At 46.8% G+C, this 55,413-nt stretch overlaps 1 protein-coding gene and 1 long non-coding RNA gene across 2 annotated transcripts; both read left to right on the forward strand.

Moving 5' to 3' along the window:
- Positions 1-3,590: 3,590 nt before the first annotated feature.
- Positions 3,591-4,186, forward strand: LOC106150246. The gene is made up of 3 exons (XR_001236958.1): positions 3,591-3,696; positions 3,797-3,933; positions 4,028-4,186. It is a non-coding gene; the product is annotated as an uncharacterized LOC106150246 (long non-coding RNA).
- Positions 4,187-16,392: 12,206 nt separating this feature from the next.
- Lbh (limb bud and heart development) lies at positions 16,393-40,462 on the forward strand. The gene is made up of 3 exons (XM_005400551.2): positions 16,393-16,617; positions 19,164-19,266; positions 37,922-40,462. Exons 1-3 carry the CDS (start codon positions 16,592-16,594, stop codon positions 38,108-38,110), a joined length of 318 nt encoding a protein of 105 aa, XP_005400608.1. The 5' UTR covers positions 16,393-16,591; the 3' UTR covers positions 38,111-40,462.
- The last annotated feature ends 14,951 nt before the right edge of the window (positions 40,463-55,413 follow it).

Consider the following 55,413-nt stretch of genomic DNA (forward strand, 5'->3'; position numbering starts at 1 on the left):
GGGGGCCCCTGGATGATCTGGTCTCAGTCCTTGGAAGTTATGAATATAGTACTTCTTCTCAATAGAGGCATCCAAAGTCTTAACCCAAAGGAGGTATCAGTGATAGAAACATCAGGTCCCCTAGTGGCCTGGTGGTGGGAAGCAGGGATAGGTTTGGAGCCCTTTGAATAACCCACTTGGCATTAATGAGACCCTTGAGGAATACCCTACGGTTTCCAGCTCCAGATTTTCCCCTGAGTTAGTCTCTCTTTCCTGGACCTCAGCTCTTAGCTCTCCAAGAACGCCCCATCTTCAGCTTCTCCACAGCTATTCCCAGCAGCCCTTGACCATTAGCCAGTTCATGCTATTTTCATCTCTTCAGTAGCTCTGATGGCCTTTCAATATGTCTACCTTTCTGATCTCTCATTAAAATCTTCCTTTTCTAGAGAAGCTATATATACATGGAGAAGTTTCAAGCATGAGGTGGGAAATTGGACTGGATTACCTTGAATACCATTTACCTCTGAACTTGTTTTGGTGAAATTTGCAGTATGGTTAACACTAAACTAGCACCACTAAGGGATCACTAATGATTAAACCTTCAACTACATGGATAGTACCACAAAGCTCTTCATCTTGTGTTAAAATTAGTGAGTTATTCCGACATTACCCAGTTGGAACATTCAAACTAACCATACTTTTAGTGTGCCTTTGATATCCTATCTCAGTAATAACAATGATGCCATATAAGACGTGCCTACCATGTGCCAGGCACTGTGCTAAGTACTTTACACACATTCACTCACTAATTTCTCATAATTATATATAAGATAATCACTGTTCTTATTACAACAGGGGAAATTAAGACACAAAGGGGTTACTTAATTTGCCCAAGATCAGAGCTGGCAAATCATGGAGTTAGAATTCAAATCCAGCAAACTACACCCTGCACATGTTAACCATTACAGACACATACTATGTTTTGAGCTCAGAAAAAGTCACCAAAGCCCCCCATATGTAATTATGCCTTCATATCTCCTCACAGGAGAGTACCAAGACTCTCTTTCTCTTCCCCTCCTATCATTATTATGGTGAGTGTTTGAGTTTTACTGTTCGCATACCAAGAAGAGTTGGAAGAATGGGAAGACTTCTGAAGAGATGGATGGTAGCAGAAGGAAAAATACTGAAGCTACACTAAGAAATGAGAGGTAACGTTTGAGTCAAAGTAAGAGGGTTGGAATGGGGAAATGAGGAAGAAATTAGGAGTTTTGTGGAGGTCTGGTAAATCATAAGCACAGGCCACCCAAAAGAAACCCAAAAGAAAGTAATAAAAAGGAAGATTCACAATCAAAGAGGTTAGTTCTTCTCAAATTTACGTAAAGAAGGTCAAAGGAAGTCCAATGGGGTTTTCTGTTTTGTGCTGTTTTACACGACACTCAAAATTCCCTTGGAAGAGCAAAGGGCCAAGAATAACTGAGAAACAATTTTTAAAAAGTACCAGGTGGAAGAACTGGCTCTACCAGATCTCAAGATTTATTAGCAAAATATTTAGTAAAGAAGACAACACAGTTTGGACACAGCAAAGCTTAACAGAGCAGAATAGGGTTCATCCATGCCCACCCATGTTTAGAAACAGGATGGGGCAGAAATGATATTATAAATCAACGTGGGGAGGATAATTCCTTGCATACACAAGTGCAAGGAAAACCTTTTGTCCATACAGAAAACACAAAAGTAGATTTCTCTTTTGAATAATCCCAGATGGATTAGAGAACTAAAAGGGGAGAAAAAGCATAATTTTAAAACACAAGATCAAAATATAGAAAAATTCTTCATGACCTTAAGATAAGTATTCACTAACAACAACAATAAAATATACACAGAGAAAATAGAAATTAAAAAGTTGGCAATTTTGACTATGTTAAATGCACTTTTACACAACAAAGCCTATTATAACAAAGTGAAAAACAAGTCAGATAGCCTGAAAAAGATGCTTACAATAAATATAAAGTATAAAAAAGTCTCAAATTATGAAGAAAAGACAACATGGGGGCGTTGATGGAAAAAGAACATAAATTCATAGAAGAACCCCTGAAGTTCAGTGAAGTATAACAAGAGGCACACTCTCACTATCAATCAAAGAAAGACAAATCAAAACAACAACGAGATACCATTCACACCCACCAGATCAGCAAAAATGTATGCCAGCGAGTGCCAAGTATTAGGAAACGACTGTTAAATCACAGTCTCATTCATTACTCCTGGGTTGTAAGGTGATCCAACCGCGCAGGAGAGCAACTTGGCAATAACTAGTAAAGCTGAAAGTGATTGTGTTCAGAAATTCCACTCCTCGGCACAGAGCCAAGAAAACATGTATGAAGATGTTCCCTGCAACACTGGAAACAACCTAAATATCCATCAGCAGGCACATAAATAACAAAATTGTATTATCATTATACAATGGAATATAACAGCATATGTCAGCAGAGATAAAATCTAGCAATTGTAATGCTACAGGAGAAATGCATATTGGTTAAGATAATAATACTCTATACATGATTTTTTTTTTTGTCTTTCTGAGACAGAGTCTCGTTATGCAGTTTAGGCTGTCCTTTAGCTCACTTTGTAGCCCAGGCTGGTAACGATACTCCTGCCTCAGCCTCCTGAGTGCTGGGAGTACAGGTATGTGCCATCATGCCTGACTTTCTATATATGATTATATATTATATTATATAGTAATATAAAAGTTTATAATATTTTGTATGACAAGTGGGGGTTTTGTTTGTTTTCTTCTGGTGTTTGAAGTAAGGTCTTACTATGTTGTCCTTGAACTGACTATGTAGCCCAGGCTGGCCTTGAACTCACAATCCTTCAGCTCAGCCTTCTTAATGCTAGGATTACAGGCCTGCACCACAACACCATACTTGTGTGAAAAGTTTAAAAGCCTGCATCAGGGGCTGGGGATTTAGCTCAGCTGCACAATGCCTGCCTGGCAAGCGCAAGGTCGTGAGTTCGATTCCAGGTACTGGAAAAAAAAAACAAAAAAAAAAAGCAAAACAAACAAACAAAAAAGCCTGCATCATAATACTTTACAATGAATGTACATAAAGGTAGTAAAAACATAAAAACAGGCACAAGGATGATCAACATCTGAATCCAAAACAGTGCTTAGTTCTACAAAATAAGGAAAGAAACTGGGATGAAGAGGAATGTGGGGGAGGGGCGCCCCTCAGTTGTATCTCTAATATTTACTTTCTTTGAAGTAAAAAAGACATGAAGCAAATAAGGTAATATGCTAATATTACCTAAGGCTGATGTGGCCATCATGAATGCTACCCACCGACTATTCTGGCTCTCTGTCTTCCAAGCAGAGGATTGCATTGCCCATCCACTTTGAAGTCATGACTGGCCTGGAGACTTGCTTTGTCCAGTGAAATGTGGCTGGACATGACTTGCATTTCTGGTGCACAAAAGGTTGGGCTACACGGCAGCCCAGAGACTAAGTCTCTCTCCTCCCCAGTCCCTGTGCAAGCGTGCCACACCCATGCAACCCCAGGACAGCAGCAAGAGAGAGAAAGGAAACTTGTTTTTCAGCCACTGAGATCCGCGGGTGGGGGATTCTGGCTGCGACACAACCAAGTCTGTCCTGACAGCATCTCCCATTACCTGTGGGAGCTGGAGCCCAGTTAGAAAGCGGTAGCTCTGCTCCGGAGAAAGGTAAACCAGAACTGTGTGGGTGCAACTGGGGCTGACTCTGTGTGGCCTTTGGGAAGATCACTTTACCCTTTGTTCCTGCTTCTCTGATGTGTCTGGCCAGCACCTGCCCGCAGTCCCCACCAACCAGCAACCGTTCCCTAGCAGGAGGTCATCTCCAGGAGAAATATCAAGGAAACTTTCCTACACCTGCTGGCCCAGGTTCTTTTTTAGGGCTGCTGGCAGCACCGCCTCCCCCAGGTAAAAGCTCTGGCAAAAGGTTGGGGTGGGGGCAGAGCCGTGGGAGAGGGAAGAGAAACTTGCACTTTGGGCTGATTCTGTGTGTGCCGTGCAGAGAAACACAAGCAGTGCCTGGAAGTCACCATGAAATGCGATGCCTTTGAGAAGTTCCGTGGAAAGAATGACATCATCACCAGCCCTTCCCCCCACCCCACCTTTTTTCCAGTGGGAGTGAGAAATAAATAGACTGACACATTTTCCAGTCAAGGAGCGATTCTGGAGAGCAAGTTTACCTTGGCATAGGAGCTCAGGTGGGGCTGTGAGAAACCTTATCTGTGCCTGCCCAGTAAACAAGGAGCTGCAATCTCCCTGGAGCCTTGGCCACTGAGCAGGTGACCGAGGGAGGCAGGTGAACAGAGCAAGTGAGCAGAGGGAGCCTTGGACTGGCTGGAGCTACAGCAGAGCCGGTTTGGCCCAGGATCACCTGTGTTAGGTCAATGTTGACTTAATCTGATTGACAGACTCCTTTATTGACCGTCTGTGGGTTGCCAACAGAAATACCATCAAATCCACAAGATTCAAACATAGATTCTTGTTCCTTAAACTGATGGTTTTCAAACTGTAACATGCATAGGGTCACCCAGAGAATCTCATTAAATTGCAGGTTCTGATTCAGTAGGTGGGGATGGCCCATAATTGCTTTTCTAACTAGGTACCAGTGGTGCGTGATGCGGATGGACCGATTTGTGGGCTACACTCTGAAGAAGCAGCCTTAAGACTCTGTTCCAAGGACTGCCTGCATCTTACAGGCAAGCTAGTTACCCTCCAGGGAGCCCTGGGACCCGGGGCAGGTGCTGTACCAGGTGTTTTCTATTATCTAATTCCTTTACCTCTTTATACAACTCTGCAGGGTGGGTGTTATTATCCCCGCCCCCTCCTTGGCAGGTGAGGAAATTGAAGCTGAGAGAGGTTAATTCATGCTTTCTACATGTCATTTCCAAGGGATTTCATTGCTATCTTTGCTCCCTTACCTGTGATCTGAAACAACCCAAAGACAAAGGATAATAGACACCCTGTGGTAGAGATGGGTGTTGTCTGATCCTGGTGATGTGCCCTCTCCACACCTGGGAATGAGTAATTCCTTTTGTACAGAATCTCCAGGGCCAAGTACGGAAAGTCAGAACTCTTGATATCGGAGTTTCACCTAGGAAGCCCTGGCTTCAAAATGACAGTTGCCCAGAAAGGTGAAAACCTCTGGTTTTCAGATCTTCCTGGTGCTGATCTTGTTCAGCCCTAGGACATGCAGTTGGAGAAAATTCTTACTACCAGTAGGAGTTGCTTTGATGTGTCAGCTTGGAAAGAATGCCTTTCAAGGGTCATTTGGGACCGCAGGATAACAACAATAAAATGCCCTAGCTTGTGGAACACCAAAGAGAAGGCAATTATGACCAGCCTGACCCACCTGAGGATATTTAAATACCTGGAAGAACTAGGATGTGTCCTTGCAAAACCGGGGAGAAGTTGGCATCATGTCTGGACCACAAGGGGTAAGGCAGACTGACTGGCTGGTCCTGGCCATGCCCTTTACTCAAGAAAATTAGGGAAAGTCTGAGATTCTGCCGCTAACCCCACACTCTTGAAAGACCTGAATTTTGATGACCAATCACCAATTTGAGTTGCTCTTGGGTTCTGGGAGCATTCTAACCTCTCCTCTGGTGGCTCCCAGATGTGACCATGATTTCTATTGCAGGTGGGGAGGCCACATTCAAGGACCCTGGAAGCCACAGCTACCCCATCCCTGGGAAGTGGTTCCATAGCAGAAAACACAGTGACAAATCTTAAGATAAAAGGGAGCTCCCCAAAGAAAGCATATTTAATTTTTTATTTAAATGTATTGTTCCAGAAAATATTTGAGCTTATAAAAACCACACAAAAGAGTGCAAATCTAGAAAAAAAAAATAAGGGAGAATACAAAGGGAAGGGAAAATAAAAGACAGAAGAAGACAAGGCTTAGGGAGGTTGTTACTTCGTCACCTGCTGCAAGCTCCTTGGGCTGAGTATTTTCAAAGCCTGTTTAGACTTCCTAACCTAGAAAGTAAGCTAAAATACTTCTTATCTAACCAAGCATGGTGGCCCATACCTATAATCCCAGTACTCAGGAGGCTGAGGCAGGAGGATTGTTGTGAGTTCAAGACCAGGCTAGGCTACAAAGTGAGATCAAGCCCAGCCTGAACTGCAGAGCGAGAGCATGTCTCAAAAAAAAAAAAAAAAAAAGAGCATGTCTCAAAAAAAAAAAAAAAAAAAAAAAAAAAAAAAAAAAAAAAAAAAAAAAAAAAAAAAAAACAAGAAGAAAAGGATACTCCTAATCTACCAAGCAAAAGTTAAGAAATCCGCATCAGAGAAGCATGTCTATTCCCAATGCTGAGGACGGGAGAATGGCAAGACACATCAGAACGCCGTGTAGAGCCCTCAATGGCCCTACCGTGAACCCCAAAGGGAGTCACCAGTGACCATGGGGTCAGTAGGCTGTGTCTAGCTGTCAGCTTCTCTCAGGTCTTCCTTAGTGGTACAGTCCCACCTTGCTCAAGGGCATGTCCTTCCTAGGTAGCTCATTCCATTCACTGAGTGAGGCCGGCAGTGAAGGCCCAGCCCAGGCCTAGGCCCAGGCCCAGTGCAAGTCACTCAGACAGGTAACGTTTGCTTCAAAACTCCCCTCAGAGCTGGCTGAGATTTACTGGGCCTTCTGGACTGAGATGTGCCTGGACCTCTGTCTGTACTTCAGGTCTCCTCTTCCCTGTCCATTGGCAGACCCTCATCTCAAGCCTCGTCTCTGTATCAGCTTCTGCAGAACCCAGTCTGCATCACTGTCCATGCACCCATGACACAGAGACCTGCCAGGCACCATGACCTGTACTCAGAAGCTATAGTGTCGTGGACCCAAGACCTGGAGAAACGATGAGCGTGGTGGGTGAGGGTGGGGTTGACAATGCCCAAAGCCGGAGCTGCTACCCCATAGACAAGCATCACATGGCCACGCTACCTGTCTAAAACAGGCATGACCCTCTTTGACACATCCGACCCCCTGATTTTGCTTTCCAGCTGCTGATATTACTTCCTAGGCACCCACGCCCAAGAACTCCAAGCCTGCTCCGACTCCCTCTCCCTCCACCCACATTCAAACAGTCCCTAAGTTCTGAAGCTCTTCCGTAGATCGCCTCACTCCATCCTCCCCACTTCCCTGTACACCCTTTGCCTTATGGGCCACTGCTGCAGCCCCTGGGTGACCCCCTCCCTTATTGCTACGAGACACTATGCCTATTGCATGACGCTATCGCTGTGGTACCCCAGACATTGCCTATCCTGCCAGTTACCCTTCCAGGAGGAACAGAATGTTCTGTTGAAGTCAGGCCCATCCCGCACACCTGTTTCCCTGCAGCCACTTGGAGGTGTTTGTTGCTGCCTGCAAGAAGTACCCAAACATAAACAAAGGTGGTAAAACAATGTGAACTGGAGAAGTATCTGTTTCTACTTGGATTGTGGTCAGTGTTCTTTCCCCAGCTGAGACTGGTCACTGGAACAAAGTGTTCCGGCTGTGTCTAGCAGTCCCCCTAAAGCCTCAGGTGGTTATAGATGGGGCTTTTTCAGAGGTGGCTGGATCTAGCATGTGTGTGACCCTGGGACTGATGCATGGTGCAATGCTAGGCTCAAGGGTACTAGGATTAAAGGTGTGAGTGCTGCCCTCCCCGAGTAGCCTGGATAAGATAAAAGGGGCAGAAAGATGCTGCTCAGGTCCCTCGCTTGCTGTGCTGCCTTCTGGATGTGATAAGCTGGTCCCTAGAACAAAAGAGGAGCTGGGAAACTTGTTGGGGCTTGATACCATGGTATTTCTTAATGTTCCGGTTGAACCCACAGCTGTACAGAGCTGCAGGAAGTGCCCCTGGCCCTGTGCAGGGGGCAGGCTGTAAAAGGGTGGGGGATCGTACGCTTGCCAACAAGGACTAGGCTAACCTCCACAGACTGCCACACACATGCGACAGCTCACAGTCCCCTGTGCTGGTAGATAAAGCGTCAGCAGATGTAAGGCCCAGCATAAACACATCCCAAAAGGTTCTTCAAAGAAGACCTGGGAAATCAGCCATTCCTCTTGATACCATTCTCAGGGCAGAGAACTGGCGTGGCTCCTCTTTCTCAGAAACCAGGAAAAGGTTTTGCTGTCTCTGCTGTTTTTGTGCTAGCGAGCAATACAGTGAAATCATTACTGTGGGTTTCAGTTACCCTTCTTTCTGCTATCTTCAAACAGGTACAATTGAGGAAAATTTAAAGCTGCACCTTTTCTGCTAAGGCAGCCAAGGGCCTGTCACTGTTGCACCTTTACTGCTCAATAAACTGAGAGTGGGGAACATTTGACCCACTTTACAGATGAGTAAACTGAGGCCTGACAAAGGAAGGGAGCTGCTGGTTCTTACTAAAAATGCTGTATAACCTTACTTTTGGTGTAACGTGTTAATCTTTATTATTTCTCCTCTTCTCTCTCTTTTCTTCCTCTTCTTCTCCTCTTTCTTCTTCCACTCCTTCTCTTTCTTTCTCTCCTCCTTCTCCTCCTTCTTCTTTCCCCTTCCCCATTCCTCTCTCCTTCTTTTTACAGTGCTGAGACTAGAACCCAGGGGGATTCTACTACGGAGCTACAATCCCAATACTGTTTGAAACTTTTATTCTGCAACAAAGGTCTCACTAATTTGCCTAGGCTGACCTAAGAGCTTGTGATCCTCCTGCCTCAGCCTCTCAAGTAGCTGGAATTACAGCTGTGCACTACTGGGCTCAGCTCTCTCTCTCTCTCTCTGTGTGTGTGTGTATATATATATTTTAATGGAGAAATAAGCAAGAATTTGTTGAAGATCATGGAAGGGTCCTGGAGATGGAGGCCATAAAATGATGACCACACTGGGAAGCATACTCAGAGGCACTCTCTCCAGGCAGGAGCAGGAAGCAAAGAGCCCGGACTTTCACTGGCATCCTCTGCAACCACCCCAGACAGAAAAGAGCAGGTGGCAGGGAGCGGAGAAGGCCCCCGCCCCAGGAGGACTCAGCACACTCATTGCTCAAGCTTTTTCCGCTACTAACATAGAGGCTTCAAAACACCAGGCCAGAAAACAGCCTGGGAGCTTCACCTCCACCTATCCCTCTCCTGGGCAGGAGTCAGTGGAGAGGCTGCTGCTTACTCAGGCAGTGTAACTGTAAGACAAGGCTCCTGAGGGTACCCAGCTGCCACACCACCCTCCCAGTAGCTGGGGCTGGTAGCATCCGCCAAGGCCCAAACCTGCCAGACCCCCAGCTCCCCGGGCTCTAGCCCTGTATGGAGCTGTGAGACAATGAGGCCAGGCCCACCCCTGCTGGTGCACAACTGGGCAGGGGCCCTGGTGGCTGCAGGCCCCCTTGAAGGAGTCCTCTTCAGTCTGAAGCCTTGAGCCTTCACAGAAGGCAGACAGGAAGAAAATGATCTGCCCAGGCCGTCTCTGTCCCTCTCATTAATCGTGGGAGCTAATCCACTAAAATACTGCCATTACAGCGAGGGTCAAGGATTCCAAGGAGGTTCGCCCAGAGGGGCCATGGCACGTACAAGGTCCATGGTATGTATGCCCACAGTGGCACCTGGCCCGGGCCTTCTGAGTGGCTCCCTCCTTTCCCTGTGCCATCACGAGGTCATCCTGCACCCTGATTTCCCTCTGCCCCTTACTCTGCCTGAAATGCCACCCTTCCATGAAGTCTTGAGTTAGTGCTGCATGGCGGTAACTCACAAAAGTGCAAGTTTATTTGTCAGGCCATGTTCTCTTGCCTAGCAACGCCTGAGCTGAGGAAGCTGCAGGATGGGAGTTCCAGGAGGGTGGTATGAGGGGACCCTGAGGTTGAGGTGCACTTGGGGCGGGCTGCAGAGAAGTATGAAACCAGAGGGGATGGGAGGGGAAGTCTCTGAAGACTCACAGCGTCTGTACTAAACTTGACCTACTTAACACTTCTGCAGAGGCCCCTCTCAGCCAGGAGAGAAATGTTGCTATTAGCCCAGGTGACAGGGAGGAAGGGAAACTGATTGATTTAGATGACATAGGTGATAGAGATTTTTTTTTTTCAGCAAAACATTCTATGCACATTGCATGGTTCCTTCTGCAGAGCACAAAGCACTTGCCTAACAATAGCTATTCCATTTAGCATTCGCTAGTTGGGGTCACGGGAGGCTTTAGCACCTACTGCAAGATCTAGATGTTTCTCTGCTCACCCCAGCTCCCAGCAGGCCACTGGCATTTCCTCCCTTACCCTCAAGCCTTGTGCTGTTCTTGTTAGCAGAACGGCCTTTGTCTGGCTTCTACCCATTGCCACCCTCTCCCTTAAGCTTGCCCTGCTACAGTTCATTCAGTAGCTATTTATTGAACACCTACTGTGTGCCAGGTGATGGGAGCATAGCAGTGTACAAACAGGCACAACCCTCATCCTACCAGAGCTTATGTTTTGGCGGTCAGCACACCTTTCCCTGGCTCTCAGCCTGTGACAGAATTGATCATGTTCCAGCCATGGTCTCCTGCCTCTGTTGCAGCAGTTACTGTGGGTTTCAGTTACTGCTAGTAAGATGGGGCATTAGAGGGAGCTAGTATTAGAGGGAGCTAGTAAGGGGCTGGGGATTTAGCTCAGCGGCAAAGCGCCTGCCTGACAAGGGCAAGGTCCTGAGTTCAGTTCCCGGTACCGGAGAAAAACCAAAAAAAAACCCCAAAAAAAAAAAAATAAAAAAAATAGAGGGAGCTAGTGGCTCAGTCCCCTGTCCCCCCAGTATCTGACACTTGCCCGGCACCAGAGGCAGCCTTTTATTCTGGGACTCACCTGCACACTGCTTTTGCTTACGAGAGTACAGTTTCTCCTTAGCATGGTGCTTCTTGCGGCATCACTAATGCAGTTTAGGGAAACTGTCTTAAAGCTGTGTTTGCCTGGGAGGCGCACTGTGCACTCATATGGGATGTGCTTAAATGGGATGGTTTCAAGGGTGATGAAGATGGAAGAGCCCAAAAGTCCTCCTAACACGATCCCTTGCAAACACCGCCACCAGCCTGGCACATTGTGGGTGCTAATGCCTGCTGGAGTTGTTGCTGAAAGGGCAGGAAGGTATAATAGGGACCCAGCTATCTGATCCCAAGGCGGGTACGATGTGGGTGTGAAGTACACCCAGGACTCCAACCAACGGGGCCAGGGCGGGCTCGGGTTGCACTGGAGGTGCTCAGGTGCCCGCTCTCTGGGGCATCACAGGCTGCGGCTTGCTCCTCCAAGAGGGGTGGCAGTGGGTGCCAGTCTGCAGGGAGCAGCTGCCCCTGGAGGAAGCTAGCTGACATCCTGCCTACTTGAAAAGAAAACTGAAAGTGCATTTCTCCACGGGAAGCAATTGTAGTGTTTTCCCCTTTCTTCTTAACCCCACAGGTACGGCGGGGTTTCTCCAGTGAGGGAGAGAAGTGTGGGGGCTGGGTGGAATGAAGAAATCTGCATTGTTCTGTGGCCCGTGCTCTTTGTTTAATTTGGGGACTGTCTCAGCCCGCCCCGCTCTGCTATTCGATCCGCGTCCTGGTGATAGTAAGCTCTCTTTTCTGGCTGTGGAAGTGCATTCCTGTGTGGATGTGGAAAGAGAGAAAGCAAGATAGAGCCAGAGCTAGCGCAGGAATGTGAGCACTTCCTTAATTGGACAAGAGAACCTTGAACTGCTTCCAGTTGGAGTGTTTTCTTTTAGGGCCTGGACCCTAAAGATTCCATAGAGTTTTCTTTCTCTTAAAAAAAAAAAAAAATCCACTTGGTTCAAAAGCCCCTTGATAGAAATAAAGAAAAAGCCAGGGCTGAGTCTTTTCATGTTTGGGAAGGCAAGAGTTGATGGGCAGCCAGATTCTAGACTGCTTTGGGGTTAAGAGGGTTCTGGGTGGAAAGCAGGAGGCACCTCCTGAGGTGACACTTGGCAGGAGCACCCACAGCCTTTGTCTTGGGCTGCAGAATCCTGATGCTAAGCGCTTTTCTCCAGAGCATTTATAGAAGCAATGTCTCTCAGCCTTATCAGTACCCTGACAGGAGAAAAGGAGACCTCCATCCACTGCCTTGATTGCTCTAGGAGTCACGGAGAGGTCAAGTATCTGGCCTGAGGACGAAGAGCAAAGTAAGTCAAAGGCTGCAGGACTCTGTCTGTGAGTTTGCGTTGCTTTGTGTTGTTGACTCCTGACTTCTGAGGGCTGAGATGGGAAGGTGTGCTCAGACTCAGGCCTGGTTCCGTCACAAGCCACTCCTGGGAGGTGCTGGTGGAGGTGGGAGTGGAGATGCTGGGGACAGGGAACACAGCAGTGGCCACTAGACAGGGCGTCACTGCTGGCCTCTGACGTCTGGCCCCTACAAGCCAGAAACACCAACTGAGGGACTGGCGCGTGGGGGTGGGGAATGAGACAGTCTGTGACTGAAAGGAATAAAAGCCTGAGGCGGATGAATTAACTCTGCTGCACTCCCCTTTCCCCCAAACACCCCAAAACCAAGCCCTACATCTGCTGGGTGCTCTCTAATTTGCCAACTGTTTTCACAACATTATTTCATTTCATCCTCACATCAACCCACACACATCCTTGCTGTTCAGATTTTTTATGTGCTCAAATGAGTTGTACTGCAAAACTGGTCAGAAACTCCTCCCACCTACCCTTTTTCTTTAAACCCTAACCCTTTGATTGATATGTTTAAGAAGCTCCTAGATTCCCAGGGTGGGAAACTTGTTTATTCTGCCTGCCCTTCCCTTACTGGATAGATACCAGGAGTGCTGGCCTTTGCTATTGGAACTCACACTTCTATATTCAGCTCATAGTTTAGCTGATAAAACAAACAAAGCCACAGAGACCTTAACTGTGGTATTCTAGGGAAAACAGGCTTTGGAACTGGCAAGCCCCAGAATCAAATTTTGGTTTAACCATTTGAGAGCCATGTGGTCAAAGTTACTTACCCTTTAGAACTTGGATTTCTCCATCTGTAAAGTGGAGCAATAGTGCATATGTCTGAGGTCCTTGTGAGGCATAAACGTGGTAGCAAATAGCCTCAAATGTTATCCTTTGCCTTCCTGCATTTCCCTTCCCAAGCTCAAACAGCTACTCTGTGAAGTCCCTTGTAACTAACCCAAAACTGGTACTCAAGTTCTCTGCTACCAATTTCTCTGCTACTAGGCAAATGTAGTACAATACTGTCTTTTTGCAAGCCAAAGAGAGTTACAAGGTGGGTATATGATGCTAAATGAAATTAGGTGGAGACTTCCTTTTTAACTAGATGAATAAAGAGCTATATATAGCTCAGTTCCAACTGAGGTAAATCTAATGAGATCTTAAATTCATTACATTTATTCTTTAAACAATGTTGTTTTAGGCAAGACAAAGAGAGAGCGAGAAAACCAAACTTATGCAAAGTTGGAAAGCAGGACATTTCTGACTACAACTAAATTTTTATTGAAGCTGAATTATGATTCAACTCTCTGGTTCCTTAGTACAGAGATGGGAGAAGGGAGGTACGGCAGAGGTCTCTGGCTGAGTATTCAGTTCCCGATCTGTGTTTGTAGACAGTTCTCAATAAATGTTGGTGATGGGGTGAGGCGGTTTAGAGTTCAGATCTTGTGTTTGATCTCTGCTGCCGACTTCTTTGCTAATGCAGTGCACACTATAGTGTTATAGTGGAAAGAACATTTGACCAGTGGTCTGAAGGCCCAGGTTCCACCTATATCACTTAATAGCCTGGTGACCTCAGACAAGCCATTCAATCTCTTAAGTGTCTTCTCACCTGTAAAATGAGGAGACTGGACTGGGTGGTTTGGAAGGTCTCTTTCAGCGCTAAGGTTATGGGGCTCTAAGTAACCACATTCGATTTTGTGACTGTTCCTTCATTTATTCAAGGGCAGAAGGTGTTGAGACCTGTCTCACTGGGCATTGGGAAGAAACATTTTCATGCTTAAATACATTAGGTCTTTAGAGAAATGATAGAAAGACAGTGACATAGAGCAACCTAACAAAGTGGGATACTCCGTGTGTGAACAACCTGTGAGTTCCAGGCCCACCCTGGCTCTTTGTAGCTGAGTATCTTTCGTGCATCTCCTTTCAGCCTCAGTTGGCACATCTGTAAACTGAGGACTCTAAGCTAAGCTAAGTTAATCTTACCACATTCTTTTGAAAGCTGAGGTAATGACAATGCTTTGAAAAACTGCAGGGCACTACGTCAAGTGTTAGTGAGAAATCATATGCTTGCTTCAGTTCGGCCTGCCATTTTCCAAATGAATGAACTGGTCACTAAGGTATTAGAGGAAAGGAAGAAAGCAGAGATTTGGGGGTTACAACCCCAGGTTTATTTTCTACTCTAATTGACTCACAGTTGAAATCTAGCTAAGACAGGCGTTTATACAAAGTTTTCCAAAGAGTAGGCATCAGGTAATTACCTGTGTCCTCCAAAGCAGGAAATCTCCCAGAGGCCAGTTCACTGCTGCTGTACTTGCCATCGTCTTGTCCCAAAGATTTGATTTAATGCCTGGAGTGTGTTGGGGAGGATAGGTTCCTAAGTTTCCAAAGTTTCACCAGGCAGTCATCACACATATGTAAAGTCTGTGTGTTGTATGTCAGTATGCCATGACAGCATTTTATCCTACCCAGCCTTGCCAGGGATTGCTGCTTGGGAGAGGGCAGAAAGCTTCTGTCTTGCTGGTCCCAGGGCATGGCAAGTCCCAGCCTAGAAATCAGCTCTCCAGGCACTAGCTTCGGCTTTCGCTCCCCTGATGCCAACATGTCACACCCAGACAACCACACTGGGACTTCCCACCCTCTGCAACGGGCACGAACGGGCACGAACGGCCCCTCTGCTCACAGGTACCCCACTCCTGGAGGGTTTCCAGTTAGTATCTGTACATAAAAATACTGCCCTCCCTCAGGACACCCCTCTAGAGGAGCAGAATGCATCTGGTACTTTGCAACACCAGTGGATTACTGGTTTGACTTGAGCGGCAGGGAAGGCTACTGAATTTTTTTTGTTTGCAGGGACAGCTTATCATGAAGCCATGTTTTATTAGGAAGCGCTTCTAACTCAGGTTGTACATAAGAACGATGGGAAATAGCAATGTTCTTTTAATTTATTCTTAGTGATTCTCTCTATTGGAGCTGGTCTGGAAAGGTGGTGAACATTATGAGGGCTCTTTCTCCCGGCCTACTTAGGGTCCTGCCTGTGAAACCATTACTTTTTATCCCATTATCCTTTTCCCTGAGAGAAGCTCTGTAGTTCTGTTTTATACATATATGCACAGATTCAATACATTCATTGCCCTTCCTGCAGAGCTGACTTACTGAGAATGATTTAACTTCACCTAGTTTGTAAGACCACCCCTCTCCTTTCCCCAGCCCTCCTACACACAAAGGTCAAGGCTATAAGGCTATTGTGTGCGGGTAATTGGAGCAGCGGCCATAGAAGGGCAGCGCTGGGTGCCTGGTCAGATTCCCATGGTCCCGGGTCTGAGGGCTGTGCAGCTTGGCTGCCCGGACAGACTCTGGAGCTGCAATTTTTTAGTCATTTCCAGCGCGCTCGTCTGAAGCCTTTTGTTTCTGCTGTCACAGAACGACTCCCTGGACAGATCCCAAGCTAGTGGAGTGTGCCTGTGCGCCGCCCACTGCACCCCCTACATCCACCGCGGGACCGTGTGTGTGTGTGTGTGTGTGTGTGTGTGTGTGTGTGTCTCGAACGGAAAAAACCCCAGTAGACACCACATCCTTTCTCCCACAAGCAAAACAGATCTCAGGGCAGCAGAGGAGTCCATTGTAAACCAACTGGTCCCCACGGGCAGTGGGTCCCCCAGCTCCCTCTCTCTGCAGCCTTCCTTCTGGCTTGCGCGCAGTTAGCCCAGGATGGAAATGACAATCGAGGTGCCACGGGCGACGATTCCGAGGGAGAGGCCTAATTAATTTGAGTGATGACCACAGCAGAGGGGTCTAGAGGTGCGGGCTGGGGACCGCGAGCCGGTGCCTGGCAGGGGGCGGCGCCGAGTGGCCGGAGCAGAGGAAGTGCGCCCTCCCCCGGCGCAGTACGGACGCCGGGTGGTCACGTCCTGCGTGGGCCCGTCGCCCTCCTCACGCCCACCGCCGCCGCCTTGGACTCCCCGGGTGTGCGCAGGGAGGGGGCTGCGGAAGCCAACGCTTTTGTGAGCAGGAAGCGGCCCTGACACTGAACTCCAGCCCGGGTGCGCGCGCGTGTGCGTGTGTGTGTGAATCGTGGGGAGGGGGCCGGCCCTGAGCTGCAGCAAACCACGGTGCTCCGGGCGCAGAGCCGAGCGCGCCCCCGAGCCACCGCCTGCGGGAGCTGCGAGCGCCGGGGCCATTCATGATTTTGGTGACGTTATTCCAGGAGTGGGTGAGAGAGGGCGGGGCCTCCTGGGGCCAAGCCCCGCCCCCGCCCCTATAAATACGGCTTCCCCGGCTCTTTGTGGGACCGCGAGCTCGGCGGAGAGTGGGGCGCGCCGTCTGCGATCCGACGCCTCTGGCCGCGGGGCCGTCTCGCGAAGGCGGACCCGCGAACGCCCCTTACCCACGCTCCGCGCCCGTGCCATCTTCACTCGGGACGCAGTGACCGTTTCTAAATCACAAGGGCGTGGGTCAGCCTCCCCTAGGACTTCATGTCTGTATATTTCCCCATTCACTGGTGAGTATCCTGAGCCCGCGGCGGCGCCCGTCTAGCGGCCGGGGCTGCGGGGCTCCAGTGGGCTCCTGCAGGCTCTGGGCGCCAGGCATCTGAAGGCGCGGGCTGCCCCGCCGCCAGAGCCCCTGCAGGAGTCAACGTCAAGGTTGCAAAGGTGGGGGTGGGGGGAAGTGGTGCTGAGCGCATCCAGACAAAGGAAGTGAACTCCGAACGTCCACTGAAGGGACGCCTGGAGGGTGTGTGTGTGGTGGCGGTGGGTGGGGAGAGCCGGGGGTCCCGCCTGAACGCCCCTGGTGAAACCCTGAATGCGGAGGGCTGCAGGAGGCGCATGCCCTGCCTGACGGTGGGGGCTCTGACTCTACTGGAACCCCTCCCCTTTTTCTTTTTGTTTGCATGCTAGTCTGGCGTCGAGGCCGGCTGCTGGGGCGGAGGGGGAACGCGAGCTGGTGCAGTCGGGGCTTTTGCAGAGCTCTGGGACGTGAGAGGAAGGAGCACTCTCCCCACACGTAGCCCACAAGCAGCAGGGCACACGCTTCAAACTCTCGACCCCTGCTCTCTCCATAGCCCCTAATGGAGACGCGCCTTTGTGGGCTCCAGGGCTGGGGAGGAGCAGCCTTCTCCGTGCGGAGGTGCAGGGAGCCGGGTCCCGGGTGGAGGAGGCAGAGGTTTGCCCCTATCCGGGAAGGATGCAGGGAGAGGCCCCTGTCTGCTGGGACGTGCGCGCCGGCTGTTTCTTCCTTCCTGCGCGGGGGTAGAGGAGGAGCGGCCCGAGCGCGCTCTCAGGTGCGGCGATGTGGAGCCCGGTCCCAGATCCCAGGAGGCGCCCAGCCAGGGAAAGCAGTGCTTCAGCCGGGTGCGGTGTTTCCTAACCTGGGAACCGGAAAGTTCGTGCTTTTCAACTTTCAACTTTTTGGACCCGCGCCACAGCCCCGAGAGAGGACACACGCCCCTCCACGAGGAGCAGAGCTTGGAGAGCGTTCTGTGTGTTCCTCTAGTCCCCTTCTTTAGGGTCGGCCGCTCCGGAAGGAACTGCCCTGAAGGTCTCAGGTTCTGATCCTAAACTTGACCCCAAGCCCAGCATCTTCTTCCTTAGTCTGGGGTCTTGCATCCCAGCCTGGCTCTGAACTCTCAAAGCAAAGTAAAAATTCCCCCCACCGCAGAGGCTCGTCTATGTTTCTTTCCTGAGCGTCTCCATCCCTCTCTCCGTGATGTGGGGCAGCAAAGGTGCCTTAAGGCTGAGGCTTTGAAGACTCCTGGAAGCTTTGAGCCTTGGCCCTTAAAAATTAGCAAGGTAGATGTTAGAGTCCCTGAAGGGTATTAGCCCCTGAGAAAGTAAGATTTAGCATTATTTTATTGATCAGAATTTCATAGTTGGCAACACTTTTCCCAGCCATGAGCCCTTCACATAACTGTGAAAGGTGCATTATTACCATCTTAGTGACAAATAGGGCACCTGTGGCTCAGAGAGGGTACATGACTTGTTTAAGACCACGCAGTTCTTGAGTGGTACAGCCTGGAGCAGAACCTACTGCTTCTGTATCCAAATGTAGTGCCATTTCTACTCTGTAGGAATCAAAAAATGAAGAGGCTTTTAGTATTCTTGTTGCCTTAGATACTGTCTTTCAAGCCTGCTTTACTTTCGTTCTTCCTTTTTTTTTTTTTTTTTTGAACTACAAGCACAAACACAATGTGAAAATACTGGGTGTTATGTAGTTAGTACCTGGATTTGGTATGTGTATTTGGCATACCAGGACCCTGTGCCGATGGCTTGTGCAAGGATAATGGAACGTTTGTGTCCTGCTTAGAGAGTACAAAGCACTTTCACATGTCAGCCATTGGTGGGCCAGCTTGGCCCCTCTGGAAATTTCCTTTGCAATCAGTGTCCGGGTATCCTTAAGGCTTTAATCCACGGGATGTTTTTCAAGCTGTGAGCTCGCAGCTGCTGCGGCTGGGGCTAGGGAAGGGGGTTGGATGGCAGATGTGAAGCTTGCAGAAAAGCTGAACCCTTGGGGCTTTAAGTGGGACATTTTGCCAAAAGGAGCAGCAGACAGACAGACCTTTAGGAGGGCAGCAGGATTTGGACTTTGTCTCCCTGAGGCTTTGCCTGTAATTCTTATTATGTAATAATAATATGCAGTTCCTCTTTGGAAATTCATGGGAGGATTACTTGTATTCTTAGGTGGAGAGGTGAAAAGGAGACCTGGCTGAATTGGTTTTAATATAGACACATGGATTCAGCTACCCACTATCATTTTTTCCCCTAGTTCTGGCCTTTAAAAGAAAATACAAGGTTGCCCTGTGCCCAAGGGGTTGTAGTGTACAGGAGTAGGGGCAGAGCTGGGTTGTAGACAGTGTGCCCAGTTGGGGGGCTGAGGTGGGAACCCATGATATGTGCCTTGAGGGTGTTTCCTCAGGGTGGGAGCAGATGTGGCTATGAGCTCTGCTTAGAGCCCCTGGCATCCTGTCCCCAGACTTCCCCTGCTCTCACAGCTGCAAAGCCACTGAGAGGAGGAGAGTGTAAGGATGTGCGCCTGTTGATTTCTTGGCAGCCCTGACTATCTGAGATCAGCCAAGATGACTGAGGTGATGATGAACACCCCATCCATGGAGGAGATTGGCCTCAACCCCCGGAAGGACGGCCTTTCCTATCAGGTGAGTTGCGTACTTGCTGGGGCTGGAGGCAGACTTGGTTTTGCATCTTACGGCCACCTGTAAGAGCGGCAGAACCTGGAGAATGTCCCCTAATGCCAGGAAGCTTCCGTTTCTTCTTCTGTAAAATGAGGCAACTATAGGCCTCCCCTCATAGGATTGTGGTGAAGACTGAGTGTGACAAAAGAATGAATGTAAGGCATTGGTAGTATCTTGAACACACACAGGTTCAGCAGACATTAGCCATTGTTATTAATGGGCCATTCTGGTTTCATGAACTCACCCACTCACAGCAGCGAGAGTGGAAGAGATCAGAGTGGTCAGTTCAGAGCAGAACTGCCCTGCCTTGGCTAGTCTTTGGGCAGCAGGAATGTGGTGGGAGGGAGGGGCAGCACACAGGCAAGGGGCTAGGGAGGTACCCGTGTCAAACACTGCTTGCCTCCTTGGGTTAATGATGAGAAGCTGATTCAGAGTTGATGTTCAGACTATTTAGACTTGAAGAGGAAGCTATCTCAGGGTTACTGTTGCGGAGTTGAGCTTAGAGAGCACCCTCTCTGGTGGATACTGAACGCACAAGGACCGCAAAACGGGACCAAAGTGACACCTTTATACGCTTACTCCAGTGCCCTTTCTGGCTTGGCATGCCCAGCCAGTGACTGAGGATTTCATTTACCTCCAGGGAAGTGAACTGGTCTTGGACTGTCAAGTAGGGTTCCTAGGCTGCTAGATTTGCGGGAGGAGAGTGTGTTTGTCAGGGAAGACTTTAGGGCTGCCTCCGGGGAGATGCATGGGGCTGGCAGGAAGGGCACACATACTGTGGGCCAAGCATGACACACACATCCACTTCCTTGCTCTTTGCCGGGGCTGCAAGGTAGGACTTCTCACCCACCGCACAGAGCTGGACACGGGCCGGCCGGAGTCGGGGACTTGCGCCTCTCCAACCCCAGAGCCTTGCATCACGTGTCTGCATCTTAGGTTGGTTCTGGTTGGAGTCTAAACTCCCTCTGGGTGGCTGTTCCGTAGAGCTGCTCCGGGGACATTTACTTTATAAAGAAAGAAACAAACAGAAAGTCAAGGTGAGTGCAGTGGGGTGACTGAAGAGAACCAAGATGAAAGCTAAGGTTCAGAACCAACTTTAGACACGCTTGGGAGGTTTAAGGAGGCCCCTTTGTTTTGTGTCAATACAGTCAGGCCCTTCTTGCTGGCTGCAAATAAGGATTCCACTAGCATGCAGAGGGGAGCTGGCAGAGGAGAGAACGCTCTTTCTTGGGCTGGTTTCATGCCCTCTTCCCCCGAAGTGAGTTTGGGGATGACAGTTGGGGGTCTCCCAGCAGAAATTTCCTAGCCCACTTGCCCTGGTGTTTTGGAGACTTAGTTTCCAAGCCTCTGAGTCAGACTGAATCTCTTCTTGGTTGCAGGTGAGATTTTCTTTCAGTTCTGGGTTTTAGATTTCCATCACAGAACCTTTCCATACACACGCACCAGCATGTGTTGGGGGTGCTTTCTACGATCCTTGTAATCATGTCGCAGGCATTTGGAGGCAGTTTCTCTAGCCCTTTAAATTCTCGAGGCCATTCTTCTGGATCTGTGGGTTAGTGCAGGTGATAGAGGAAGGCTGACTTGGGGCTCCAGTGGCAGGGTTGGGGGTGGAATAAAGTCACATGTGGCTCCTGAGGTGTCTCAGTGCTGCCTGAAGAACAGATCCTCAGGTCTTCCACTGTGGTGCTGGACTGAAGGCCCGGGTCATACAGCCCCAGATCACACAGGAAATCTGTCCCTCCCTCCTGGGTGGGCAGGAGCCACTGCCCAGGGCTGAAAGATCTTAACTGAAACTTCATAGCGTACTTGTCACAAGATGATCTCAGAAAGAGCTCTTCACTGCCTGATGAAGACAGAGGAGTGGTTGTAATATGTGTGTGTGTGTGTGTGTGTGTGTGTGTGTGTGGTTTGTTTTGAGGTACTAGGACTTGAACTCAGGGCCTTTATACTGACCTCCACTGCCACTTCTTTATATTTTTTATCTTGAGATAGGGTCTTGCTAAGTTTTCAAGGCAGAGCTTGAATTGTCCCTGCCTCCCAGAGTGCTGGGAGGTTATAGTGTTTAACCAAGCAGCATTAATGAAGCTTTGTGCGTGTAGCCTGCTATCTAGATACTGCACAGAGAGTCCAGAGCTTTTGGGAAACCAGCATGTTCGTGAAGGTCTGGAACACAGGCAGCTTGGTCCATGGAGCTGTGGGCAGTACAGAAGCCATGGCCAACCCAGGTGTGGGTGGCAGTGATGAAATTGGACTTACACAATCTGAAAAGGCATGGAAAAAGGAAGTCAGGGTATGTCTGGGCTTTAAAAGAAAATGAGAACTTTGAAGCAGCAATGCTATCTCTTAGTTTTGTTGCAACTTCCAAATATCCCTCGCCTGGCCTCTGTTTAAGCCAAGTGTGAGGCTCTGCAGTGAGCTAGTCTGACAGCTGTGCAGTGATGGATATTTTCAGGGTCCATTCAAAGCTAGTGGCATCCAATTAAAAGCTTTCCCACCAGAGCTTTGAGGACTGGTTGGGCCTGGCACTTGGCTGGACCGGGTCACTGTGCATGCCTGGGCTTGGCTCAGAGCTGAGGGTGGGAATGTCAGAACTCTGTTCTTGGCTTTACTCCTGAGGATAATAATAGTATGTGGCTTTTACTGAGACTTGTTTTTCCAAGGAACTGAGAGGGGAAAGGAGACATCAATCCCAGCTTGGTAGATGAAATAGAATCTCAGGCTTACGATTTGACCTTGAGACGAGGTCAACAAATAAATGGCTCATTGGACTTTGTTAGTCATTCACCCACCTTCCATACCAAGAATGAAGCCTTCCTAATTTCTCCATGTTGGGTATGACCTTTCTTTCACTGCCTGTGGCATTTTGTACTTTGGATGCTAGACCGGGCTTCAGGGATACAGGTCCTTACCTCTCCTTGGCTGGTCCTCAAGGGCAAGGGACAAGGATCCTTTGTAACCTTCAACCATCATCCATCTACCAGGACCTTCACAAAAGGTGCAAAGAGGGTGGTGGGTGACTCTCCTGATTTAGAAGTTGGCCACCTTCACTTCTTAAGGGCCTGCTTGGGCCCTTGCCTCTTGAGGCTCAGGTGGCATATGTCTTGCTCATCCCCTGAAAGATTCAGGTTAGCCCCATCTGTTGTCCTTTGGTCCTTAGTGCCATTCTGCGAGCATAGATGAAAATCTTCAGAGCCTGTACCTTGTTTTGTCCTCACTTCCATTTGGAAGGTCAGTCAAACAAGTGAGATCCACATCTGTACGTTCATTTGGCACAAATTATGACACCCTGGAGTGTAGGTGAGTCAGTGCTTACTAGAAAGCCTGAGTGTCTTTGGGGTGGGTTCTGGGTGGCACAGCTGAGCAAGAGGTCTCCAGGAGGTTGCAGCACCCTCAAGACACCAAGTCGCTGGCCTCCGAGTCAGGGGAGTGTCTGCTGTCCTTGGGGAGCAAGTCCGAGGCTGCTTGGTGGAGCCTGCTTCCTGCTTGCTCCTGGACTCGGAGATGGTAGTGCTTGCAGTTCATCTCTGACTGGGACTCCCTCCACTCTCTGCCCACATTGGCCTGCCCTCAGCATGGGGAAACTCCTGGGAGTTTGCCTGTGGGAGGCGCTCACACTGCACATCCCCAAGGGGCACTGGGGTTCTGGCCTAGCTGCCTCCCTCCCTCCAGCGCAGCTTGTGGAGGCTTCTAAAGTCTTATCGCCCATGCCAAGGTCTAGATGCGGCTATGGCCCTGTGGTTTTCCTTTAAAAGTGTCCCTTCTAAGGCGTCTGGGCCACAATCTGATCGCGCTGTCCTTCCCTCTGCTCTTTGAGTTCCTCTCTGAGCAGCGCACATCCCTGACTGGCTGCATCTGCTATCACTCTTTGTCACACACACCTGCTGCTTGACATTGTCTCAAGGCAGGCAAGCTTTGAGGCCGCCTTTCAGGAAGTTGAGGGAGACTGCCCCGCCAACTAGAAGGAGCAGTTTCTTTATGCGCTGAGGTGCTCCTGGGCCCCACACACTCCCTTTGATCTGAGCTGAGAGCTCCTAGCATTGCCCCTTCGTCTCCCAGGGTGGAGGGAGTGACAAAGAGTAGGAGGAGGAACTGCAGCGGGCTGAGCTTTCTTGAGTCTGCCTATTATAAGATTTCACATTCCCAGAGCCTCGGCCATAGCTGTACCCAGGGGAGCGGACTGCGGGACTCGTGAGGGCTGAGAGCTGGCCTCCCCTAGGACAGCGTCTCCCAGCCCCTTAGCTCTGAGGCCCAGCAACAGGCAAGCCTTGCTCTGGCTCCTCCCTCTTCGTCTCTCGAAGAACAGCCTCCATGTAGTCCTTGAAGTCAGGCAGAGCTTCACATACGTTCCTCACTCACCTCTGTGAGGGGCCTATCTTCGCAGACACCCGCGCCTGGCTGTGCTGTGCTGCGTCCTCAGGTAGAGAATGCACAGCTGATACAAGGGGTGAGTCCAGCTTCCTCTGAACCCAGGGAACCCTGGGGAAGTTTCTGCCCAGCAACTCGTCTCTGTCCCCAAGCCCCTGCCATGAGGCTACTCTGGGCCTAATTTATTAGCTGCATGGGTGTCCTTCTCCCTTCTTCTCTTGCTTCATCGGTTCCCCAGCTGTGGTACCCCACATGCCTCCAGACTCTCAGAGGCCCTGCAGAGCTGCTGCACGCAAGTCCCATGGTCCCCAGGAAATCATCTTTCACAGCATCAGACTTAAAAAAGCCTCATGGGTCCCTGGAGAGGCATAAAGCTGAAATTCCAAAACACTTGGCAGGAGACGGCAGGCCGTGGACACATGTTACTGGCCTGCAGGCAAGTTTCCTTTTCTCATCGCCACTCTCTCCACCTCTCTCCTTGGTAAAAATCACAGTAAAGTGATGGACAATAGGCAGCAAGGGCCACCAAGTTGGGAAGCACCGGGAATCCATCTCTCAGCATGGCTAGGGGTGTTTCTGAGCCGCCATACACCTGGTTCAGACCAAGTCCACTTTGTGTGAGGGCCCAGCAGCTTCCCGCCTGAGCTGGAGGCCTGGACACAAAGTCACTTTCAGTGTTGGGATTCAGGCCTGCAGAGAGCTGGAATGGTCCCTGTGGGACCCTCTCCTTCCCCCCACCCCACGGTTATAACAGTAGGTCTGTGCAGGGCCGGGGAGAGCGTGCTTTCTTCACTAGCTGGCCAGTGTGCTGGGCAGCACACTGGATCCTTACAGCCAGTCCCCTCTCAAAGGGCCTGTGTTGGGCCCGACGCCTCCCTGTCCACGTGGTCCTATGTTGGTCACGCCACAGAGCCGAGGGCTACGTCTCAGACTCTCTCTGTTCTTACAGTGCTGGGCACAGTGTCCTACAAACAGAGGCTTAATGAGTGCTGAATGATTGATTGGCCCCTTCCTCTCGCTCTTTCCTGCCCTGAGAACGGGCCCTGTACCTTGACAACCCGTGCATAGATTCTTACAGGGTCAGCATTTTCTCTGAGTTGACCTGGTCTCCCGGGTTGGATAGAAAGGAGGGGATTGTACCGTGAGGGAAAGGGATGAGTTTGGGTGGCGAATCTTGTGACCAAAGCCAAGAGCTATTCCTGGGTGTCTAGTGAATGTCCTGAAATGATCTTTGAGGCCCGAGTCCTAAAATAATCCCTGGCGGATATGAAGACAGGACCTCATTGACACAGGGCCGAGGCTCACTGGGGCTTCCTTCCTTTGCAGTCTGGTCTTTGCAGCGCCCAATGGCTTTGCTTCCCCCGTCCTTGCCTGCCCTTCCCACCTTGGGAGGGATTTGGTATCAGTAAGTCACATCCTGTGTCTGCCCCATCATTCTTTGATTTGGTGAAGGGCCTTGTTTGCCAGATACATCTTGGAAAAAAATTAAACTCTCCCAAAGTGTTTCCAAATTGTTGTCAAGCTGGCATTGGGACCTTGAGGGGAGTTAGAGAGCCCCTCAGCCTCTCCCCCTGGTCTCAGTGGCCCTGCTCTGTGGGTAGCTCCTTGTAGGTAAACTAAGAGGCTCCCAAGCATTTAGCTGAAGCTGTGTTGATTGCTTGCTTCTCAGCAAAGAATTTTGGTGGAGCCAATGGGAAGGAGGGCTCTGGATTTCACATAATAAAGTAGAATGGACCTGCGTAAAGGGGACCTCACAAATCTCATTCCAGAGATGGTTGGTATCTAGTCTGTTTTCCAAATTGACTTAGAAGAGTGGTTTCCAGACAGAATTTTTTGGCTTTTGTCATTTTGAGACAGGGACTTACTATGCAATTCAGGCTGGCCTCAAACTCACTTTGGAGCCCAGGCTGGCCTTGAACTCGCAGCAATCCTCCTGCCTCAGCCTCCCAAGTGCTGGAATTATAGGCATGTGTCACCACGCCTGGCTCCAGACAGAATTTTAAACATACCTTGAATTTATCATCTGCCTTTATTTTGGGAACTTAAAGGCCTTGTCTGATGTCACCCCTGTGGACAGAAGTGTCAAGGCGGCCAGGTCCCCTACACATGCCCACGAGGGCCACACATACACACTCATATGACTAAAGGGAGGACGTTATATAGCAGTGTTTGCTTCAGAGCAGAGTGCTATAGTTATGGGACAGTTTTCCTTTTCTTTCCCTCTTTGCTAGTAATTTCATAATGTCATTCATGAAGTATGTGTTTTATTATTTTTATGCTTTTCAAATTTTTGTGCTAATTGTTGAATTTTTATTTCCATCTTTAGACTTTTATTTTCTTCTTTAGACTTTTATTTTCCAGTGACAGTAATCTCAGCATGTATAAATCACAACTGTTAGCACATGAACATCTTTTGCCTTCTCTTCTGGTGCGCATGTACCTTTGTGTTGCCCAAATCATGCGCTATTATGCTTTGCAGGCTCACATAACGGGATCTGTCAGCAGTGTCATGTAATTACAACTTATTTTAAAAACAATTAAAAACTATCATTTTTAATAAACGTATAATATGGTCTAATAAAACCAAAGGATAATCTAGATCAACTATTCCATAATTCATAAAATTTTAGATCTTTTTTCTTTTATAAACAATGTGATAATTTGTATGTAACTATATATAAATATTTGTGCATAATTTATACTGTTTTCTTAGAAAATTATTAGGAGTAGAATTTCTGAGTCAAAAGGCAAAACTGCAAGTGTGTGTCCATGTTTTCATCATAAAGGTAATGTCTGTACTTCATAGAATTTAGGAAAACATAGAGCAGTACAAAGAGGAAAAAAGCTCATGTTCCTGTCACTAAACCATTGTCGCATATTTACTTTCAACAATTTTCTGTGCACTTAGATTTAAAAAATGAAATTGAGATAATACTGCATATGTTATAGTGAATCATTTTTCCATTAATATAATATTGTGACTATGTTCTCATTTGGTTTTCTTTGTAAAATAGTATTTTATTTTGTTATGAATCACTTCTTCTTGCTGAATTTTTAGACTGTGGCATATTTTGTCCTTACAGAGAACACTGTTCTGAACATCTTTTTACATTAATCCCTGCACAGGTCTCATTTGTTTCCTTGGAATAAATTCCTGGAAATAGAATTACTGATTCAAAGAGGTTCAGCTTCATTAAGCTTCTTGATTATATATTATCTTAAAAACAGAAAATATTAATGAGTGTTAATAAAAATTCAAGCTTCCAGCACTGAAATATCTAGCAAATAATGTCTCGGGGATATAACGTCTATAGAGATGAGTTAATTGAGGAGCTTTGTGGATAGTCAGAAAAGTCTCTGGTAGCAGGAGATCTTCTACCTGGAAGATCTTCTATAGGAAGATACATCTTCCTATAGTCTGTTACTTATTTCAGGCATTATTATAATAATTGATTATGCTTAAGCAAAATTTATCCAGCATTATAAAATAGCTAGAGATGATATTCTCAACTGTAGTAAGTATACTGACACACTCCCTGGATTACAAATGTATATGGGTTAGCAATTGCTCTGCTTGTCTTTTATTCTGTTAATGACACTGGAATGCCACGTGACCTTCAAGAGACTAATGAAATTGCTTTGGCCTGGAGACTCATGAAATTTAGCCAGATGCATACTTAGACCCATGAACCATCCTGGGGTTCCCAGGGTTGCAGGTCTGGCTCATGGAATGCTCGTGGTTGAGAAATACTGCTTCCCTGGAATTAAGGATTGCTGGGCTCTTAGAGGTAGTTCTAAACATCGTGGACACTTGCACCCAGCACCTGAGCACCTTCTGTTCAACAGATCTCCCAGGCTTCAGGTGCTTTGCGGCATGTGAACAGCTCAGGCCAGTGTTCACATGGGGCCCACACACTCTTGGTGGTTTATAGGCGACTTTACAGATGTTAGTAATTTTATGGTTTCTACCTATGACACCTAGTACTACTTTTCCATTTATGGAGTGATAGAACTTGTTTTTTTTCAAACAAACATGTTTTAAACAACTGAGTAAAGACAAAAACATAACACATCTGTAGATATGACAGGAATGGTGGAGGTGACACTGTGAGACAGCAGACACAAACTTCTGTGACTGTGAAATCGCATGGCATGGTTCTAGGGAATGTCCCTGTTGTTACCATGATGGAATCTGGTGTCATGTGGCCTCCTGGATAGAAGCATTCATAAAGAGAGTTAATGCTAAATTAGGATTTCTGTATTTCTTTGGTGATTTGCCCCCCTCGGATGTGAGATCCTTCCTGGCTGCTTTTCTTGGCCCTTTAGTATTAGAGGTTTTCATGCCAAATTACTTCATAATAATGCTTCTGTGTATCCACTATTTCACATTTTAACAAAGTGTTAAAACAGGAAGACAGCTGCTCCGGGGTTCACAGAAACATTCCAGGGGACATGACAGTGGGGAGGGTTTTCAGGAAATCCACATCCACATCCTCAACTTCCTTCTGTGGCTTTTCTCATTGCAGTTCCTAAGGACAGGCTTTACTGGTTTGCACTAAGACTGTCCTTGTTCCTATCTATAAGGGACAGACCTACCAACACCCTCCTGATTCTTTCAAGGTTCTTCTCCAGGATGGGAACTTGAGGGGCATCAAATAAATGAACCATTCAAAATGGTAACTGTCCAGGAAGTCCCATAAGTCCCACCCCTCCTTTATTGTGAGAAACCGATCCAACAGAAATGTACCTTTTGTTTAATAATTATTTATCATCCACTCATTGATCAGTTAGATACACATAATTACCTTAAGCCAAATATAATTAAGCCAAACCCAGAATTTTTTTTATTAATACAAGTTGTACACTTTTCTGAAAAAGGTCAGTTTATGCACACAAATATATCTTTTGTTGCAGCAAAGTATAAAAAACTAATGACTAAAAACTTGCAAACATAAAAACATATTGCTTTAATAAAAATTCTGTGGAGAAGTCATTTCAAGTAGAGAAGTACTTTAAGATTTGACTTAATACATTGTGAGTTTTTTACTAAGCTGTGGTTGATTTCAAATTTGATATTTATAACTCCTTGAGTATATTTGAAAGAGTGATATACATATTTTATTTTAAAATGTTAGTGTGTCAGGATAGGCAAAGGATCAGGTTATAGTATAGCAGGATATGCAAATTCTTTTAGGGAGTATACAAACCAGATGTTTGGGAGTCCTGGATGTACACACTGTCCCTGGAATCAGAGTAGGAGGCCAGCTTCAAGACTGGCTCAGTCATCATGATCCGGGATGACCTCTTCAGCAGCATGCCATTGTGTCACCCAGGGTTCTTTGGACATGCTACTGACACAGAGCTCAGAGCTCATCAGCTCAGAGGGATGATGCACTAACACTGTGTAACTGGTTTCTGATCTTGGCTTTGCTGCTGTCTGTGCCGTCTCTGGCAGTTCATGTCACCTATTTGGACCTTGATTTCCACATTTGTAAATGAGAATTAATCTCTATTGTTTTCTTAGAAAGTTGAGTAAAAAGGTGAAAACCTCCATCCTGCTCTTAGATCTTCACATGAGATTGGAAAAATTTGCTTTCTGTTCCTTATGTCAGCCTGTTAGATGTTTAGTGTTCTCCTCCATTCTTCCTATTTTACAGTGTATGTTGTCTCTCAACCTGGACTAGCGTGGTCACCTTCGAAAAGCTGCCGATTTTCTCTAGGCTAACAGTTTCCAAGCTGTGGGTCTCAGTTCTTCTTATACTTTAAAAAATTATTTATTATTCCCCAAAGTGCTTTTTAAGTCTGGATTATATTTCGATATTTATTGTTCTGCAAATTAAAAGAGAATTTTTAACTTAATTCATTTAAAATAATAATAAAACCATTACGCATTGATATAAATAACCATATTTTCCTAAAATATTAGTTTTCCAAAACAGAACAAGTTTAATGAGAGTCATTGTTTTACATTCTTGCAAACTTATTTCATGTCTGGCTTAATGGAAGATGGCTAGATTCTCATGGCATGCCCGTGAATCAATTCGTGGCATTCTGTGTTAGTTGAAATAAATGAGGAAAGTGTGGTCTATCAGATATATAGTCAGAAAAGAAAAAAAATGCACAGCCTTTTCAGATTTGTTCAATACTTCTGAAATCTTAGCAGCCAACTGTTTTGTACTTTTACATTAAAGTTAGTCTGCTTATCTAGCACATCAGTTCTATAGTATAATACACCGATCATTTGGAAAATGTAGATTCACTGAGGTGCGCAGATCTTGCACATGTTGACATACTTCATTTTGCAATATTGGGAAAAAGTCACATTTGTTAATAGCTCCACTAGTGTCATCAGAGAACTTTCAAGCATTAGGAAGCTGTCAAGTTCATGGTGGCTGATACACATGTTCCAAACTCCTGCTTTTTCACTTGAAAGCTCTATTTTTATCATTGCTGACAAATACTATCTGTCATTTTTCCTTGAAGTGACAGGTTCACTAGGTTCCTTTTAGAGAGAATAGCTACCAAATACCTAAGTTGAAATAACTGCAGATTGGTAGTCAGTCTGGCTAGTTCAGCTGGCAACTGCATCATGTAAATGTTTTTCCTCAAAATGATTATTTTACTTTGGTAAGTGACAGAAATGTTTTAACAACTTTCCATTGCACTGCTCCAAATTCTCAAGATGCAGTTAAGTCCATATTTAATAAAAATTTTTACTGCTTCACCAAGGACACTAAGGTTTTTAATTGTGAGTGTGAGGCAGTGAAGCATACAGTGACAAGTGCAGTTTGCATCCATTGCATTAATTCTTGTGAAGGTGTCTGCTATTTCACTTACTATTGCTTTTTACACCATTTTGGCAAGTGTTAGCCCGGTGGAAAAGGCAGATGACATCTTGGTATTATCCCAAAATTATTTTAACTCCATAAGCACTTCCTCCATGAAAGGATCTTTGGATTGAGTTTGGAGACCTGCGCCTCTAGCTTGCATAGATTATGCCAGATGAGAGCATAGTAGAACTGTCAGCTAGAAAGATGGATGCATTTCCAGGACTGTAGCCCTGTTTGCTTTAGTTGTTAAAAACAGTGCTGCCATTGTGGTCATGAAATTTCTAGGCACCTTTTACCGGAGCTACTCTCAGGCAACTTTGGTTTGAGGCCAGAAAATGTTTCTTTCTTTTTAACTTAAAGAAAGGTGGATGATTAGCTGATGACCTTACTTTATTGACAAGATGAGATGGCTTGTTAATGGTGGAAGTGGTAGTGACTGAAAGCCAAGCACAGGCCATGGGGCAGAGCTGGAAGGAAGTCTTTAGAGACTTGAAAGGGTTGTTTACATTCAGGAGTGGGCTTGGGAGCCACGTGGTAAGTGTTAGGAAGGAAGCTCCAGACACGAATGGGAAGGCTGCAGGACTGGCTAAATAGTCGAGATTTTTGTCTCCAAAGTGAACAATGAAGGGATGGTTGAAATGACAGTTGGGTTAGTCTGGGCTTTGAGAGAGAGATATAGATAGATAGATAGATAGATAGGTAGATAGATAGATAGATAGATAGAGAGAGAGAGAGAGAGAGAGAGAGACCAGTGGAGGAAGATGGAGAGAGAGAGATCCAGAAGAGTGTAGGCTCTGTTTTCTCAGAGGGCAGTGATGATGCTGTCAGTAGACAGAGATACTTGAGATCATCTGTGCAGACTTTTCTCACTTTCCTAAAGAACTCTGGGAAAATTCTCCAATATCCCCAAAGCTTCATCAGTGCTCTGGGCCCAGCATTGTCAGTAGCAATTAGTGCTAATTAATTGGAATTTGGACCTCCTGACTTGCAGGATGGATGTGTGTTTGAGAGATTTCATGAAAGATGGTGTTTATCCCAAGGATTTCCTTTTCTTTCAAGTTTCAAGGCTAAAGGCTTAAGTATCTTTGATCTAGAGGAAGGAGGTCCAGCAGTTGTTGTAAAGCCCAAATCTCTGCCCAAGTGCCCTGTAGGATTAAAGTCACCAGGGAAGGATGGGACGGGGCAAGATGAAGATTCCACGGCCCCAGTCCAGGGAAGAGTTGAGCAAGTGAGACAGTGAGCTGAGTGGCCTCCGAGAGTGTGGGGAGTGTGGTTCTCTCCTTGGGCCCCTCAGTACCTTTGTTTTCCTGTGAGCAATTCTTTCCATTCCTACAGGCTATATGCCACTTTGAAAAGTCAATACGGTGTAAGTCATACTAAAAATATAATGATAATAGCAAGAGATGGATATTTCCAAGACCCCATTTCTTGCCTTCACATATTGCTAGGAGGCCAAGTGTAGGGTATATTGTTCATTTAAATTAGCCACTGCTTATTCATTCCACCCTTGGCAGAGCAGGATGCTAGGAGAGATCTGCCTATTGTTACAAACCAGCCCCTCCTAGGAAGGAATAAGCACACAAGGCCAATCCATTGTTGTTCTCCAGGAAAAATAAGAAACGCAGACTTTGGGAAGCTGAGGTTCAGGAGGGATCTCACTTACATCGTGCAGACCCCTGGAGTGGGCTGGGGGTGGTGTGGGGGTGTTTGTAGTGAGAGGCTTCTAGCTGCAGTCTTTTACCCAGAGACCAGGGTCTGCGCCAGGCAGTGGTCTCCGCTCCAGCTGGACTAATCCATGCCTCAGGAAGGAAGCAATGAGGTCCTAGCTGTTTCTCCAAAGAACCTGGCTGGGGTTTGTGGGTCCACAGTGCTGCTCTTTTGCTCTTGTCTCAAGCTACAGCTGTCAGCTTTCCAGGTCCATGAGGACCCCAGGTTTCCCTAATAAGAAACAGCATGAGGAATTTAGCATTTACAGAACACATTCACACATACCTATATCTGATTCTCTCCAAAGCCCTGTAAGACCAGAATTAGCATTAACCTGAAATTATAGAGGAGGTGACAAGGAAAATGGGCTGGCTCCTTACCCCTAGTGTCAACCTGGTGTAACCGCGTCAATGTTACTGCGAAGTAGAAGATTTTTCTCAGGAGGCAACTGACGCTCAGACAAGTTGACATTGACTTGCCCAGGGTCACAGGGATAATAAAAGATGTGGGCAAGGTAAAAACCAGATCTGGTCGTCCTGCGGGAATGTGATTTTCCATAGCAGGGTTGGGGTTCTTTGTTCCTCTCTGCAACTGGAGAGGGGACAGGCTTCTGTGGTTTTGTACTCTGGGCCTTGGGGAGTGCGCCTGGCTATTTCTTTCAGGCTCTCTGCCCTCTTTCTCCTTCCACTGCCCTTGCCCACCCCCAGCCCTCCTTTCCTCTGTTCCTCCCCAGCGAAGAGGGGCAGATCATCCGCATTGCTGGCATCTCAGCTTGCAGGGCTGGTCATTAGCCTTTTGTGTCCAGTTAGCCACCTTTCATCTCCTCCACCTGCTGGTGTCTGCTTTCCCTTATTAGCATCCCTCAGCTCTTTGCTGCGCCCTCCGCCAGCTTTGTGGCCAGCTCCACTTGTTTGTCAGAGATGATGGCTGAGGGACACACACACACAAGGGAGGGCGGGTTCCGGCCAGAATCACTCACATTTTCCATACTAGGTGCCAGACATCTCTCTCCTCTCCCCACCCAGAGGCAGCCAGGTCTAGGTCACCTGGCTGAGAGGCAGACAGCTGATAGCTAGAACTCTAAATTTGGGGCCTTTGGAACTGTGGTGTTGCCTTTCAGTTCCCCTCTGCGCATGAGACAAAAGCTGGTTCCCACTGGCAATTTTGATGCCCAGGTGAAAAAGCCTACTCATCGATTCCTCTCCAGAAGCTTGACCCAGCCCACAGTTCTCTGCTCCAAGACCACCTGTGTTGCTGAGTCATCCAAATGTCCCATCCCAGACAGTCCTGCTTGTCATCACCCATTCAATACTGTAGCCACAAGTATGTTTAAATTCTATTAAATTTATCTTTATATTATACTTAATCATGTAGAGGTTTATGTAGATGAAATTTAACATTTGGCCACACTTCAGATGCTCAGTAGACACATGTGACTAGTGACTGTTGTATCATACGGCACAGAGAACATTTTTATGACTGTAGAACATTCTATTGAACAGTGCTGATCTCTATAGCCACAAATTCCAGTCTGTGGCCATTCAGACTCCATCTCACGGACTGCTTCTTCCTCTTGGAGCAACCTGAAGCTCCCTTGACCTTCCAAAGGAGTCTGTGTGAGTTCCCAAAGTGTTGGGACCTATTGGGATTGGTGGCTACCTGGCTAAGGATGCCTCTGCAGAGACCGGGTGCCTGCTATTTCTACACGGTGGAGTGTGCAAGACAGGGATGTTCTTGGGGTGTGTGATTGACAGGACTTCATCCTATTTGTAGAGGAAGGAACTTGGTACCGTTAGTTACATCCAAGCCATCAACCTGGGCAGCACAGTGTGACAGGCGGATGCAGAGAACAGTGCTGGCAGAGGGAGAAACGTATCAGGCTGGGAGAACTGCAGCTGCAGATAGATTCTTGCAGACCCGCCTGGCCCTGGGATGAGGGTGGGAAATGCTTCTTGGAGCCTCCATGTGTTTCCTTCTGACCCTTTTGGAGATGAGCCCTCGCTGAAGATGAGAAAGAGAAGGACTCTTTTTTTTCTTTCCTGCAGTTCAGAGAGATGGGGCACTTTGCACTTGGAGGTTTAAGCAGAAGCAATTTCTTTTGGGAAAAGGAGTGGTTCTGTATTCTCTACCAGTACCTGAAGGCAAACTGCATGCCGGGCTGGGCTGGCCTGCCATCTTAACCCCACCTGCCATGTGCTTGGCAAGTCTAGCTTGAGTTCTTTTTTCCACTGCCTTCCCCACCCCATCAAATTTCAGTTGCAGCCTCTCATTTTTCTTCTGCCTGATGATTAAAAAGCATGACTTAGTGGAAAAATGTTGACCTCCTTGGGGTCAGCCTCTTAAGCAGCTGTTGGAGATAAGATTGTGCTAGCAAAAGACTCCACAACATTTTGCAGGGTTTTCTGTCTGTCTGCAGGGAAACCATAAGGCTGTTTGTTCCTGGGTGCATGTTGTTTATTTTTGAAGAAAACTAAAATTTTCAGAGGCATAAATTGGTATAATCTGATACTAAAATAACATATCTGATGGAAGGGTTAGGATAATTATTATAGTGATTTTTGAAAAGTACAATTAATAAGCTTTATCCAAAAATTGTTTTTAAAAAGTAGCTTCTGCTGTAAGCAATTCAGGGAGCAAAGTTCTTCGGCAACTAAGCAGTCTTAAAAGTTCAGGGCTCAGACTTCCCCCAAAGACTTCAAAGACTTAATTGTAGAACTCTTGGTAGGAAAGGCATTGTTTGGGGTTATTTTAATTACTGTGTTAGTATTACTGCTTCTTGCTTGGAGATTGGATACTTACTGGAGTCCTGCTGAACCTGCTCCAAAGAAGACATTTTGATTTGAATTTTACTTATGTTCTCAAGCACTCTATCCTCTCTATTTATCAAGCACTTGTACCCATCAAGAGGAGAAAATGAAGTAGGGGTGGTTGAAGAATGATGGGGTCATATAATGGATGTCAAGGATATAGTGAGGATCTTGGTTCTGTGGTTGATCCAGCATCCTCAAATGAAGGCTTCATTGAACTCTTATAGATGTTTGGGTCCAGCGCAGCCACTTGTAGGAAAGCGGCCTTGTGCAAGGGACAGACCTGCTGTGTGCTTTGGCTTCCTGATTGATAAGACAGGGATCCCACCACTACATGCCTCATACAGTTATTATGACCACTGAGATTCTGCTTGGCACAAGTCTCATCCATTGTTGTCCACACTTTTGCACCCATCCCCCTTATTCGAAGGAGAGACCTAGTCCTAGGCTGTAATGAAATTAGGTACTTCCCTTTTTTACAGTCTTCCTGCTTCTCCTGGCATGAACTTGCCTTTTGTCTCTTTCCCTCTTCTTTGGGCGATCATAATTGAAATCAGGATTTCATTTCTCCCAGCTAGGTCACAGGGAGGCTCAGGCTTCGGCTCGGGGTCTAGGGTAGAGAGAGGGGTCAGGGGCTGTGCAGGGCTAGGTGACCGTCTTTTCTTGATAGCTCATGGCTTTGTCTCAGGTCCTGAAGGCTTAGGACAAGTATGTCGCCCCAAAGCTCATCCTGGTGCCTGACTCCAGCAGCTGACTGGGCGTTGGAGACCCAGAGCCCTGCTGACCCTTCCTGATCAGTTTCCTACCTGTGAATCAAAGATGTGGCCCTCGTGGCATCCTGCCCCATTTTTCAAAAGGCGTAAGCACAGCAAAACAGCAGGCGAAGGTTGGCATCCCGATCCAGAAACTAGGGCAGTGACGGCGAACCTTTTAGAGCTTTCAGTAATAACAAACCACCCGCTGCAGCGTGCTTTAGTTTCGCCACCACTAGTTCAGGGTCTTAGTGCACCCAGGGTGGCGGTGGCCTCAGTAAGGAGATGTCTAAAAGAGCTCTGTGAACTGTAGTATCTTTTCCACTCACTGGGGTTCTGCTGTCTCACTCTCAGAGCTTAAAGTGGGAAGGCACTTTGTGTTGTCACTCGCTACAAAGAGGGGCTCAGCTCCAATGGAGAAGTGAGGGAAGCCCAAAAGAGCTTACTTGACCGTCTCCCTGCCTGGCACCTTCCAGTTTGTGTGAGTGGTGCAGCCCAGAGGCAAAATTTCAGGTTAGCCACACAGCAGAAGAAAGTGCAGAATTCGGTCAGTTTCCCTAGGCCCCCTTTGACAGGCCCCGGCCTGGCCCCTCCTCTGACTTGTTTTCCTTCTGGCTGCTATTATGATACTTTTTATGAGCCCTGTTAAGTCTTTAATGAGGCCTGGTCGTGCAGCTGGCTTAAGGCTTAATCCCTAGCAATAGGCCTTTATTGGATAAATGGTTAATAATCACTGGTCTGCAGGGATTGAGGAGGCTTCTTGAAGCCCGTGATTCCCAGAAGCCCCGCGTGGCCTGTGACGTGATCAGAGTGTGACCTGACATGGGGCTGGGGTACAGTAAGATATGTGCCCTAGGAGTTCCACAGAAGCTCGGAGGGCCTGAGCATGTCTCTGCCTCTGGGGAGAGGAGACCTGTCTACTGTCAGAGCCTGTCTCCATCCAGGCAGGAGCAGGCAGCTTCCAGGGATCTTTTTAATTGAGTGTCTCCACTCACTCCAGATGTCCTTTTGCCGTGAACAAGCTAAGTGACCTTGAATGAGTCTTCTGACCCCTCTGATCTTGCGCTTCTTATCTATCACAAGGAGAGGTGGGAGGAGATGGGCTCAGAGGTGCCAAAGTGTTTGCGATTTGGTGAGCCCTGGCGTCCTGAACCAAGGCTCCTTTCTGGATCCCAGGTGTGTCACTAAGGGCTGTGAATGGCAAGGGACCAGCAGCCTAGTGGATTAAATACTTAAGCTGCTGGGAAGAGAATTGGGTCAGCTGTAGTCACAGGTCAGTGTGTGCAAAGGGAATCCAGGGAGCCAGACTTGGCCCTTGATTTTATATCCTGGCCTGGGGTTTCTGCCAGCTCTGCGAGGGACACACAGTAGGCTTTAAAACACAGAGCCTCGTGTGCGACTCTGGAAAGAGGAGTAGACTTCCCAGGTGTAAAGCTGGCAAGAAGCCATGAGCTGCTAGCAGGGAAAAGGGAGAGCTCTCTGGATTTTGTTCCCAGTGTCCGTGTGACTGGGGGCCTGCCCTCAAGCTGGATTTGGCTTTGACTTGATGGTTGCAATAGGATCGAGACCCATCCCCTTGAGGGTAGGATGGTATTGGGGCATGAGCAAGGGAGCTGGACAGACCTGGGTTTGAGATTCTTTCATTTCCGGGTTGTATGGCCTTGAACAACTCACTCGCCCAAGCCTGTGATTCTTTAAGATAGCATGAACACCACCTGTTTTTGACCTGTACTTTTGAAATGACATATGAAATGAACCTGCTTCTAGTAGGTGCTAATAATTACTCTGGCAGAAACTTTCCATTTCGGTACCTGTTGTATGCTTTCTAAAATGCTTACTACAAAAAGACACAGCTTGTTATGACAGCATGATTCTTTTCTCTGGGTGTAAAAACAAAGCACACACACACACAGTTATATCAACCTTTTGGATTCAGTGGGCTTGTCCCGAAACTCTCAGCCACGTCTGGCTGAGGGATAGTTTCTCCCAGAACTTACTCCTCTGGCTCCTGTCATGCGTCCCCCAGTGTCCAGAGGGCATCATGCAGTCCCTAGCAGGTGCCCAGGGCTCTGTGTACCACGTGTGTGTAGAAAGAAGGAACTGAATTCCTCTTTTCACACATGTCCATGACTGGGTGGCTGCTCTGCTTCTCTTTCAGATATTCCCTGACCCATCAGACTTTGACCGCTGCTGCAAGCTGAAGGACCGCCTCCCCTCCATAGTTGTGGAGCCCACAGAGGGGGAGGTGGAAAGCGGGGAGCTCCGATGGCCTCCTGAGGAGTTCTTGGTCCAGGAGGATGAGCAAGACAACTGCGAAGAGACGGTGAAAGAAAAGAAGGAGCAGTAGAGTCCCTGCAGGCTTCCTGAGGTCATGCCAGCCAGCATCTGGACCTGAACTGTGTTTTTCCCATCATGGTGGAAGAAGAGAGTGAGCCCCGATCATTCTGAAAATGTCAAATGAGGCTTCCGTTCTGCATCTGCAAATCACCCGAGTTGGTTTTCTTTTCCTTTCTTGTCTCTTTTTTGAATTCATTGAGCAGTGGAGCCCTCTGACAATTTGCAGAGCCTTCAGAGAAAGGAAGCTGCTCAGAGCCGGGGTGGGGGTATAGGAAAGACGCTGCTTCTGAGATCGGTATCTGGGATCCAGCCGCCAGAGGCAGTGGGCAGTCCAGTGGGCTGAGGGGGATGGGCAGACAAGCAAGGAACATTGGGGGTGGGAAGACAAACCCCAGGCAAAAGAAAAAAAACTTACGTGTTGTTAAGAAAACATTGACCAGAGAACTGTAGCCAGGATGTGTTCAGCATGCGTTCTCTGGTTGCTGGGACATCAGAAACCAACGCTTCATCTCGCGCTCCGTCCCTGTCTCACCCACCAGCAGCTTTTGCTTTGATTTCAGGTGTGTCGGTCTAAGACAGAGAGGGAGGGACAGGGGAGCAGGGGAAACTGGCTGCTTGCAGAGCTGGCTAGAGAGATATTCAGGAAAGGAAAGGAGAGGTCACCCTGTCCTTCCCTCAGACGCTGCCCCCAACTGCAGCAAGCTCAAGGGAACCCCAAAGACCTGAGGTTTTTAAGAAGCAGTGCTTTTAAGCCTTTCTCCTGTTTGCCTGCAGCACTTCAGGGAGTGAGAGGGTAATTCCTGCCCTTGTTGGTACCCCAAACTGATGCTTGGGTATGAAGTTTCCCCTTCTCTGACCCCCCTCCTAGGCTTGTCCTTGGAGTCCCACAGAGCAGAGGGGTGGAGCGGTGGCTTCCCCATGGCTGCCCTTCCATCTCCTCCTGCTACCCTCCGGCAGTGGCCACCCCTGCTGCCAGACAGGCGGGTCCCCAGCCGCTATGGACTGCAGCCCACTTCCCTGGCAGCAGCGCCCACTCTCTTGTTGGGTCTTGGCTTGACTTTCTGGTGGGAGCTGTGGGAAAGCATGCTTCTTGGTGGGGAGGTGCATTCTCATGCAGGTCCCACAGGCTCGCACAGTCCAGGGACTCCCGGGGGTGCCGTGGAGCAGCTACGGGATCCAGTTTGAGATGAGAACCTGCTTCTCCCTACCTTGTTCCTGAACACAGGTGGGAGGGAGGTGTGGGGAGGGAGCACTCTGGCCCCCATCCCACCCCACCTTCCACCTGTTTCCGGCAAGGACAGCAGTTGCCTGAGAAAGTCAGCCTCTGGATTCAGCTTCCTGTCACAGCTCAAAACCTCTGGAGCAGCAGGTTGCAGGAGAGAGTCTTCTGCCATCTCTCTTTCAGAGCAGGACCGTGTGGCCAAGAGGTAGATTTAGAGCCTTCTTTGGGCTACACTCAGCCAAGCAAGGCACCTGCAGTGTTCCCTCAGGTCTCCAGCTAGGGTTGACCCTGGGTTTGGACTTGTGTGTCTTGCGGTGTTTAATACCTCAAGGTCATGTGGCTGTGGATTGCGTTAGGACAGGAGGATGGGGATTGTGTGGGGACTTGGTCCTGGGCTCCGGCAGCCACCGCTACCCCTGCTGTTCCCTCTGCCTGTGTACACACACCGATGGCAATAACTTCTTCTGGCTCCTCCTCACAGAAGCAGGAGGGCCCGTGGCCTGTGCTGCGCGGGCTTCTCTCTTCCTCCCTCCTTCCTTCTGTTCTGACTGCAGAGGTCGGTGCATCCGACTCTCCCTCCCTCCCAGTGTTTCTCATCCCTTGCTTCCCTTTGTGGACGTGGGTCTTGCCTCTTAAATTCCTGTGCTTTGATGTCTCCCTCTCACCCACTACCCTGGATCATTTGTCGCAGTCTTGACGTGATGGGAATGTGCTTGTAAACCATGTATCAAGTCGACTTTGTGTATATGTATGTTTATGGGGGTGGTTTATTCCTTTTGCTGGTCACTAGACCACTTTGTATGACTGTCCATGGTCTGAGCAGGCCAGGGGCTGACAGCTCAAGTCAGGCCTCTCAGCAGTTGAGCCTGTTGAGGGGACCCAGCTGCTCTTGGACAAGTGGCTGAGCTCCTGTCTGGCCTCCTCTTTTTTTTTTTTTTTTTTAAGTAATTTGTGTGTATTTCTAACTGATCATATTGGAAAAAAAAATCCTAGTATTTCAGTAAAATGCCTGTTGTGAGATGAACCTCTGTAACTTCTATCTGTTCTTTTTTGAGGCTCAGGGAGAAACTAGCATTTTTTTTTTCCAAACTACTTTTTGTCACTGTGACAGTTGTAAATAAAGTTTGAAAATGCTTTCCACTCTGGTCTAGCTTCCTTCTTTCTTTTTGCTACATTGGAGTTGAGTCCATTCGGGACAAACGTCATCCCTCACAGGCGGCCAGATTAAGGGGAGGCCGGAGTGAGGCCACTCGTGTCTGCTGGTCCTTCTAGGTTACCCCATCCATGGATTTTTTATCCCCTGGATGGATGAAAGCCACCTTTCTTTTCTTTGATGTGAGCGGTTTTCAGTTCTGGATGCACATGAGAATCACCTGGGGAGTTTTAAAAATAAACACCAGGGCCTTATCCAAGAGATTTGGATTTGAATGATCTGGAGTGGGGTCTGAGAATTAGTATTTTCTAGACTCACCTGGGGAGATTTTAATCTGAAGCCAAGGTTTGAACAATCCTTCTAAGGGAAAAGAAGCCCAGGATGTAAGGTTGATCCCAAAGGCCAGGGGGTTGGGGGGTAAGTGAGTGTTTGTACCTAGGTGTAGGTACAAAGAGATCAAGCAATAATTCAAACCATTTGAGTGCCCAGTACTTGTCAAGAGGTGGGGGACACAAATTAGCAGTAGTCTTAACCAAGCATGATGGCACTCTGGGATCCCGAGGCAGGGGGATCCCAAGTTTGAGCCCAGCTTGGGAAACTTATCAAAACCCTTATTTAAAATATAAAATAAAATAAAATAAAATAGTGGCTGAATATGCAACCCAATGCAAAGACCTTGTGTTCAATCCCCAGTATAAGAAAAACACTAGTAGCAGCCTTGGCTTTCATGGCAGTTTGTAAAATTAAATGACAAACGCAGTAAGTACAAGGCAGGAAAAAGCTGGAGTGCCCTCAGAGTGAAGGTCACTTGGGAAGGTCAGAAAGGGCATCAGGAAAAACAACAGGGAGGAATTAGACAGGGGATGGGTAGCAGGGAAAAGGGGGGTTTGGAATGCATGGGGCAATGCTTGCTTCTAGCAGGGAGAAGAGCTTGACTGGTGGGGTGGGAAGGGAAATCATGCAAAGAGGACTTCTTAGGCTGGGTGAAAAGTTTAGGTTTTATTCTAAATGCAGCAGTGAGCATGGTCTGATTTACATTTTTATACAATCTGGCTCAGTAGAAATGGATCAGAGGGGGCAGATGAGAAGCCTGAAGACTGGGCAAGAGGCTTTGTGGAGGTCAGCAGGAGCAGAAGTGGTGCTTTGTAGAGGAAATCTTGGAACATTTCTCTAACATAAGACTCAAGTTTTGTCTTTTCAGCCCTCTTCTGGTATCCTAAGCACAATGAATGTAGATGATAATCAAGTGATCTGTGCTGAGGGTGTTTCCCAATATTAATGGAATATCAGTCCATATTAAGATTAGCCTTAGTGAAGCTACTACATCTATGGACCTGATTCCCTGCAGATAACTTGCAGGATTTGTCTGTCCTCTGGTTGGATTGTCCATCTGTTTCCTTCTAACAGCCTGAGGATGGAGTTTATTACAGTGTGGACTACTTGAACATAGCCTTTCAACATTTGTCTTTATTAGAAAATCCTATGAAACTACAATCAGGCAATAAAGAGCATTATGATAACTGACATATGAGTTTACCATGGTTTCAGAATCTAAGCTTGATATACAAAATTGACTGCATTTCTGTGTATTAGTAATGAACAACAAGAAACAAAAATTTAAAATAGCATTTGTATTAGCATCAAAAAATATAAGCTACTTAGCAATAAGTCTGACAAAAGAGATACAAAACCTGTTCAACAAACACAACAAAACTACTTCTTAGAAAATTTAAGGAAGGCATATATAAATGAAAGCTATACCATGTTCATGGATCTGAAAGACTTGATATGGTTAAGATGTCAGTTCTTGGGTTAGAGGATGTAGCTTTGTAGTACAGTGCTTGCTAGGCTTCACAGGCCTTGAGTTTGATCTCCAGCATAAAAAAAAATTTCATCTTAGTTCTTTTCCAACTTATCTGTAAACTCAACATAATCGAAATATCAGTAAGTTTCTCTTTCTATAGGCAACAATGACCTGATTGTGAAATTCATATATAAGTGCAAAGGACCAGCTGGACACGGGGGTATAAGCCTATAGTCCCAGCATTCTGGGAGTCTAAAGTGGGGAATCACAAGTTCAAGACCAGCTTGTGCAATTTAGCAACTTAGTGAGACCCTGTCTCCAAATTAAAAAAAAAAAACTAAAAAGGACCTGAGTTCAATCCCCAGAACCACAGCAAAATATGAAAAAAAAAAAAAAAAAAGAACCTAAATAACACAACTTTGAAAGAAAACACAGAAGACTTGTGACTTTCTATTTCAAAACTTATTACAAAGTGACAATAATCAAAACAGTATAGTACTGGCATCAAGACAGAAAAACAGATCAATAAAAGAGTCCAGAAATAGACTCACACATATATGGTCAACTGATTTTTGACAAAGCTGCAAAGGCAACTGAGTGGAGAAAGGATAATCTTTACAGTAAATGGTGTGGAACAATTGGACATCTGTGGGAAAATAGCCCCAGGGGATGGAGATGTGAGTCTTCATTTCTGTCTCCCACTCTTTCCATGTGATCTTCTAAACAGAATAATCATTTGCTTGAAAAAACTTTCTTCATCCTGTTTTTCATGGTTGGTCAGTCTCTTCAATACCATCCCACTTTACCCCAAGCCTCCTCAAGGAAGAGCACGGGGTGACAACTGAGGAGTGCTGCTGTCACTCATGCTGTCTTTCCTTCTGGTGCTGCTCAGACACCATGTGTGATTCAGGGCCAGACTGTCTGTGTCTAGGCTCCACCATGCTCTTGTCTGGAAAATGGAGAGAAGTCAGGTACTTTCTGTGCAGGGCCATGAGGATGGAACACTCAGTTGGCCTTCCTTAGTCTCAGTGGCTATTACTAGACAGAGGTAACTGTCAGTAGAGGGGACACAGTTGCCTAAGACTGGATAGCTTTGAGGCTGTACAGCCTGTACTCTAGAATCGTGAATGTTAATGGTTCATGTGTGGTATTGCAAAGGCAAGCAGAAACACTGAAACGACACCCAGGATTTAGAGGCAGATTTATTTACTTGGATGGGCACTGATCAGGATCATTCTCAGAATATCAGACCCCCAAGCTCTAGTGGTCTACAGCTTATAAGGGATAAGCAAGCAGGAAGTACAGAAGCAGAATGCCTTGTCAATTGGGGATTGGTTTATACAGTGTGCATCATAGTGATCAGCTATGCGTCACAGTGACCAGCTGTTTCTAAGACACAGGAGCAACCAGAACTGGAACAGGAACTACTACCTGGGCAACTAAGAAACGGAAGTATACTTTTGAGGGGTGGATGGGCATTTTCTGCTACAGTATGTTCATTAGTATATATATATATTTTTTTTTTTTTGTCTTTTTGAGACAAGGTCTCACTATGCAGTTCTGGCTGGCTTGAGCTCACTTTGTAGCCTGGGCTGGTCTCAGTGTTGCAACAATCCTCCTGCCTTAGCCTCCTGGGTGCTGGGATTACAGGTGTATGCCACCACACCCAGCGTTCATCAGTATAATCTTTAAATCGGAGTATTTGTAAGACTACTCCCTCCCCTTTATTTACCTGGATAGAAATCCTACTTTGAAATGCAATTCTTTTTCAATGTTTCCTTTGCCATTTTCAGTCAGGAAAAATGCAAATCCACTCTTTTCTAGTACTGGCTGCCGCTTACACATCATACCCTCCATTTCCTCTCAGTCTCATCACACATTTGCAAATTGTGGGTTTTCGTAGCTACAGTGTTTTTGTTTTTGTACAAACTGCTTTAGCAACGCTGGGAATTATAAAGACAGTGGAATTTAGAGCCTTCATCTTTTAAATCCCATCATGGTAGAAGATCCATTATTTGCATTTTGATAGTCTTCCAGTCATTGTCCCTCCTACTTCCCAGAAAGTACTCAATGAATATATTTTTTCCAACAAAGTGGATTTTTTAAAATGTTATTTTGCTGATGACAAAGCTGAGGTTAGAAGGCTTCATAGCACACTGCTTTTAGAATCAGAAAGAGCAGGGTTAGAATCAATAGTGTGCTGAGAAGCGTAGAACAGCCAACACTCAGAGAATAAAGCTCTGATTTGTACCATCTGCCTGTTTCCATGGTGTCCACCATGGTTTATTCTGTGGGCCCATGATGAAATGGAAGCCAGGATGAAAATGCTCAGCAACTCTGGAACCTGATTCTCCCTTCTAAGCAACAAGAATGTGGGCTCAGCTTCCTTTCCTGTGAAATGGGTATAACTCAAAAGCCAGGGTGGTGCCCATTCAGAGGGCCTCTATAAATTCTAGTGCTTTGCTTCACTCGGAAAAGAGAAATAGCTCCAGAAAGTTATCTGGCACAGTGTTTTTCAAACTGAATCATGATTCATTATTAGGCTGTGAAATCAGTTTGTTGGTAGCCTACAAGCAGAATTTTTAAAAGAAAAAGAAAATCCTGATGGTGGCTCACAGTCAAAACTGAGAACCAATCTGACCCATCTGGCCTTGCAGAAAGCAACAGTTTTACTGAGTGGATCTGTGGGTGGGAGAGAGGCAAGCAGGAAAACTACCTTGGGTCCCTTCTCTGGAGAGGAAATTGCAGCGGGGGGGACTCAAGGGTAGAGCCCTGGTGGCTAGTGTGTAGGAGACAAGCCTGGAAAGGCCACGGTACTCTTGCTGTCCTCCAAGGCCAAGGTTAGGTTCCAGCCAGCAGCTGCAACCTCAGCCCTGAGGTGGGAGGGAGCTGCACCGGAGGAAGGAGCAAGAGGCTGCACAGGAAGTCCTTGCTGTGCACTTGCCGCTGCTGGAGCCCACAGCAGTACCAGAAAACCAGCCACAGCACTATCAGATAAAAATAACCCGGTCCCAGCCCTGTTGTGCAGGGGCAAGGACAGGCAAGCTGTCTAAAGGGCTGAAATGTCACCAGGCTGGAGCTGGGGTCATGCCACTTGGTGCTATAGTGGGCCTTAATTGCTAATTGGAAGGCAGTTTTCCTGCCCAGGGTCATTTGGGCTAGGGCCAAGAGTGCGGGCCACTTGCTCAAAAGGTCTCTGCTCCCCTGCCCTCTTGCATAGGGTGATATTAAAAACAAACAACAACAACTACAACAACAAAACCCACTCATGTCAAGACCTTGAGGTCTGCATGGTCTCCCTCCTAAGTAGATTCATTTTCAAAGAAGACCTAGCAGTTTTTACCGAAAGAATTGTGTTGCACATAGGCTGCTTGGGGCACAGGGAGATACGACATCATCCCTGTAGCCCTTAGCCTTTCCTTTGGCTCTGACGCTGAACCAAGCATGGACTCTCGCCAGTCCCCAAGGCCCGTCCCCAGACTAAAAGATAGGCTTCCTGCTCCCTGGTACCTGAACTCTGCCTGCACGCCAGTGAAGAGTGTGGGGAGCTGAGGGTCACAGCACGTGTCATTTTACTACAGCACAGCCCATCAAGAGCCAGCAGCCAGCTCTGACAAGTAGAGATCAGAGTCTCTACTTTGCTTCTGGTCTCACTGTACCCCGGCTAATCGTATAGTTTGAGCCTGAATCTCAACCTCCCTTGCCTAACCCAGGAAGTGCACATCCCCCTGGGACTAACAGGATTCAGAAAGACACTGTGTTCTGCAGTCCACAAAGCACATTTCCAACTCTCATTCACTTATGTAGCATTTCTTAAATGCAGGTCCACAGAATTCAGGGTGTGCGTGTGAAGATGGATGGGATGGAAATCACATCTGCGTTTCCATACGCTTCTAAGGGAAATTTAGCATTTCTTGTTATGAGGAGTGTAGGAAACAAATGGCAATAGTGTCAGGAAGCAGCACCTGCCATTCATCACCAGTAGAAATCACAACCATTTTCGCTTTCACAGTGCACTTGTTGCAGGTATCATGAAATATTCTTTGCTGTCACAGTTATCTCAAAATACACTTGCTGCTAGATCTTGTTAGGCAAAGCTTTAATGGAGGAGGATGTGGATGAGCATTTTTTGCAGATACTACATGTGTTTTAAGAGATCTTTTGATAGCCATATCTTAGAATAATTGATTTTCTTTGCAACTCTCTGTATTTTAGGTTATGCATTTAAAGCATTATTCTGAGAAGGGAAATACAAGCTGCCAAAAAGATCCATGACATAAAAAGATGAAATATTCTCCGCAGAGGTGATGCTGTGGCCCTGAACTGCACTGTGGACGACATGTGCACACCCCAAGGGCTGCAAAGCCAGGCAGAAATACCCCAAAGCAAGCAAACAGCTGCATACTAACCCGAGAGGGCTGTGCAGGTGATGACTGCAGGACAGGGGCCAGACTGGGCATGCCTGGGAGGGCTTGGCCACCTGGAGAGCCCAGATGCAGGTGGCCACAGCCCTGTCTCAGATCTGGATTCCCGGCTCACTTCTGGTTAGAGAGGAAAGAGCCCGTCTACCTAAGGGTTCCTTCTGCACAGCTTGGGGCCCTGGGAGGATTCGCTGCACCTGCTCTGCTTCCTCCCAAGCAGTCCAAATGCCACCCACAGCCCCAGGCCTAGGTGATACACTGTCCCTGTTTATCTTGGCCTGAGCGGTTTCCTGGGACACAGACTTTTCTGTGCTAAAACCAGGACAGTCCCAGGGCAAACCAGTACGGTTGGTCACCTTATTTGGAAACCACGCCCCACCCCTTCACCTAGGACTCTTCCAACTGCCCGGAATTCGGGTCAAGTGATTCCCGTAAGCACCTTTTCTGTGCATCTCTGCTCTTACCTGTCTGTCTGTGTCCTGGTCCTCACTGTCCCTTCTCCACTAATTTCTGCTTCAGCTTCTTGCCAGCGTTCCCTGCCAAGCGCTGGGAGGGCTTGTCTTTCCCGTGGGGGGCTGTTGAGTGCCACTCCCTCTTTGTTCCTAACTGAGGTATAATTTACATAAACTTCTCACTTCCTAGGTGACCTCCTAGGTGACCAGCTTAGCCAGCATGTACTGGTGAAACCACCACCCGGGTCAAGGTGCGGTCTGTCCCCCCCCCCCCAGAAGGCTCCCTGGTTCCTGTTCTCTGTCACCTACACCTCCAGAGGGTAACTACTTCTGTGACTCCTGACACATAGCTGAGCCTGCCCTTCCCGTCAATGGAAGCAGGCCCTTTGTGATCCTCAGGAGCATGCCAGGCAGAAGTTGTGAGCGGCCCCATTGTCTTTAAGCAGGACCACGAAGCAGGAAAGAGATAGGGAAGGGGGAGGAAACAGCACATCTTGACCAGAGGAAAGAAATAGCCTCATTTCCAAGTGAGGATTTCAAGTGAGGGGCAGTTCATCAACAAAGCTCAGGGACATGTTGAAGAAAATAGAGTTGTGATTAGAACTCAGAAACCTAGGCAGTTAGTCTCCTTTTAGCCCTGAGGTGCTCTCTGAGTGAAAGTCAGGGCTGCCTCCCATCAGCTGGCAAGTTTGTGCCCGGGCAAAGCCTATAGGGCACCCTTTCCTTCCTCTGCTCACCCTGCCAGATGCCCCTCACACCTGAGGTGGGTCACAGACAATTGCTCCTCAGAATCAGGGGGAGCCTTGAAACTATCCCGGAACCCAAGCCTCCTCCCCGACTCCCACCACCTCTGGGAGTGGGACCAGGCCAGGCGTTGCTAAAACTCCCCAGGTGATTCCAATAGCCAAGTTTGCAAAGCAGAAATGCTCCTTCAACTTTACAGTGCACGTGGATCTTTTGGAGCTCTTGCTGAAGGGCAGATTCTGTCTCATCCAGTGTGGGAGGGAGGTGATTCTGTATTTCCAACAGGGTGCTTGGTGATGTTGATGCTGCTGGTTCATGAATCGCACTTTAGGTAGCAAAGATTCTAGACTGTTCTATCTCTTTCTTTCTGTGTCTCAGTTCTTCATATATTTCTGGAATGATGTGCTTTTCAGTTTTTCTTTTAAGCATAAGGCTCCTCGCACACTCAGATCATTATCTATTTACCTACCTTTACCAGAAAGGGTACCATAACTGATCATATGCTTTCTATGTGCCAGTGTCCTCAACAGCTCTGAGGCATTACTTCTCCTGTTTAATGATCACCAGCAGTGCTTCAGGGCCCCGTCTTGCTGGAGGCAGTTCTAACCTCAAAGCCCCAAGACTTTTTTGATTACATTACTTATCTTCTTCATTCAACACTTTTGTTAAAGATGGTGAGTGTTAACCTTTTGGATCTGATTAAAACTGTAGCGTGGAAACCCAAACTTCACCTAGTCTTCAGTAGAAGTTGACTAGAAAATATCCCTTTCGTGTTGCTAATCCCTGCTTCAGATCACTTGTTCACTTCTGATTTCCCCAATTTCTTGCCCTGCTCGGCACAATCTTCACCAAAACTTGCTTCTCAAGGGCCCTTTGGTTGCTCGCCACTGTCACCAGCCCACCCATGCCTTGACATGTACCGGCACTGCAGCAGGGCTCTCAACAAGCAGGCTGGGGAGAGCAGTGCAGCAATAACAGCCTTCATAAGCCACTGTAAGAACCACCCCAGGCCTGGCTGACTTCTTTACCCCTTCCTCAACCGCAGAAGTGAGGCTTGGGCTTTGGGATCCTGACCCGTGTGTCCCCCAGGAGTCTTTGTGGGTTCCCAAATGCCAGCAAAGAGAATTTCCCCACAAAGGTGAAGGCTATGTGCTGGTATAGCTGTCATGGATAATTTTATGGGTCAAGTGACTGGACTAAGGGATGCCCAGATGGCTGGGAAGACATTATTTCTGGGTACGTCTAGAAGGGTGTTTCTGGAAGAGATCAGCATTCGTATGGGGGAGCCGAGCGGAGCCTTCCTCTATGTGGCCAAATGGCATTGTCCTATTCACTGAGGGCCTAAATAGAATCAAAGGGAGGAGGAATTATCCCACGGAGTTACACCTGCTTCTCCGGCCCACAGCTGGCAGATGGTGGGACTTCTTGGCCTCTGTAACCACATGAGTCAGTTCCTATAATCTCCTCTAACACGTATCGGTTCTGTTTCTCTGGAGAACTTGGATATAATTGTGATGTCTCTCCAAGGAGCTGCCCTCTTGTCCCCTTGTCTTGAGAAGAACAAAGGACAGCAGACACACAGCCCCGCTCCAAAGCCAGTTATATCCCTTGTCATCCCTCACAGTCTGCTACTCAGCAACCAGTCGAGGGGGAAAGCAGGTTCTCCTTGCCCTGTGTCTCCTCAGCTGCTGAGGCGGATCTGCCTGGGAGTCAGGCCACACTGCTGCAGCTGGGCACACCCACTTGCCTGGGGGCTCCCTCAGAGCCACTGGGGACCAGGGAGGCCAGCCCCAAGTAGGAGGCTGCTTTGGGTGGTGGTAAGAAAATAGAATTTGGAATTCTACAATCTTGGATTCAAATCCTGATTTCCCTACCATTTGCCATGTGATTCAATCTTCTTTTGTTTTTTTTTTTTTGAGACAGGGTCTCACTCTGTAATTCAGGCTGGCCTTGAACTCACTATGTAGCCCAGGCTGGCCTCATACTCATAGCAATCCTCCTGCCTCAGCCTCCTAAGTGCTGAGATTATAGGTGTGCATCAGTGATTCAATCATCTATGCTTTAGTTTCATTACCTATAAACTGACAGAAGGCAAAAACTCAATTGGGAAATTATTATAAAATAATTTTTCTGTAATATGTATTTTATGACAACACAGTCATCCCACACTACCTGCAGGATATTGTTTCCAGGACCTCCCTCCCCCCACCATACAGAGGTTGCTCAGATTCCTTACATAAAATTGTGTAGAGTTTGCCTACGCCTTACATCCATCCTCTTGTGCACTTACATCAATGCTAGATGCTTACAATACCTAAACAGCTTAAACACGATATAAACAGTTGTTATACTACATTGTTGAGGCACAAAAGCCAGGAATGAAAATATTTAATGTTCAGTACAGATACAATTTTTAAAAGAAATATTTTCAACCCAGACTTACGGCACACACAGACGGGGAGAGCAGATTGTGTGTTGTAAAATCAGGGAGTATGCTCAGATTTAATTGTTTCTCTGCTGTTGTGGATGGTAGAGCACATGCTATGGGAACTGTGAGCCCCCCATCTGGTCTGCAGAAGGGACCGTCAGATATTGCCTCCTGGCTCTTCCTTGGTGATGGTGTTTCTTTCTTTTAATTATTTTATTTGATCGGTACATTTTAGGTATACATAGTGATAACATTCAACATAGGGAATTTGTATCTGTACATAATCTATCTTGCTCCTTTTCTTCCCATTCCCCTCCCCTCCCTTCAACCCCTCTTCCCCTCCTTATTTACAAAAGTTTTGTTTCCATTTTTTCCTTCTATTCTTCTTTTCTTGTCCCTTCTTTCCTTTTTCCCCTCCCCCTTCCCTTGTTCCCCTTCTCATTTGAACATTTCCTTCCTATTCTCCAATATTTATTATACATTTTGGTCCTTATTTATACTTTTGGTTTTTCACACCAGAGAAACCATGCAATATTTGAATATGTGTGTCCAATTTATTTCACTTCAGAGTATTGTCTGAAGGTGCGACCATTTAGCTAGAAATGTCTCAAGCTTATCCTTCTTTATGGCAAAGTAGTACTCCATTGTATAAAAAAAGTGCATCATCTTTAACCATGCATCAGTTGATGGACACTTGGGCTGTTTCTGAGATTTGGCTATTACAGACTGTGCCGCAATAAACATGGGTGTGCATATATCACTGTGGTATGACACTTTCAATTCTTTCAGGAAGAGACCAACAAGGAAAATAGCAGCTGGGTCAAATGGAACCTCTAATTTTAGCTTTTTAAGGAATCTCCACACTGATTTCCACAGCGGTTGCACCAGTCTACACTCCCACCAATAATGGAGAACGGTTTCTTTTTCCCCATAGTCTCTCCAGCATTTGTTATTGATTGATTTTTTGAGAATAGCCATTCTTTCTGGAATGAGATAGAATCTCAGTGTTATTTCAGTTTGCATCTCTTGAGTGACCCGTGATGCTGAACAGTTTTCAAATATTTGTCATTTGTACTTCTTCATCTGAGAAGTGTGTATTCATTTCAGATGCCCATTTTTGGATTGGGTATTTAAATTTGGGTTGTAGATTTTTTGAGTTCTTTATATGTTCTCTCCTTTGAGAAACAGCTGGCAAACATTTTTTTCCCACACTGTGGGTCGTCTCTTCACTCTGCTGATGGTTTGCCTTGCTGTGCAAAAGCTTTATAATAGGATGAAATCCTAGTGGCTGATTCTTTGTAATAGTTCCTATGCAATAGGGTTTTGTTCATGAAGTCTTTGCCTACACCAGTGTCTTCAAGAGTTATCTTCCAGGTTGGGCATGGTGGTGCACATCTGTAATCCAGCACTTAGGAGGCTGAGGCAGGAGGATCACTGTGAGTTTGAGACCAGCCCAGGCTACAAAGTGAGTTCAAGGCCAGCCTGAACTGCATAGCGAGACCCTGTCTCAAAAAAGACAAAAAAAAAGGTATCATCCAGAAATTTATTGTTTCTGTTTTAATATTTGGATCTTTGATTCATTTCAACTTTAATTTACTCCCTGGTGAAAGATATGGGTATAGTTTTAATCTTCACCTTGTCGAAAGCCAGTTTCTCCAGCACCATTTGTTAGAGGCTGTGTTTCTTCCAGTGAAGTTGTTTGGCTCCTTTGTCAAAGATAAGGTGGCTGAGTGCATTTGGAATTGTTTCTGCATTTTCTGATCTGTTTCATTGATCCTCAGGTCTGCTTTGTTGCCAGTACCATGCTGTTCTTGTCACAGTAGCTTTGTAGTATAATTTCAAGTCAGGGATTGTGTCACTGCTTGCCTTGCCTTTGTTGCCCAGAACTACTTCTGCTATTCTAGGTCTCTTCTGCTTCTAAATCAATATTAGAATTGTTTTGTCTAATTCTGTGAGATATGCTATTGGAATTTTGATTGATATTGCATGCAATCTGCATAACAATTTTGGAAGTACGGCCATTTTCACTATATTGGTTCTTCCTCCCCAAGAACAAGGTGTATCTTTCCATTTTCTGATATCCTCTTCAATCTCCTTTTTTTTGGAGTACTGTAGTTTTCAATGTAAAGTTCTTTTATTTCCTTTATTAGATTGAGTCCTAGGTATTTCATCCTTTTGGATGCTATTATGAAAAGTGTTGTTACCCTAATTTCTCTCTCAGTAAGTTTGTTATTTGTGTACAGGAATGCTATTGATTTTTGTGTTGACTTTGTACCCAGCTATGCTACTGAATTTGGTATAACATCTAGAAGTCTTTTTGTGGAGTTTTTGGGGTCTTCTATATAGAGTATCCTTCCTGTCATCTGCAAATAATCACTATTTAATGTCTTCCTTTCCTATCCTTATTCCTTTTGTCTCTCTTGTCTAACTGCTCTGGCTAATGTTCCCAGAACTATATTGAATAGGACTAGTGATAGCAGATATCCTTGTCTTTGTTTTTTTTGTTTTTTTTTTTTGTTGTTGTTATTGGTTTTTTGGTTTTTTTCCAGGACCAGGAATCAAACTCATGACCTTGCACTTGCCAGACAGGCGCTGTGCTGCTGAAGTAAATTCCTAGCCCCTGGACATCCTTGTCTTGTTCTTGATTTTACAGTGAAAGCTTTTAACTTTTGACCATTTAGTATGACGTTGGCTGTTAGTTTGCCATAGATGGCTTTTGTCAGATTGAGATAAAGACCATCCATTCCAATTTTCTGTAGGATTTTATCATGAATGGATACTGGACTTTGTCAAATGCTTTTTCTGCATCTACTGAGATGATCACTTGGTGTTTACCCTTGGCTCTTAATATGGTGTATTAATTTTTGATTTGTGTATGTTGAACCATCCCTGCATACCTGGGTTGAATCCTTCTTGGTCACAGTGTACAATCTTCTTGATAATTTGCTGCATTGGTTGCCAGTATCTTATTAAGGATTTTTGCATCTACATTCATTAGGGGGATTGGCCTGTAGGTGTCTTTTTGGTTGGATCTAATACCAAGGTTTTGGTATTAGGGTAATATTTGCTTATCATGGTGTTTCTGATGCCAAACAAAACATTTCCCTGCTCTAACCTACTTGTCAGGTAACCCAGAAATGTGGAGAAAGGGTCAGGGGTCAGGCCAGAACTCCTAAGCTTCTAACTCGCTATTTGGTCCCCCTCCCTGGCCAGCCTCTTCTGGCCATTTGCAGTCTGTATCTTTGCTAAAATTTCTGGGATCTGGAAATCTGTAAGCCTAGACTTGGGCCAGTTTTCTTAGGTGTTCAGGGTGGGAGAGAGAAAAACCTTGGCACATGAGCAGTTCTCCATGGCCCAACTCACAAGCTGCTATGGGTAATCATTGTTTATCAAAGCATTGGAAAAAATGACTACAATTACACTTCACACGTTAACACAAAGGAAATATAAAAGCTCCACTGGAATGTCTGAGTCATTCTTCAGAGCCTTTATAGTACCAGTTCATTATGACCCTTCTTCTTACTGTGTTCCTCCCTGCAGGGGAAAGAGCAGGGCCATGCACGCTGATTGCCTGATGCTTGCCAGCCTGGCCAGGTCCTGTAGACCACCTAACACTGTGTTTGGGGACTTACAAGAGCTATTAAAAGCACCAGTGCAGATTGGAAGGTTATTCTTTTATGGTGGGTTGCTCCATTCCCAGGGCTGAGCTGGTGACTTGGGCGTGTTATTTGCATACACCTAGCAAAGCCGGGTAGAACGAGGAGGAATTAGAGTCAACCAGGAGATACCTCTGTCACTTGGTGCCAGCATTTTTGCACAGATGTGAAATAACAGCTCCACTGTCACAGTTTATTTGAAAAAGAATCTCCTCTCTTAGAAGTGGGTGGGGGATTCACCGTGACCCACCCACTGAAGGACCACACTGACTGTCACCAGAGAAATGCACAGTCGGGTATACCATTGGAAGCCATTGATATGGTCCTGGAAACCAGGCAGAAGTTACATGCTGATCCAGGTATAAGGTCACATACATAACTCGCAGCAACAGGGATTTTAAAAGCGTTGAGAGGGTCACACACCCCTCTAGGAAGCTGATAGAAGCTATCATCATTCTTCTCACAAATGCCAACACACTGCCAACAAGTTTCAGGGAGTGCACAGGCTCCCCTGGGAGGCAGGTCACCCCTGGAATTGGAAAACTAGACAGAGATTGGTGATCTGAAGAAATCTGGAGATGCATGTGTTTGTGAAGTGTCCTGGGCTCTCAGAAACACTCATCCCATGTTATTCCCTCTGCACTTTGTAAAACATTTCATCTTTGAGAATAGGGTTTCCTCAGTGAAGTGAGAGGCAGCTCAGACTCTAAGACCGATGGGTCCCAGTCCCACGTCATAACCATCACACCCCTCTCTGGGGAGCTGCCCTTTCAGCTTTTGCAAAGATCAAGATGTTCTTTCTAAACCAGGAAATCAGATCAGGCCAATCTTGGCATGAGTACCCATGGTCAGGGCCTAGTGAGCGACTCAGCTTCTCATGGGTCACTCTCTTCTCCCTACACAGGACCATCTTACATCTCTCAGCCAAGACTGCAATCCTTGGCCCCAAAGGCAAGGCTGTTAGACAGCAAGGAATGACAGGTTTCCTGGACAAGTGCACACGCTCTGTGATGCCCATGCTTCCAGAATCTTGGCCATTGTCCATCCATTCTTCAGCTAGGTCATGGAATCTGTGGGCTGAGTGGGTGGTGAGCAACAGGTCTGGGCGGGAGATGTCTGTGTTTACACAGCAGTTTTATGCCTGCCAGTCTGTCTGTGAACTTTGGAACACTCACTCACCATAGCAATACAGTAATTATCGGTAATGATTTGTCTGCCTTTTTCACCCTGTATAAAGTACTATGCAAATTTTTTATTGTGGAAAATACAAGTAAAATTGATAAGCTCACCTATTTTTAAGTATGAAATTCAGTGGCATTAAATACATTCCCACAAAGTCAACACTCAGAAATCGATAGCATTCCTATACACAAACAACAAACAGACTGAGAGAGAAATTAAGGAAACCATACCTTTCACAATAACATCCAAGA

The sequence above is a fragment of the Chinchilla lanigera genome, unplaced genomic scaffold (assembly GCF_000276665.1).
Source record: "Chinchilla lanigera isolate Chin_1 unplaced genomic scaffold, ChiLan1.0 scaffold00068, whole genome shotgun sequence".
Lineage (NCBI taxonomy): Eukaryota > Metazoa > Chordata > Mammalia > Rodentia > Chinchillidae > Chinchilla > Chinchilla lanigera.

Bases quoted from the DNA above. Each gene is read 5' to 3' on its own strand.
- Lbh (XM_005400551.2), top strand. From the start codon at position 16,592: ATGTCTGTATATTTCCCCATTCACTG. The intron at 16,618-19,163 runs GTGAGTATCCTG...ATTTCTTGGCAG, and splicing joins GTATATTTCCCCATTCACTG to CCCTGACTATCTGAGATCAG. The intron at 19,267-37,921 runs GTGAGTTGCGTA...CTTCTCTTTCAG, and splicing joins AGGACGGCCTTTCCTATCAG to ATATTCCCTGACCCATCAGA.